Source organism: Streptopelia decaocto (assembly GCF_964273445.1).
Source record: "Streptopelia decaocto genome assembly, chromosome: 1".
Classification (NCBI taxonomy): Eukaryota; Metazoa; Chordata; class Aves; order Columbiformes; family Columbidae; genus Streptopelia; species Streptopelia decaocto.
This window is the reverse complement of record NC_138663.1, coordinates 181,192,097-181,264,185: the sequence shown is the minus strand read 5'-3', so window position 1 is coordinate 181,264,185 and position 72,089 is coordinate 181,192,097. Positions and strand designations below refer to the sequence as shown.

The 72,089-nt window shown below is 38.2% G+C and overlaps 2 protein-coding genes across 2 annotated transcripts; both read left to right on the top strand.

The window, feature by feature from the left end:
- Positions 1-163: 163 nt before the first annotated feature.
- CPB2 (carboxypeptidase B2) lies at positions 164-16,371 on the top strand (the record flags this gene model as incomplete). The annotated part of the gene is made up of 11 exons (XM_082056884.1): positions 164-234; positions 4,015-4,090; positions 6,733-6,857; positions 6,949-7,057; positions 7,594-7,695; positions 8,248-8,352; positions 10,776-10,892; positions 12,006-12,096; positions 13,912-14,114; positions 15,975-16,059; positions 16,187-16,371. 11 exons carry the CDS (start codon positions 164-166, stop codon positions 16,369-16,371), a joined length of 1,269 nt encoding a protein of 422 aa, XP_081913010.1.
- Positions 16,372-18,623: 2,252 nt separating this feature from the next.
- Positions 18,624-68,138, top strand: ZC3H13 (zinc finger CCCH-type containing 13; the record flags this gene model as incomplete). Its single annotated transcript, XM_082043240.1, has 20 exons — positions 18,624-18,941; positions 25,058-25,180; positions 25,617-25,726; positions 31,083-31,194; positions 37,851-37,959; positions 39,692-39,831; positions 40,565-40,725; positions 42,005-42,202; positions 43,585-43,758; positions 47,421-47,731; positions 48,769-49,233; positions 50,192-50,374; positions 54,599-55,136; positions 56,235-56,338; positions 56,768-57,784; positions 58,847-59,356; positions 62,729-62,878; positions 63,804-64,004; positions 65,644-65,807; positions 66,452-68,138. The coding sequence occupies 20 exons, from the start codon at positions 18,624-18,626 to the stop codon at positions 66,620-66,622; spliced, it is 5,259 nt and encodes a 1,752-aa protein (XP_081899366.1). The 3' UTR covers positions 66,623-68,138.
- Positions 68,139-72,089: the final 3,951 nt, after the last annotated feature.

The following is a 72,089-nucleotide window of genomic DNA, read 5'->3' as shown; positions in this document are numbered from 1 at the left end:
GGGAGCTCTGTCATATTGACTTAGCCACCAGGAGCTTGGGGTTGAGGGGAGCAACTGTATTAAATTTTAACCACTCTTTAAATAACATTTTTGAAATCAATAATGTGGGTCCTGAACCCTTGGCTTTCCAATTGCATTTAATTTCATTGTGGGTGCCATTAAGATGAAGTTTTACCTGCTCTTTTTTATTCTGCTTATCTGGATTCAGGAGAAGCATGTCTTCACTCTTCCAAGGTAAATACCTGCTGGTGCTACTTGGCTTTTAGCATGTGTTGAGTGGGACAGGGAAAGTACTGAAGCAAAATAACTCCAAGTTGCATAAGAAAACATTTGGCAAAGGCTGACATTTATTTATTGCTCTTGTAATTGGATATGTGGTTCAATTTAACATATAGATGGTGGAGGCAATGAAATTATTCGAAGTCTTCTTTGCATCCATAAATCCTATGTTTTTAATCATATTAAAACAATTCTTTTCAGTCTAAGTGCAAATCAATTCTGTTCACTCAGTGTTTTTGAATGCCAATAAAGGGCATTCTGAAATGTAATGGGGAAAAAAAATTACTTCATTTGCCTTAAAACAAGACCTTAAATGAATTACTTCTTGAGGTAGAGAGAGAAACCATTTCAGAAAGTACTAACAATCTGTTTTCTTTCTAAAGCAGATTTTATGATTGTTTTTCCAGCCATAAATCATTTTTGAATACCCATTTGGTATTTGTACGATGTTTCAGAAGCAGCTTTATTGTTACCTATCAATAAACTTCAGAAATGCCCTGAAACCAAATGCTTTCTTAAAACATGAGAACATATGTCAGAGATGAAGACAGGCGAAGTGCTTTTATTTTCTACATGTACAGCTGTTTAGAAACCTGAAATGTTTTAATAGGTAGAACTAGAAGGATAAGCCTCTCATGTGGTCATATTAAGCAGGGTGAACAACCTACAAGAATCACAATTAAACACAACCTGCGCCCAGGACTGAAATACCTACATAAATAATAGTGAATTATGTCTCTCAGCCCTTCTGCAGCTCCCTACCACATGCCAGCGGCAGACCTGTGACAGATGAACATCAGTGAGTTCATGGCTTAAAAACAGGATCTTTCATCTCTGTGCTACAATCATATTTTGTTGTGGGTTGCTATGGAAGTGTGAGGGTTACAGTATGGGGACAGTTAAGCAAGTTTTTAGTGAATTCAGTGGAGCAATATTGCTCTATGCTACTTGAAGGTTCATTCACTTCATGTTTAAATAAAACACTGAACATCTGACCCTTACAGAACAATATAGCATTTCCCATTGGAAAGCATAAGTCTATGTCTCCCAACCCTTGTTATGAAAATGGCTAAAATAATGAGATTTTAAAGGTGATATATTACATCTGACTTTTCACTTTTATTTGAGTGCTAGTGTTGCAGGATTTAATGGTCATGTATTAAAGCTTCCCTTTGCAAGGTGATATATAGCATGATTACTGCATCTGGACTTCTAAAAATAAAAATACTGAACATTGTGAGTCTTGTGAAAAAGAACTGATGGCACTTGAAAGACGCCAAGCTCACTTTTAAGGAAGGGGCAAATCTGGGGGCTGTTGGAGAGCCAGCACGGTGGGAGAAAAGAGAGCACACAGGCAGACATCTGTGCTCCAGGCAAACAAACGGTTTACACAGTCCAGAGGGCAGGAGAAGATGCTGGCAGCACTCTTCTAGTGACACTGCCTGCTGAGAGCCAGGGAAAGATGGTCAGCTGGAGACAAGTAGGGAGGCCTCTATTCTGGAGATGTCTGTCTCCAGAAAGAAGTTGGAAGGTTTAAACAAAGCCAGGCTAGGAGGACAGGGAGACACATCTCTGCTGATGCCTTGTTTTTGTGGGCCTGTGTGCTATGTGATGCTGATGACCTTCCTAGTGACTGAGAAATGCAATGGAGAGGTGAAGAGACTGAAACACCTGCAGAGAACTGGCACTGATTTGTGTCTATCTGTGAGATGGTGGCCAGGCCCCTGGAAGGGGTTCATCTGACTATACAGGCTTCCTGCACAGGAGCAAGTCCTCTTCATCTTCCTGTACAGCTAGTGGAGAAAAATACATGTATTTACATTACAATTCATTCAAGTTTATCACACGCATCTAAACTAGCTCAGGTTAACCGGACCCTGAAAGTGTCTGTTTCTTTATGAAGAGATTGACTAGCTCAGATGAAGGTATCAAAACCATGAAAAATGAACTGTAATGCATCCCACTCTGTCATAGTTACAGGATAAGACCTGAGCGTGGTAGTGTGGGGGTGACAGCTGGATATCTATTTACCCAGAAATAAAAGGAAGAGGGAAAAAAAGATGTGGAACAGTGATAGAGTCCAGTGACAACCTGGCAGAAAATTGGAGGAGGGGAATGAGAAGGATCTTGTTAAGGGCAAACTCAAAGAATAACTGGGGAAGCAGGGCATGAGGACAGAAATTGAAAGAAAAGGTGTGTTCAAGATGAATGTGTCCAGCCATACCAGGGCAGTAGACAGGGCAAGGAAGCTGGAGGTAGAGGGTTGGACCTGAGATCATACAGGAGGCAAAAATTAGCACTTTTGAATGGGTGTTTCATAACAAGAGTGCAGCAGAAGACAGATGAAAGAGTGTGTAATGTCAAATTGAATTAGAGGAACTGAGAAGCCCAACAATTACAATTTCAGTTGTTAAGACTCCCCATGTTAAGCATGACTACAAGAGCAAGGTCAGAACTTGGATCAGCCTGTTCAGTGTATTCAGGTCCTATCAACAAGAGCTACAGAACAATTGCTGCTACTACATGCCCAGCACTTACCACACTCCACTGAAATACCTGTGCAACAAACAGTGGGGTACAAGTACCTAACAGCTTCCTCATTATGGTACTCTCAGGCAGTGGGACCCATAGGATGAAAACAGATGCAGCAGCCCTTTTCTGATCTCCCCTGTGAAAAGTCTCCCCCAGGTATGAGAAGACACCTTCACTTTTAAAGTAGCCCCAAACACAAGCTTTTGAGTACGCTTACCTAAAGAAACAGGCAAACTGCCAAACCTGCCCATCCCTGATTGCTTTTTGATGCTCTGTCAAATGATGGTGGAGGCAAAAATGGGGCTGGCATATTGTTGGTTCTGCATGAGAAACAACAGTGATTGCTTGGAGCCTGGCTAAAAGTAGAAAAGATGAATCACCTCATTGCCAGATGCTGTCAGGTCTCTGCTTGAAATCAGTCACAACAACGAGTTGTGACAATCATGTTATGCAGCTTGAAAACACTAGTTTTGAGAGCCTTGCCTGTTTTCTTTTCAGAACATCCTCTGCAGGCAGGGCTGGCAGGGCCTTCCACGGTGCCTGGTTTATGCTCTGCTACCACCTCCACATGATGAGAAGGCTGAGAGCCACTCCAGCCCAGAAAATAGAAATAGGGTTCTGACATTCCCCTGAATGTCCTCCTTCTACAAACAAAAGTTATTTTCATTATCTATCCAATGCAATTTTGAACTACATGGCTTGCAGGGCACTGAAGATCAGGACTGGATTTACAATGGCAAAGTGGTATTTTTCCTTTCCAGAAAGTGAATTTAACTTCTGTCACCAATGGTGGGGTCAGGCATGGATTAGTTGGCAAGGGCCATCTCATGTACAGTGTGACTGGACCACGAGTTTCCAGTAGAAGTGGAATTTAAGTTACTGGGCAAAGAAAGGGAGGACAGTGCTGGATTAGCTGGGCCTGGCAGCTGTTGTGCCAGTGCCAGCTCCCAGGAGTAATCTCAGAGCCCAGCAGTAGATATTGGCCACCAAAGCCATACACCAGCTTTTTCATGGATTTTACTGACTGGCAGAAGCAGAGGCTGGAATGGGGCTCAGCGTCTTTGTTATTGAATCTGCTTCAAGTTCATGGCAGCCGAAACAGGGAATACAAAAAATGCCAAGCCTGCTCCTGTACTTTTGTGTGACCTAGAGTAGTTCCAAGGACCTGTTCTTTACCTAAATACCACCTTTTTTTTTTTTCAGGGACGAAGTTTTGTGGGCTCTCCCACAAACAGATCAACAGGTTGAAGCCTTTCAAGATTTACTGAACACCACTGAGGTAAACACTCCCACTTGCCTCTCTGGTCTCTAGGCCAAATTCTTTCTGCTAAGTGCACTAATACTGCTCTCCCCCTAGAGAAAGATTAGCCTACTTTTATTCATTTGTCCTAGTACAGCAACCCAGCAAATGCTTGATTTTCATTGTTCCACTACCTTCTGATTTACCCGAGGAGTTCCCTCCTTCACAGTGTTATAGTAGGGTGTTGTATCAGAGCTCAGATTTCTGCAATTGATTTTGTGTAAGAAAACACTGCAAAACTGGCGAACCACAAACACACAGTAAGTAAAAACTCTTTTGCTATGGAACCTCAGCACTTTAGACCAATGCAACCTTGACCTATATGACCTGCACAGCTTTGAAGACCAGGTCTGAACTTCTGTGGTATTTTTCTTAAAGCAGCATTTAGAAGATAAAAATCTCTTAAGCAATACTCTTTTTTTTTTAATAACTTTTAGCTGTCGTTAGAGAACATTTGATTAAAATGAGGCATGTCTTCCTCTTCAAAAGCATTTTCCCAGTCACATGCAGTCTGAAGCCAACACTCAGCAACAAAGGTGTAACCATTCCCTCAACCAACATAATTTACAGGATGATTGAGGATGTGTCTCAGATTATGAAAAGCTTTTAACAGCGCCCATGCCCAGTCTTTGTCTTTCTTGGCTCCTATTCATTTTATACCCACCTCAAGACCCTACTAGTCTTCTCCTGTTCTTCCTAGCATCTCTGATCTTTCCCTTAAGTTCACACAAATCTCGATAACCTTCCTTACTGTTTTCCACCTCCATATGTCAACTCACATATCCATCTCCTTTGCTGTACCAAAATAAATCTCCCATCCTCCACCTTTTCCTCGCTACTGTCAGTCTTTACTTTCTTGTGGACAGGAGCCCCAAGAAGCCATGAAGAACAGCTGCAGCACGTTCAGTGTAGACAGAGCATGTGGTGGTTTCCATTAAGTCACTCATGTGAATATGTAAGCCGAACATTTTTCAAGGGTTATAAACTGGCCATTTTTTTCCATGGCTATGAATTGAGCAAATTACAAAAAGAAAAGAGAAAGGAAATGAGAGAAGGAAAGCAAAAGGAAAGGGAATGGGAAAGGGAAGACACAACAAAATGTAATGGTTACAATCTAGCAAAAAAGAAGCAATTGAAAATTAGCATCTTACAAGAAGAATTATCAGGCTAATTATAGGTGCTATTCCTGCAAAAGTTGGAAAGCAAAAACCTAAAACAAAGGAAATGCTTTGTTCTTATAGCACACATATCACATGTAACATCCATCAGAAAACCCAGACACAGGAACACTGACAACAGGGTCTTTTATAGCTGCTCCTGGGGCAGTACTGACCATTGCTGCTGACTAGTAAATAGACCAATAATCATGTGTATTATTTAAGTTTCCCATTTACCCTCATTCCTTGCTCTTTTGCCACCTCAGCTGCACCAATGCAGAGTTCCTCAGTTTTTCTTATTCTCTATTAAAATGATGCCTATGCCAACTAAATCTGCACTGGTGCACATCAGTGCAGACAGCAGGCTAGCCAGGGCAACAGGGAAATCCATGCTGGGGAGCTAAGCATCCAGGTTGCTTCTCTGGGTTTCCCAAAAAATGCTGAGCCAGCAATGCTGTCCCTACCCTGCCAATGATGCCTGAGATGGCCACACTGAGGCTAGCTCAGCCATTTTTATAGCACACTGCAGTAACACAGCCAGGGTCCAAAAGTTCTACAATTTATTATCCCAAAGTCTTGATTAAAAGCATGGAGGAGTTTTCTGTATGAATTTGAGGCATGTTCTCTGAGAAATGGGTGAGGTAAATGGCTGACAGCTGACACATGCCTGCAAACATGGTGCCCTAAGTTGAATACAATATTCCTAGTGCAACTGCACCAGAAAGGAAAAAAAAACCACCAACCTATTGTCCAGCAACTCCATGATTAATTGCTTAAAAACTGCATCCAAGAATTACGCCGGCCTTTTCCACATTGTAAATTCATGCTTAATTTTCTGCTTGCTGTCACCCCTAGATCTTCTGGTATTATTGTTTCTAAAGTTTCAGTCTTTTATTGAATATGTTGGCTTCTGATTTTATTATTGTAAAAGATTTAATTTTACCAAGAAGAATCTAATTTTCTCATTTTCCTCCCATTTCTAATCTCTGCATTGCTGCTCCAACTTGACTTATATCCAAACCCCTCCTGGCATTTATTTCCTCCCTGATCAAAGTAATCAGCGAATACAATAACTACAAAGACTGGTCTGATCTTCATTAATTCTCCAAATACCCTCAGGGAAAATAACTCTCAGCAGCCTTTAAAACACGTAACATTAACTGGCTAAACACATCTATTATACTAGAAATACTATCTCAGAAAAGGCTATTTTCCTGTCTTTGTTCTTGATTTATGAATTTATGTGCAGAAGTCATTATAAACATTTCTTAAATACAAACACTTCATTTATAGCAGAAGCAGAATGCTATAGCACAACACAGGGAACATTAAACTGCTTGTTACAAGTGGTATCTTAAATTGAAAACATAAGCCTTGATTATTTTCAAAATACTTATGTTAAATGTTAAGATCTTTTCTTTCCCTGGTAAAAAAAAAATATAATTATTTTTTGAAACCTTGCAGGTCATTCTCTGGCAACCTGTTGTGGTTGAAAACATCAAGAAGGACAGAGAAGTCCATTTCTATGTCAGGCCATCCAGTGTAAATAGCATAAAAGCTCAGTTAAGGCAACTGGCCATCCAACACAAGTATGTATTTTTTATTTCTTGTCATGAATGTTTCTGTAAAGTTGTTTGTCATTTATTTAACAGGAGGTCGTGCTCTTTCTTTGTTATTCAGAGTCTTGATGGGAGATGTTCAAGGACTTATTGAAAAGCAGACTATCAATGACACAGTCAACCCACGCAGATCTTCATCGTATTATGAAAACTACCATTCCATGAAAGAAGTAAGATATTTTTGTTGTAATCCTCTGTAGATTCAAGGGGTGAAATTTGTCTCATGGTTCAGAATGGAGATAGGGAAAAAAATCATGAACAGGTAAATAATTACCATTGTATTGCTCAACTGCTGAGAGCTGTGTTTACTGTAATGACTTCACAGAGAAAGAATGAAGCACCAGACAAAATCTCTCATACATGTATCGCCTCAAACTACCATTCAAGTGCAGCCAACACAGAAGCAAAATGAAGTCGCAAAATAACATATAAATACTTAAAACATTAAATTGAAAATAATTTAACCAAATATTAATAGAACTAAGGAGGGATTTTGGGGCTATACTGGGACTGTGTTGTGACTGTATCTTACTGTTTATTTTAAGACAAATCAGACTCAGGTAAGTGGTCTGAATCACTAGTGTTTATTTCTCAACAGCTACAGAGGCAGGATTTGGGGAGGAAGAATGAGTGTAAGTCTAGACTACTTTCAGGGATGAAGGAAAACAACAGAGAGAAGATCTATTGACTAACTTCAACCTTGCAGATATATCATTGGATGGAAGAAATAGTGAAAGCCCATTCTGACCTCCTCCAGAAAATATATATTGGATCATCATATGAAAAACGACCGCTTTATGTTCTGAAGGTATAGATGTGACTTACTGCAAAATCTTTCCAAGTATTAATGTAAGCAAGCAGTAGGTTTGGCCAGAACACTTTCTTAAATCTATACTTAGTATGCATATTTTTGTGGTCTTTAGAAGTTTCTTGAGTTCTTCTGGTAAGGTGCATTACCTTTGCAAAGGCATTTGGCCACAATAGGTTCCTTGTTGGGTCACAAAGAAGTTATCACATGTAGGCCATCATCCAAAGGCATGAAATACTGGCATGGTAGATACCTTACTCTGTTGACAATGAAGCCAATCCAGTTTGTTGCTCTGCATAGTTGGTGATCTACTGTCTTGACCTCAGGTGTTGCTGCAGTCCTGGTGTCTAGGTTAGGAGCTTGCTGCGGGCAGCCTGAGAATGGCTGACTGTACACAAATGTGCCTGAAAGCAGCATCCTGGCCCAGGATCAGCCTAAGCTCTCTCTGCAAGACAGATGCTTCATCTTCCATCTTGGTTACCCTTTTCACTTCCACTTTTATGTGTTATACTTTACAATGGTGACATTTCAATCCGATTTCTCTTTTGTCAGCTTTCTAAAAGCCCGGAAAAATCCAAAAGTGCCATATGGATTGACTGTGGTATCCATGCAAGAGAATGGATTTCTCCTGCTTTTTGCCTCTGGTTCATAGGCCATGTGAGTAGATAATCACATCTGATTACCGTTTTCAAAGCAAAGCAAAAAATCTTGATGTCATTTACCTTTTCTGTCCAATTGTGCTCTAAGCTCCATAAAATCATAATCCATTTACTTCCACAACGCTAACACATGAGATTTATGTCTAAGCTGCATATGTAGCAGTGAGCATGTTTGCATGTACGTGTGTGTCAGCAGACGGAGGTGTGTGAGAGACAGAAAGTCATATGGATTGAATGGAAAAGAGCTCAGATGTATTCTCAAGTACTAAAGAAACTTCAAAGTATGTGCAGCAAATTCAATTGAAATGTTCATAGTTATGAATGGTCAGGGTTGGAGATGGCATGCCAGGAAAAGCAAGTATTTGATCACCTACTAGGGGCATGTCTATATTGGCACATGGATTCAGAGAATGATCTAGGCTCTGAGTCATGCAGCACGTGGTGTCTCATGCCCATATTACTGCAGATAGCACTGCCTAGAGTAGATCAGAGGACACCCAGAGTGAAGCTCAAACTGTACTACGAGCCTTGGTTCTTCTCTATGTGTCTTCCTAGAGCTATAGGTACTCCACCCTTGCCTGCTCCAGACCTGGCATAGCTCCACACCAGATTGCACACCAGCAATTTCTACTTAGCATTTGCTGTAATGTGTTACCTTCTGCTGTACCTGCTGCTACTCCTCCTCCTCTTCCTTCCTCCCCATTTTCTATTTGTACTCCTGCTTTTTACTGGGTCTGCCTCATTCAGAGAATGAAGTCACACAAGCCACCTTCTTCTGAAGGTACCACCCCTGCTAGAGACACCCTCATTTCAGACCTCCAGAACAACTGCCAGCCATACTCACAGTACCAGCTCATGGAAGCTAGTAAATCACTGATGGGATGAGACCATAATATGGGCTTAGCTGGACCCACCTTAATGTGCAGCTGCAGAATGATGGTCCCATCCGATCTGTAATATCTTTAATATCTATGCTGCTCAGGGCAGTGAACAATGGTATGCCAAAATGGTTTTCACTCAGATCTTAACATAAGTTGCCTTTTGAATTTCAGGAATCTCTGTTCAGCTCATCATGCTGAGCTGCTGGCCCACTTCCTAGTATGGACCAGGAAAAGGCTCCTAAAGCCCTCCTGGCCCAGATAAGGTTGCCCAGAGAAACAACATAACTGAGTCCTTGGAACACAAATTATGGTTTAGCCATGATGGAACTAAGTAATGATGATGATGATGATAATAACAACAATCATAATAATAAATGTGTTTATTTCTGTCCTCAGACACAATTATAAAACCTCAACTACTATAACATTTGAAAGGCGATTGCAGGAGTTAGGGACAGATACAGCTGAATGTACCTTGTGACCCACTGATAATCCCAGCCTTCAAGGTACTATTTGAGAGAAATGCATTTGCCCTTTCCATGCTGCTCCAAATAATTACCAGCTGTGCTATCACTTTGTCAGTGACATGTCCCTGCAGCATTTTTCAGAAGTAACAAGCTGAACATTTAGGTTCTCCATCCTCTTGATCTAATTTACATCTTTTAAATTCAAGTTTTATTTCTATATCACTTCATGAAGTAACATTTTAAAATCTGACATTAATACACATCTGCACACACACACTAAAATCACTCTCTCTAGCAAATCCTAGGCATTCTTTATAAGGGGTCCATACTTTATCATTTAATTTTCTTGTTAAGATTGTAGAAAGATTGACATTTTTCATTTAGTCAGAGAAAGTCCATTGCCTGAGGAAAACTAGGAAGGATTTAAAATGAAAGAAGGTGGTTTAAATAAGGCATAAAGAAAAAACGGATATGATTAAGGACTTAGTCTATTCTAATAGTAACAAAACCACTTATCTGGGTTAAAATTTATCCCTGTGTCATGGACCAACAACCAAGTTTGGTATCTCTAAAGCCTTCAAATGGGCTGTGAAACAAAATTAGCAATGTAGATCTTACTGGCTCTTGGCACACAAATGCTCTGAACTCATAATGCAACCCGAAGAAATAACATTATATTCAGCAGCCATTTGAAATGTTACTTGTTATTTTGGGGCTTGCTTTATTTTATGCTACTTTTGTTATATTTTAATTCCCATCATTTATACAAGTAGCAAAAGCTCAAACCTTCCTATTAATAGGCTTTGACTCTTTCATGGCCTCTTGTTAACATTAAAAGACTGTAGTGTGTCTGACTGACTGTATCAGTTTGATTCCTACCCTCTACCTGGCACTTCTAACCAAAGAGCTTCTCTGCTATTTAGCAATTTTTGTGATGTGATGCGCCTCTATCAAGAGGTAGACTGGTCTAATAATTGCACAATAATTTTATATACAAAATTACGTGCCTTTCTAGGAAGGAAAGAAAACCACAATTATGAATGCTTTTAATAAGTTTCCCCTGTCTTTTATAGGCAATCCATGTGCGTGAAAGAGATCAGACCATGACAACACTTCTGGAACACTTTGATTTCTACGTCATGCCTGTGATTAATGTGGATGGCTATGAGTACACATGGAGCCATCCCTCTGTACGTAGAGCTTTCCCAACAGGCTGTGCAATGTACTGATGTGCTGTTTATGGGAACTATCAGTGTGCATGCTTAGGGCATCATTTCCATCCTGGAGCTGCACGCCCCAAACTCTTAATTTGTGCTTGGAATTTCTGCATCTCTGCACTTCTTAAACCACAAAAAACACTACACCTAATTGGCATTTGATCCACAGTACCTTTGTGACTTCCAAGCTGCTGGAAATGCATTTTGAAATGACAGAATCTCATCCTGGGATTCTAATGCTTCCAGATGTCAGGTAAAACCTGTGTCAGCCTTCAGCAGCAAGGTTACAAATACTGGCACAATCCAGCACAAGCTGAATAGCATGCTACAGCAGATAGAGCACAGCAAATAATTCGCTCCTTCCTCCTGCAAGGTAGTCCCATTCTCCAAGTACTTTTTGTCTGAGATAAATTGAGGTACAACAGGTATCTTTTTTTTTTTTTTCCCCAGGATTTTATTTATTGGCTGAAAATTCCAAGTTGTTGAGATGGTTCTTTGTTTTTTAGATCCTTCACTCAAGTTTAAAAAAATAAATAAACAAACAAACCAACCAAACAAACAAACAAAAACAAAAACCAGCCAAATGAAACACAACAACAACAACAGCAACAAACCAAACCAACCAACCAAACAAATAAAAATAAAAACAACCCCAAAAAAACATCCTCCACTTTTTTTACTCATTCAGTCTTTAAGCCAGCTTGGCTCACATTTGGATAACTATACATATATACCTCAACAACTGCACACCAAATTTCCAGCTTTCCACATGATGTCAGTTGGACCTGAACTCCTAAACTCCCCTAACTGGTCAAACATTATGTCTTCTCCCCTCCTCCCACAGTCCAAATCCATTGGAATCAGGGCAGATTTGACCCCTTTGTATCCTACCCAACATTTCTTTTTATCATACAGCCTTGCTGGCAATCAGATTGTGGTTTTTAATCTCCCTTGGTCTTTCGTCTTTTCATTGGCACGTGACCTGTAAAGGTACAAATGGGAAGTCACATTTAACTAACCAGTGACATGGTGCAACACTTGTCCCACCTTTTTCCCTGAACATGGCTTGTGTGTCTCTTTCCACAGAATCGGCTGTGGAGGAAGAGCCGCTCATCGCACGGTAACAGCAAGTGCATCGGTACTGATATGAACAGGAATTTTGATGCGCGCTGGTGTGGTATGACTGTTTCCTTCTTATTGTACCCCTGCCCCACTTTTAGGATTTAAAATCCTTTATTTGGAAAAAATTTTCATTTACCATTTCACAATGTTGATAGAAAGACAGACACAGCTGAATACCTGCTATGAACCAGAGAACACTTCCCCAGTCTGAGATGGTTTTTGTTGGGACCCAGGATTTTCCCTCCCCAGATGTCAGACTGGGGACTAACCTCTTCCCAGCATGATAACAAGAGACAGAGGAACTGAGACCCTGGATCCTGTTCCTTTCATCACACCATGACACACTGGAAGAGGTGGCCCTTGCCATGTCACCCAATGTCTGTTGCACCACCCAGTTGAGCAGATCCACTGTGTTGTACGAACTAAGCACCTCAGTCATCCTTCTGTAACACCTAGCTGACCAAGATTTCTCAGCTCTCTGTGTTTGTTGTCAAGGCTATATCATGTTTACTTACCCACAGGCACTTTAGTACTTGGACAGGCTTTTAATAGTCTGCTACCCTGTAGATCAGATCTGGCTTCACTCTGTACTGACACTAATATCGTGCATGACTTTCAGTCATTTAAATCCATTGTTAAACAGGGAAAAAAGGTGTTTATTTACTATCCATGGCTATTATGTGGAGAAAACCACACTTCTTCTTCAGGCAAAAAATTATGAAGATGGGGACCAAACATTTAGATTTAAAAGCAATATTCAGTATAAATATGTCATATAACCGGAACTCAGAGAAGTCTGAAGAAATAACAGCAAAAAAACCTCTTTGATACAGATACTAATTTCAGGGAAAGATTATAAAATATACTGTGTTTAACTTGTCAAGCACTTTTGGTGAAGAACAACTGAGACAGAGAAATGCTTTACAAAGAGCAGGAGAATACAGGTAGATTAGAAAATGTTTCTTCTATAAAGCAGTCTTTGGACAAAATGTACACTGGGCAAAAGCAGAACACCTTACTTTAGTAAACAGAAGACTGTTTATACTGTTTTCAGCCATCCTATGCTTCTCTCTTAGACATGGTTGAAAACATAGAAGAGAGAAGCCTCAGCACCTTGTAGGGTCATTGGAGAGAATAAACCTTTTTGTACAGGTAAATCTAAGCACCAAAATCAGGTGCTTAGAATAACTTAAGCAGATCACTGTAAGGATCTCCTGAGGTTTCTCTTCCTTTTAGCTATGCAGTCACTTAAATGTTCTAAAACAAAATCCTGTCTTTCTAATTAGCATCTTACAATTATTTACAAAATAATTTCCAAAAAGTTATAAAATTTATTAAAACATGAAGAACCAACATTTAACACTAAGGATCCCAGTTGCTTCAAGAGAGTTATTTGGTCTTATTCTGAGGACAGAAAAAAATGGTGAATCTTAGTTGTCTTCCTGGTAACTTGTTCCAGTGTCTGGTTTTCCTCATTCTTAAAAACCTGGTACATTATTTTCAATTTGATTTGTGTTTCTTCAGCTTCCAATGGGCAGCTGGCTTTTCCCTGAGATAATTACTTAGAGCTGCCTTTTTTCCTGTAGCACTCCTAGATTTTAAGAACAGATCTCACAACCTTGTTCTTGATGAATTTAAGACTTTTTATAGAGTCTATGAATCATATTTTTCTTCTTCTCCATTTTTGAATAGTAGGTGAGAAATTCTAGTAGACTTGCACTGATTTCTGCAAGAATGAGAGCTCTTCCCACAGCATGGCAGAGTCCACAGTTTCTTGTGTGTCAACATCATACTCTACTCTTTCATTAGACAAACAGAAATGCAGAAGGGAAGAAGTTAAGGAGTAACAGTATGCACCCTTTTGTTACAGGGGAAGGAGCATCTCCACACGAATGTCATGAGATCTACTGTGGACCCTACCCAGAGTCTGAGCCCGAAGTGAAAGCAGTGGCTCGCTTTATCAGAGACCACAAAGATGCCATTAAAGCATACATAACCATGCACTCTTACTCCCAGATGGTATTGTTTCCATATTCTTACACTATGGAAAAAAGCAAAGACCATGATGAGCTGGTAAGTCTTCCATCTCTCGAAGTTTCACATTTATTTCAGAACTTCTTACCCTGCTTGGCTAGGCTTGTAATGCGGGAGTTCCAGTGCTCTGAGGATCAATAATTAGGAAATAAGATTTCTCTTGATGTTCTTAAGAACTTAAAGAAGCCTGGGCTGGTCCAGCAGTGTGTAAATCAGCAAGCTTATTCTGAAGACTATGGAAAAATGAAAATATCTGTTTCAGATTGATAACACATCAACAATGCCCAATATGCTGAAGCTGCTGCTGAAAGGGCAGCTCTTTTTTTTTTTTTTTTTTGACACCTTGAAAGGATACTTGTACAAATTCCTGATTGTGTTGTATAATTTACACAAACTCTGAAATTACCTGCGTGTGTAACTGAAAAGCAATGAGGTATGCTGGTGGACACTTGCTATTTTTATTAAAGAGTTTTCCTAGGGATAATTATTTAAGATGGTCCTAATGGTAGGATGGAAAACTTATACTGCTTCTGAAGAATCTTATGTTCTTGAGCCACCAAATTGCATGGTAAAAATCCTCCTAGAAGACAGAGTTCAAAATTTAAAAATTAGCTGCTGCTTTTTCCCACTGAACATAAAACTCTGGTTTTGTCCAGATCTGGTAAGGACATACAGGCTAAAATGGGATTTGCTAACACAGAGTAATCAAGCCATAAGAGTAGGTGAACAGCTTAGTAATATTTTTCTTATGTAAAGACATTAAGTTCCCCAGAGCAAAGAATTCCTTTTCCTGCACTTCCTAGCCCACTTTTGGTGTATCCTAAACTCCAGTTGCTGAGGTAAAAAAATCTTCTATTTGCAGCAAAGTCTCCTTCCCAGAAGTAAGAAAGGAGCAGAAATTATATAAAGGGGACCAGAAAACAACTTTGCAGGCTTTGGGATTTGCCATATGGCAAGACAGTGTATGTCTGAGGTGTACAGGTCACTTCCTACGTGACATGACATAAGCACAGACAGTAAGAAAGTTTCTAAGATATAGGACTGACATTTGCACACACTGGCAACAATTCATTTAGTGCTGGCATTGTTACTGCTTTTCAAATTCATGCATCTCCCTTAACATATTTTATTTTTAAAAAACCCCCATATTTTAAAAAATATTTTATTTGAAAAATAGAAGTTGTATAGAGAAGGGGAATGCAAAAAGCACACAATTAATGCATTGGAAGCATCTTAGTTCATTACACAAACCTCCAGGCAGTCCAATATAGCATTTCCATTGGTAACTAGTGCCAGTGTGTTCAGAAGAAATGAAAAAAATCTAGTTGTGTAAATATGGAACAAACTAACCCCAAACAACATATATGCTTCTGTTGTCTTAGTTCCTGTATAATTTCCTAAAAAAAAAATAATGTATATACTGCATTAAAAAGATACAGTTGTGAACAGTAATAGTGCATTTGTGGCTCCTTCCCCATAAAGCAGAAAGAGACACAATAATTCTAGGCTTTTAAGTCTTCTTCATGGCTTAAAAGCAGAATTCCCCCAAATAAAATATTTTTCTGCTGTTTTTGTCAATACAACATAAATCAACAGTGACTTAAATACTGTGGTGGAAAAGGAAAAACAAGAGACAAGTGGGAACAAATAGTTTGATGATAGTTTGTTACCTGAAGTGAGTGGTAAGGTCCCATCTACATTTTTGTCTAGCTACAGCAGAAATGCAATCTGTAGCATGAGCATATTCTGAAAATTTTAACCACATTCTGTGGGTTTTCTAGAACCTTTTATATGTGTATTTAACTAGGCAAGATCCAGAGCACAGTGTAAATAAATCCTAACCGAACACATACTATTAGGACAAGGCTATAAAGCTGATAATGTTTTACTTAATTTCAGGAAAGTCTGGCAAAGAAAGCAGCTAAAGCTATAAAGAGGACAACAAAGAAAACTTATAGACCTGGTGCTGGTGCACAAACAATTTGTAAGTACGATTTTTACTACAACAAGCATGATAGCATATCCCTGCTAGCATCAGAAGATGGCTTTTGAACAGAAAACTGAAGTTCTGGTTTCAGGTAACTGATATCTATTTTCCCTTCTTCACTTAGATTTAGCTCCTGGAGGATCAGACGACTGGGCTTATGATCTTGGCATTAAATATTCTTTTACCATTGAGCTTCGGGACACAGGAACTTATGGATTTTTGCTTCCTCCTCAAGAAATTAAACCAACTTGCTTAGAAGCACTTTCTGCTGTCAAAGAGATAGCTAAACATGTTCTTCAAAATTTGTGATGTGGAATGTAATTTATTTCGGCATGACTGCATTTAGTTAGCTCAAATAACAATAAAAAGCTTGCTACTTTATTAAAATTATTTTTTATAGACAAAAAAAAAAGAGGATGACTGCATCCTCTACACTTCATTTTACAGTACATCAGATTTTTTCAACTATATTAATATACCTACACCTAAAATGACAGCTCAGTGTAGCTTCCTATGAGGACAGCAACACAGATGGTAACAGTGCTGCAGATACAATTTCCCAGCACTTAATACTCAAATACACATTAAAAAACTGCATGGAAAAAGTTATCTTGCACCAGGAGGTGTTGGTCCATTACAGTCCCTCTAAGAAAGACTCTTAGACTCTGTAAGGTATCATGTAAAACGTTATTTATTAGACATAATGCTATACGGGGGAAATGGCATAGATAATCTTATGTCCATCTAGGTGGTGGCAACCCCAGGTGGTGTAGCATCAAATGGGCTTCTGATTGACATGTGGCATGCTGGGCAGACTCCATCCATAGAAGAAATCCCTCCATTTCAGTCAAGCTATTATAGGACTACCTTATAAGAAAACAACCCTGTTCATCCTTTCCACTGTCAAACAGAAAGGATGTTCACATGAGAACTTCTTGCTGCACGTTTAGGTAGAGGCAAGGACGCAGAAGTGTCCAAATCACTGATATCAAGTAGGAGCTGCCCAAAGGCTCCTCTGCTACAATTACCTGGCTAAGTTTATTCATCCTGTGGTCAGGGGTTTGTGCAGCAGAACATAGGCCAGGCAGATTATGTTAGCAAAGCACAGGACCAGCCTAGTTCAACTCAGGTTCGCCTGGGTGAGCAACTCTACAGTCATCTCCTGGTCAGGACCAATACAAGTCTAAAGACAAGCTGTCATCACACTGGCATGCTCATTAAATGTGAGAATGGAGCTGAGGATGAGACCCAAACAGAGATCCTTGCTAGAGGGAAGGGATGCCATCCAGAGGGACCTGGACAGATCTTGAGAAGTGGGCCTACCTGAACCTCATGATGTTCAACAAGGCCAAGTGCAAGGTCCTGCAGCTGGGTCAGGGCAAAGCCCAGTCAATACGGGCTGAGAGATGAAGGGGTTGCAAGCAGTCCTGTGAGAAGTGCTCGGGGGTACCAGTAGAAGAAAACTGGACATGAGCCAGCAATGTGTCTTTGCAGCCCAGAATGCCATTTGTGTCCTAGGCTGCATGGACAGCAGTGTGGCATCAGGTTGAGGGAGGTGAGATTCCACTTGGAGTCCTGCATCCAGCTCTGGGGTCCTCAGCACAGGAAAGACAAGGACCTGTTGGAGAGGGTCAAGAGGATGCCACAAAGACAGTCAGAGGGCTGGAGCAGCTCTGCTGTGAGGACAGGCTGAGAGAGTTGGATTGTTGAACCTGGAGAAGGCTCCGGGGAGACCTTATTGCAGCATTTCAGGACTTAAAATGGGGATTATAAGAAAGAGAGACTTTTCCCCTGAGTCTGTAGTGGCAAGACAAGAGGCAATGGTTTTACACTGAAAAAGAGTAGGTCTAGAATGGATATAATAGTTTTTTTACAGTGGATGGTGAAACACTGCCACAGATTGCCCAGAGAGGTGGTAGATGCCCCATCCCTGGAGACATTCAAGGCCAGGCTGGATGGGGCTCTGAACAACCTGACCTAGTTGAAGATGTTCCTGCCTGTGACAGGAGGCTTGGACTAAATGACCTATAAAGTTCCCTTTGGACTCCAACCATTCTGTGATTCTCTTCTCTGTATCAGCCACACCATTCACCATCCCCACAATCCTGACCGGCTCAGGTGGACTGGCAAACCCACAGAGTCCGGGCAAACGCCTTGGACACGGTCGAAGCTCGGGCAACCAATGACAGGACAAGAGGCAGCGGGTGCAAACTGGAACACAGGAGGTTCCACTTAAATATGAGAAGAAACTTCTTCACGGTGAGGGTGCCAGAGCACTGGAACAGGCTGCCCAGGGAGGTTGTGGAGTCTCCTACTCTGGAGACATTCAAAACCCCCTTGGACACCTTCCTGTGTAACCTCATCTGGCTGTTCCTGCTCCGGCAGGGGGATTGGACTAGATGATCTTTCGAGGTTCCTTCCAATCCCTGACATTCTGTGACTCTGCACCAACCATCGCGCAGCCGCTCGGGCCGAAGTCCCGTGCGGAGGCGCGGGCGGTGTTTTGGGCGGTGTTGGGGCGGTGTTGTGCCGCGGGTGTTCCCGCCTCCCCGCCCACCCACATGTTGGCACCGCCACTGCGGCCCTGCCCTCCCCTTGCGACGTCATCACGAGCGGCGGCGCGGCGGGCGGCGCGGGGGCTGCCGGGAAGGGTGCGCGCGGCGCTGGCGGCGGCGGTTACCCAGCGGCCCCGGCGCGCGGGGGCAGGGCGGCGGGCGCCGTTGGGCTGCGGGAGCGTGTGTCGCTCCTCGTCTTCCTCTCCGTGTCGCTCCGCGCTCAGGCCCGGGAGGACGGACTCCCCCCTCGCCCCCTCCCACCCTCTCCGCCCCGGGCGGCGGCGGAGGAGGCGGCGGGGAGCGGCGCGGCAGCGGAAGGAGCAGGTGAGTGCGGCGGAGCGGCCGGGGGCACAGAGGGTGGGGGAGGGGAGGGCCGTGAGGGGAGGAGAGGCGGGAGTGGGCGTGGCGGGTCCCAGCGCCCCTTTACCCCGCCCTGGCCTGGGGGACCGGGGCCGACTGGGCTCGGGGGTGTTCGGCCTTCGGAGCGGAGCTGCGGGGAAGGGCGGCGCTGCAGCTCAGCACGTTGCGCGGCTGGGAGGCTCTGAGGAGAGAGGCCGGCCGGGAGAGCTGGGGGAGGCCCGCCGGCGGACGTTTGCTGGGGTGCAGTTCTGTCAGTCAGCGGCCGTGCTGGAGCCTGCCGCCCGTGTACTTGGATCTTCCCTGTTAGTCTTGTGGTTTTTGTTGTTTTTGTTGTTTTTTTTTTTTCACTTCGGTGGGGCTCTTCTCCCACTTTCTGGCAGTAAAAAAGTTTCTGCTTTATGTGCTTAGGGGAACTACTAATTTCGCTTATATACATTCACTTGTCACCATTTCTTTAGATAGCAGCTACAAGCTAACTTCCATCCCTTCCAGAACTTGTAGATTGGGCATCTTGGGTTAGTGTTATGGATGGTCTGCTTAGGCCCTCACCCTTGTCTTCTCTGCTGGATTTTCACTCCACCATTGATTTCTTGTCAGCCTTTTGTAACGCTGCTTGAAGAACAAGTTTTGACAGATAGTGGGTTAGCAACCAGGACCTTATGGCATCTTGCTCTGGTGGTGAAACACGGTACAGACAGGAGTGGACAGAATCAGCCCATTAACTGAGTGTATCTGAAAACTATAGAAGTGTGGCTATACATGGCTGTGCCCAAGATAATATGCCCAGCTTCTCAGCCTGCTTGAGTGTGATAACATGCTAATGCGGTGATCCAGTTTACAGATTGGAGATGACATGTACCCAACAAACTCGATATGAAGGTTGATTGAACTTGAATCTGTCTGCACCAGTCTACTTAGTCTGGTAAAACATCTTCTTTGAGCATGGGGACTTTGTTAGACAAGTTATAGAATACTGTATACTTTCTTTTGTCATAATAGGGCCTGATTTTTTATTTTATTTATTTACACATAGGAAGCCAACCATGATTTTATATTTGTGAAAACATAATTAGCAGTTGCTTATTACTGCAAATGGAGAAATACCAAATGTTAAATTAGAGGGATAGGTTCAAGTTAATATGGTGATGGGTTAGCAGCATGGAGTTGTTAAAGAAAACTTGAAATAATTTCTAGTTTTTTGTCAAACAGGTTTCTCTGTGAGAGTTGAAGAGTACTAGACTGACATTGCATAAATGTGCAACCAGTACTTGACTGTTTTTTAAAGTTGGTTTTGCCTTTTTTTAACATTACTTTTAGGTAGAAAACCTGTGGAGGTCCTTCAGATATCCCTATTTTATTAGTATTGTGCCATGGAAACATTAACACTGTAACCAGAAACAAAACATTTTCAGGTAGAAACTTTATTTGGAAAAGTGAGGGGCAGCACTGATATTTTCCTCTTTCCAAGGTGTTATTTAGTTGTCAACAGGTATTTATCCTAGTGTGTTATAATCGGCTTATATGTGAACTTCTGTAGGATTTTAAAATTAACATTTTGCTTATTGTTTTAAAAGATATATTATTTATCCACAGTTAGGATTTTCTTAAGTGACGTAATGCTCAGCCTGTGTGTGGCATGCAGATATGCATGCACAGACATTGACATGCTTACTAGTGATGTCTTGGACTTCTTAAAGAGATTTTATTTCCTTACAGTTTTTTGTGAACTTTGCTTTTGTTGTGTTACCTTGCAGTTTCTAGTTTTCCTGTGGAAGGAAGATTAATTTTTGTAGAGGACTGGGTTAGGTTTTTCTATTAGAAAAGCACGTGTTTCAGATGTGTTTCTTTTGATTGTGGCTTATGTAATATTATACTTCTACTGAAGAAAAATGTTAAGCATGCTTGACACCAAAATGTAGGAGTACTGATATTAAAAAAGTAGAGTTTCACTGAATATTGTGTAAATCATATCATGCTCCATTGATTTCAGTTACATGGTTAGTGCCCACTAGGTATACTCACTTTACTCAAGTCTGTCTGCATTTAAGATTTATTCACGAAGTAACATTCTGAGATATACAGGGTGTTTCAAAAAGGTGGACCCAATTTCAAAGACATAGTGGTTTCAGATTTAGTCTGTCTTTTTGAAACTCCCTGCATTTTCCTTCAAATGGTAGTATAATTGATGCCATTAACATATTCTCTCTCACCCTAGAAAAGTTACTCCATTTGAAGACTAACATAGGTGCATCTGTGTGTATGTTATGGTAGTATTAAAATATTTCTAATTTATTATTAAAGATTCGTTTAGATCTTATTTATGTATGGAAAAATTAAACTTTACAGTTGAAATCTTAGCTATAGAATTTATTTTAGGAGTGTGAAATTAATTTTGCATGATGGTAGTAAGCTGTTTCAGAAGTTGCTGACACTTCAGTACCCCTTAATGGATTTAGCAATGTCGTGTACCTGAAATGCAGAAGTACATAATTTTCTACTTAGAAACTTTTTTTTTAAAGTCATAGTAGTAATTATTTGAAATGTTGAAATATGAGTGCTCAAGACTCTGTCCACACTGATACTCAGTACTGTTTAATCCACATCAGTGTTTGATAAGGAGATGGTAGTTCAGAAACACAGGTGTTTGATGGAAAGAAAAATTGTTGCACTGGCCATCAGTGTGGGATTGATAGGAGGACTGTGATCATCAAGGATAAAGAAACGTAAGATGAAAATGTCGGAGAATTGAACAATGGATGGGAATTTTTATGGTTTATTCCATTGAAATTGTTCTTGATTCTCCATTAATGCACAGTCTGAAAAATTTAGAAATGAAACAATTTTTTCCCTCTTACAGCAAGAAAGCTTGTCAGTAATCTAAAACCGCTGCTGTGCATCTGAGATTTCAACTGCAATATTGTTTTAATACTGTCCTTATTTTTCCAACTTGGTCTTTGAAGAATTAAAATGGGAGTGACTGCATTTTCAGGTACAGTCTCTCAAATGTAGTGTTTGGCAGAGAGACAAACTGAGGAATTTTCACTGAATAATGTGTCTGGACTCTAATCCTGCAGCCTGTATAACAGCTATATTCACTTAACAGTGAAATTTAACACAGTACTGATTGCAGGACTGACACTATCCTGGTAATACGTGCATACAGAAAGTAATATGCTGTGCAGTCACAGCTTGCCATTTTTGTTTGCTTAGAATAACTTCTCATGAAATATCTCTTCTGTTAATGAAGTATCAAGTTTTAATGGCAAACTGGTGGGTATGGGTTAGAATGTAAGGACAGAATTGACAGAATGCTTCCTGAAATAGTACGCTTTTTCTTTTCTGATACCAAGTTTTTATTTTATTTAAAATAGGGAGTTTTACAGCCTTTGGAAGATCCAGGGTTGGATGATATTCTCTTAATTTCCTTATAGGAAATTATCAGACAAAATATAGGGAAGTAGGTAGCTGGAATCAAATTATGTGTTCCATTATTGTGATATTAGCTCTTTATCCCTGTCCATGTTTAAAACTATCCTTTAAGCCTAGTCATCATCACAATTTCCTATAGGAGTTAATTCCAAGAAGGTACTATTTGCTGGGTAGAAAGTAATAACAACAACAACAACAAGGTGTTTTGTCTCTGTTTCTTTGAGAATAAAAGGAGATTAAAATTGGCAGACAAAGTGGATGTAATTTTTTTTTTTTTGTATTTGTATGCAGCTATCATGTCAGTGTGTATGTACTTATGTATTATAAGCACTCATTTTATCTGTCCTTCGTGCGTTGAACCCTCTCCCTATGCCGTTGCCAGTGCCGTTCTTCTAACCCTTTTTATTTCAGGTATGACTCTTTTTACCGTAAATACTTGAATCAAATTCCGTATTTGGTATATGATTGTCTTACTAAAATGCTTTTGTATATGTCAGTCATTTTTTATCCTCTATTAAAGGGTGTAGCTGCATGAAACCTTACAAATTCAGTGGGTTTTTTTTGCTGAAATACAGTGGGAAACAATCCTGAAATGGAAGGGTGCTCAGCTAGGTGAGATGTGGTATTGTTTTGCTTTCTAACTTTAATGATTTGTCCTGTCAGACTTTATAACTACTGCTGCACATTGAGCTGTCCACAATGACTCCTAATTATTTTTCTTGGAAGACTGGACTAATTTGAACTCATCAAGTATTTAGATAAAATCATTTCTCCTTGTGTGCATTACATTGTATTTATTTGCATTTCATCTGCTGTTGTATTACTCAATTTTCTAACTCAATTAGATCTTTCTGGAAATCTCTATTATTCACAGTTTTTACTAACCCAAATAATTTCCTACTACTGGCAAATTCTACTGTTTCACTGTTTGCTTCCACTAATTGATGTTAACCATTGTTTTTAATGTCTGGTGTGCATCACATGGTTAACTTTTACCCCCTCAAGCATCTTGGTTCATGTCTTGGTTATCTGAACCTTACTTGTGAATAAAATTCTTCAGATAATCAAAGGCTTGGAGAAGTAGTCGCTAGAACTGAGAAATCTCTCAAGTATGCAGTGTAAGCTTTCTTTGTTTCTCTTGCTTATAAAGAGCTAAAATGCTTAGCAAGAGCTTCAGCACAGGGTTTTTGTTTGTAGAAAGTGTACAAGTGTCAGTCTTTTAGGGAGGTCTTGTCGTTGAAGTAACCATAGGATTCAGATAATGGAAGTTTCATTAAAGTACATGAGAATAGCAGGTATTATCAAGTGTCAAGTGTAAAATGTAAGTTACAGTAGTATTACATTTTATGTATGTTTGCCCACATTTATACATTATACTTTTTTTCTGTAGAATGAAACCTTACAATCTGAATGCTATGGGAACATATTGCTGGTCAGATCAGTGAAAATTTGTATTGATCCAATCTGGTGAGGGTTAGTTGAAATTTGTATTATTCTGACTCTGTGGATGAGGTTTGCATGATTTGTAACTTTGTGTGTGAGAAACTGCCTGAAGTGTGTGTGCTCTAAACACAGTGACATGCGGATAGGACTAGAAGAGACAGCAGAAGGGTAGGAGATTAGTGTTTGGCTAATCGTGTTATACTGACTAAGGAGCTATAGAATGGTGACACTTTGCAGTACAACAAAGAGGTGGTTTTTGAGCTGTGTATAAATTGTCCATCATCTGACAGATTTTTCTGAATTGATTTTATTTCTGTGTAGAACAAGTAGCACTTAAAGAATGGACAGTAATTTTTGGAGCTCATTTTGCTTTTTTTCTACAACCTTTCTCAGTGTTCTATATATATATATATATTTATTTTTTTTTAAATATATATATATAGCTTTCTTTCTATATCCAATAACTCCCTCCTTTCTCAGGTAAGGTGAATTGTGACTTCTTATTTATCAAACTTATGCTATATTTGCTTCAAAATCTGTTTTTCCTAATGAAAAGGAGTTATTCTAGAGAAGCTTAAGAAGTGTATCACTATTGTGGTGTGGGTTGTTTTGTTTTGTTGTTTGTTTTTTCCTAAACTCAGATGGTTCCAAATAGTTGTAGAACACAAATCAGAAACAAACATAGACTGTGGATGATATCAAGGTGGTTTTCAATAGGTTGTGACACAAAACAAAGAGGGGGGAAAATTGACGTCTTGATTTTGGAGTTTCTGAAAATGGGAGTCATTTGTAGTGGTCAGAACCTGGGAGGCTGGTGTAGTAACATTAAAGGTTCTTTTCACTTGAGGTCACTTGAGTTGAGGCACAAAAAAAACATGAAGAAGAAATGCATTTATTCTGTGTGGTGTTTGCTACCTAAATGAATAACATGTCATAGGACCTTTCCCGAAAAGGAGCTGAAGAATCCAAACCAAGTCATAAAGTAAAACAAAAAGTTGTCATTACTGGTGTTCAGCTGACTAGTTCAAATCAGAGGCATTCTTTGCTATTAGATACATTTCACTCATTTATGACTACTTTTTATTTCTTCATCACCTCTACAGCAATTCTTACAACCTATATCATATTGTTTTGTTCATGTGAGTTCAGTGTCAATAGCCCCAGACTGAAGGATTTTACAGTTTTGCTTTTTTTTTTGGTTGAAGTAGTACAAAATGTCAAAAATTAGAAGGAAGGTCACAGTGGAAAATACCAAGACCATATCTGATAGCACATCCCGAAGACCCAGTGTGTTTGAAAGGCTTGGACCCAGCACTGGAAGTACTGCAGAGGTGAGTTGTAAAAGTGTTCTTCTTTTTCTCCCCACCCCAGTATCTTCTTTTCCAGGATTTAGGTGGTGGGAAAGAGTAGCTCACAACTACCAGATACTCAGATGTCACTAATGTTAGTGAAAGTGAAAAGAACTTAACATTTGGATGTTCAACATACTAATACTAGAATTTTCAAATAACGTGTGTTGTCCCAGCTTCTGGAGAGGAGCAGTAGTATTGTACATATTAATAGTATTTCCACCAACCTAAGTTTTTCTCTGCCAGACCTGATGCTCACTGTTGATTTTTTTTTTTTTTAATAAGTTATATTACTGATGGACAAAAAGTACAGATATATGGGAGATAATGTGGAGTCATTTGTTTGTTCTGCCACACTCACACCAATGGTATTTCCAGAAATGAGTGTGAAATTCACCCAGTAATGTCTGTCTCTTAGACACAGTGCCGTAACTGGCTGAAGACTGGCAACTGCCTCTATGGGAACACATGTAGATTCGTACATGGCCCTTCACCACGAGGTAAAGGCTATAGCAGCAGTTATAGAAGGTAAATCAAGAACTCACTTTGAATTCTTCACATGCTGTAGGAAAATAGCTTTTTCAACTGTCTTCTGTTGTGTTTTTTTAAATTTTTTTTAAAGTGAAATGCTGTGGTGTGCCTAATGGTATGCTTTATTGGTAACCAATTGCATTGTGAAGCTGTTTAAAGAATTAATCTGGCAATTTGCAGTGGGTTTTCCCAGGATTTTTGTGTGTATATAGCTTTAAAAGATGAATGCTGGATGTGGATTAACTTCTTATATTACTTGAAATGGGTTGACATACCTTAAAACTTTTTTTTTTTTTTTTTTGCATAGTGTCACTGCAGCTTCTGATATGCCTTTCTATCCTTTACTAAAATGCTGTTTTGCAACTACTTACAGCAGTACTCACATACTTGCAGTCCTTCTGCCTTTGCTATAGTTTGATGAATGTCTCTCCATTCTCTCCTGTTGTAAGAAAACACTTCTTTTCAAAACGTAGTTTTGTGACTATCTGTCAGATGTAGAACAGATATCCTGTATCATAGGAAGAGATCCAAAAAGTTTCTTCATTTTTCATAAGATATTTTTTATTGTCTTCCTGTTCTTATATTACTGTAATTTAAAATTGCAGTTTTTTGACTGTGGTTTGTGTGACATAATACCTTACTTAACTGGAACTAAATGTGGCAGTAAGTTTGTAATATTCTTCCTATAAAGGACAAAAAGATAGTAGAGTTTTAGTATAGTACCTGTTTGTATGAAGACTTCACATTTTACAAACAACTGTACTTCATAATGCTACAGTAATGACAGTGGTACTTCTAGATTATGGATGGGCACACTGAAGCATCAAAGTAAAAAGTAACAAGAGGAAGGTGGCCATGAGGTTAGGGTTCTGTTTCTGATTCTTTTTCCTGTTCCTGTGGCATAATCTCAGGATGATCTTGACTTTGCTTGTTGGATCTTCCATTGCTTCTAAGATGGTAGCAGCTGGGATACAAAATATGTCACTGAGCTTAATATTTCTTTCAGTGCATAAAGATTTTACTCTGTTTTGTACTGAATATTCCAAATGGGGAAAAAAGAGTGATTTACTGGTGGAGATTAAATTTAAAAACGTTTAGAATGTCACTTTCTCCTTGATTTCAGTGTTTGGAACACTCAGTGCACAGTTCTGTTTGGTCATTTGAAGAAAAGTCACATTTCTTTTAATGACCTAAGCTTTGTTTCTGCTTCACTGTCACCACTGACATTTAAGAATAATGTTGATTTACTACTTCTTATTGCTGTTTTTTACTAGCACTATATGAAAAAGTCAAAGGACAGATTTTGCTGTATATTTGTCTGATACATTCAGCATTTAATAAAGGTGTTCTTAAAACTGAAAAGGGGGAGGAGGCCCCTACCTACCCACCCCCCCACACACATGCCAAAACAGACAAATAAAAAAAAAAAGCATACTAGTTTTCAGAAGTTTCTAGTGATAGCTCTTGGCCAGGTACAGAAAAACCTGCTTTATATACATAACGAAATGTTGGCATTTTCATGCCATTTAACATTACAGAGATTTTTACAAATGTTATTCAAGTATTTTGAATGCAATTTTAATTGGTTTCTTGCAAGCTCAGCTAATGCTACTTCTGCATCAGTTCAGTTCAAGCAGTATTCTTGTTAAATTACCTGGGACAACATAATGGCGATTTATGTATGTGTGTTCAGTCAGGCCTGCTGGTGAAGTCTTTTGTCTGCTTTGCAAGAGGTTTGGAAGGACAAAGCATGTCTTATTGCCTTTCTCTATTGACCTTCCAATTTCATACCTCTCTTAAATAAATCTGATTTTTAATGGTTTTGTCTGACCATGATGCCTCCCATAGTTCAGAACATTGACAGACAGAAGGAAAACATGACTCTAAGGTATGAAAAAAGACTCTTAAATCTAGTTTTGTTATAACTCCATCTCAGTATTAATGCTACCTCTCCTAGCATTTCGTTCTTGTTGTTATAAAAATAAAACCTAGATTTTTTTAATATAAAAAGCTATCCTGATGAGGATATTAAGAATTCAGTAACAGACCTGGTAGTCTTCCGGGCATATAAAGTAAGGAAAAGCTAACAAGGGAAGAGCTGTGTGTAAATATTGCTGTCCCACAAGGAATTTTGCTCTCTTGATTGTTGGTTGGTTGCTTGGCATCGTCCTGCTGGTTCTCTTATACTATCGTCAGGATCTGTGCCATTGTAGTGTCCCTCTCTTAGCCTATCTGATCCTCTTTGTTCTGGATCATTACACTGGGTTTAAAAAAGTAATCAAACCAGAAGTAATATTAGGTAAGAATGTATACATTTTGCAAGGTGCAAATATTGTTGTATGGGAAAGTGAAACACTGGACAATGTTTCATGAGCATTCAGTTATAATATGTACATTGTACACTGATTGTCATCTGCCTATACATGTACATGTGCACACACATACAAACAGATATTCTCAGGTGTGTTGTAACGTGTGTCTGTTGTTAGGGAGTTGTTCCTGAAAGAGGTACAGAAGCAAATGGAGGTCCTGTTGTGAATGTTCATTTCTTATCAAAGCTACTGAATATGGAGAACTGAACTGTTGCAGGAACTGCACTGCTTAAAATTTGAAATTACAAAATTGTACATTTTAAGCCTTATTTAAAGGATGTCCCCAGCACAAAATATGAAGTCATTAAAGAGAAATCTTTTGTTGAGTAGTTTTCTTCTTTCAGTATACAGAGATAATGCTGTGGAGCCTTTTGTGTGAAAGGTTCTACCTGTTTCATAGTAGCCACATCATCTTAAATCACAGAAGTAAAATTGTAGTTATCTATTGAAATTCAGCACTGTGCATTACATGGAATAACCAAAGGTCCCTTTTGGAGGGAGGCGGCGGGAAAATTTATGTAGAAAAGAAGCCATTGTGTAAAAACTAAAATTGTGGTACACCTGAAAGAAAAATCAGCTAGGAGGCCAGCTTGTTTTAATGTTCATTAAGCTAAAGTATCTGAAAGCAGTCATCGCTTCCTGAACAATCATTTCTGAAAATTTGATAGTTTTTTAAATCTTATTGTGTTAGACTTTTTGGGGGGTTATGATCTTGTCATTTTTTGCGGGGAGCAGTAGGATGGCTACCACAATTTTGGTGTAGCTATAAAGTGTTATAAAGCTGAAAATATAACCTCAAAACCAGACATAAAACTGTCAACAAGCCCCAACTCTGAAGCTATAGCTTTTTTCATTTCTGTGATTTCTTGATAGCTTCAGTAATATTTAAGTAGATTTGAACAACATTTTAACAAAATTAGTTTTTTCTTCCCCTCCAAACTGAAAAAGGCACCAGTTGAGGGTGAAATGGTTTAAATGTTTTTTCACTCCAGCATATAACGTTAAAAAAAACTAAAGTATTGAAATATCAAGTGTCTATCTAGAATGTACATGAAAATTCTCTTGCTCTCTCCTTCAGCTACTGTTTGTTGTTTTTTTTTTTTTTCTGGAATTTCTTCTCTTGAAGACCAATGTTACCAGTACATTATCTGTGACTTCTTTGCCTTTCAAATTATTTTTCACTTTCACAAGTCCAAATCTTTTGTGGCATAGCTGAAGTATTATTAAAAATTAAGGTGTTGAATTGCCACTCCAGTGTTCAAAGATGGTTTATTTGTTGAGGTAGATGATAGCTGGAATGCTTCAGACTGTTTTGGTAATGCAAAGGAATTACCTTTCTAAGATGGGAGGAGGGGGGAAAAAACATACCTTGAATCTTAACCTTTGCTAAAGCCACAGACTTTAAAGAAGGTATAATAATGCACACACAGAAGATAACATCCAGCATACAAATAAGTTACATGATCCTTCTTAGTGCTGAAAGAAGCAGCGTGTTTCTGTTTTGTACCTTTCCTCTGATCTAGAGTGACTCGTACTTACAACTTCATGGGGAATTAAATGCATTTAAAAATGAGAGCAGTCATTGGTCTTTTTCTCCTTGGATCCTAAGACACTTTATGACACAGTTTAAATAATTAAATATAGATAACATTGCAAAAGAGGAAGTGAAAACTAATTACTGTTTTTCAAGTATGCACAGGTTCAAAATGAAATCATATTAATTAGATTTTTTTTGTGTATGCATAATTTGTGAGAGACAGTTTACCCTTCGTGTATGATGTGACAGAGAATGTAAGAAACAATACTTTCTAAATGGAAACCCTAATTCAGTCTGAAAAACAGAACAAATGTAAATTTAATTATTCAAATATTATATGTAACTCAACTAAGGCAGCATCAGTATCTCCTTGTGATTTGTTAGTGTAGGCTGATAGGAACATATACAGTAGTTTCATACAATCCTTTCACAGAAGAGTCTGTAATTATGGCTAACAGCTGTCACAGAAGTACCAAACTCCATATCAAGCCAGATTTGTATGAAGAGAAAAATCTGTCTTCTTGAACTGAAAGATCGTTTGAAGCAGCTTCTACATCCCCTTTCCTTAAGAACTTGTTTAAATCTGAGGGTTGTTATCTTTTAACCTGTAAGAGAGAAATGAACTTGTGAATCCATACTAAGAGGGGGCAAAATTATACAGATGTCTTGTAATAGTATAGGATGTTCCCCCTCCTTTCCTATATGACATTAATGCCTTTTATAGAAAATATACCTTAAAGTTGCATGACTAGTAGAGTTCATACAATATTTTGAAGTTAAATAATGAAATAACTATGTTATTGCAAGATAGAAAATGGAGGAGGCCTCCAAGAGTGAATTTCTAGTGCATGGTCTTGCAACAGTGTGTTTTTTGTGTGGCAGTCTCACCAAGGTAGGGGAGTATGACACCTAGGTCAGGTTATCTCCACTTGCAGACTTCATCTGTATTCAGAGTTGTGCTTCTTACTAGTCTACAGTAGTTTGACTCTGCATTACTTATATATTCTTTACATATGTACTAAAAAAATAAGAAATATGTATATTAAATGCAGCTTAGAATATGGAAAAGGCTCAGGATATCTTGAAAGACTTGGTAGGAGTGATTGTGAAACACATTTGTATGATGATCACAAAAAGTTGATTTGTTCTCAGTAGGGTCACCTGAAGGTGATCTATAGTTGTAACTGAGTCACACCATACATACACATCATTTTTCTTCTTAGAGTCAAGTCTTCCTTGATGTTCTGAAAGAGTTTGTTTTTAGAATGCTTAAGCTCATTAGAACTGAATATTTATTTTTATTCATTCATTTAATTTCTGGGTGGGAGGTTGAGATGTTTTTGTATATACTAAAAAACAAAACAAACCAAAACTAAAGGCAGATTTTTATTCCTTGAAAAACAGTCGTATAGAACTGCTTATATAATGTTTCTGTATCATACAGGTCACCAGAAAGACCGACTGGAGATCTTCGGGAAAGAATGAAGAATAAACGTCAAGATGTTGAGGCAGAGCCACAAAAACGAAGTACAGAGGAATCATCCTCTCCTGTTAGGGTAAGAATGGAGTTTGCAGGACTCCAGAATCCTTCAGTAGCAATTGGGCAGTGTGTCCTAGAAACCTGATCATGGTGACTTGTAATATTTAAAATGTCTTAATGACTTGATCATTTTGTATGTAGCATGTGGCAAAATTTCATTGTGAAGTGTCTTAACAATTATTATATTTTGCAGCAATTTCTGATCTTTTAGTCCACAAAGTTTTTTTTATAAATTTCACAGACTAAAATATGTTATGAGTACTGATAAACGTGTTTAATAATAGTGCAGACTCTTTGATTATTACAAAGGAAGTGTATTAACTATTGTTCCAATCATCCACTGTTTTTCCCCTGACACTTACTCATATCCATTGTTCACATGCACCCTGACTTCAATTGTTCATCCCAAATTTGATTTTTACTGTTGTGCTGGTTCATTTCACCTTCTTCCTCATACTCATCAGCCATCCCAACTGCTCACTTACAGATTATGCAAAAGATTAATTCATTATCGTTCTCATTTTCTAAGCATCTTTCTGCAACCTCGAACCCCTCAAATATCAGAAATTAACTCATTCTAAAATTGTGTTATCTGTTCCTGCACTGATGTTACAAATAGGGACAGAGTTGGTAGTGTGACCCTATACCTCTGTAACAATAGCACCGGTGTATTCCTGCATCATGTTTTTTAAGACAGTCTTCATATGAATAATGATTAAAAGTTTTTATTTGTGAAAAATCAGTTTTGCTTCTGCAGGTTATTAACAGCATTCCTTTTTTTTTTTCCCCCGTCTCGGGTTTGTTCCTACTTACTGTATAAAATGAATTTTTATGTCAGGTGTAAAGAAATCAACAGCAGCTGCTATAATTAAATTAACAGAATGGCTTATCTTCCAATCATGTTTTCAGTTGCTGTTAATTAGTATAAACTTTCACTCTTTTTACTCTTTTACTTAAATGTGTTTCTTTTATTTTCTAATAGTTTGAATAAACTGTTCAGTTATTGAGTACATGGTTGGTGGGAAAAGTGTTTTTTTCCAACCGTCATTAAAAATTTACCGTAACTTCTTGTCTCCTGGTACAATTCTAATTTTGATGTAATTCTTACTTTCAATTAGTTAACCCTGCTTTTTATAGTGTTCTATGAATGTACCAATAAAATACTTTTAAACAGCTAAAGCCCAAGTAAAGGTGAACTGGAAGCAATAATTAAAAAGGATTGGAGAATTAGTGGGTCTGTTAAAGTACCAAAGGATTATTTACAGGATAAACACACTGCAGAGGAAAAATTACTCTGCTTCAGTCTCATAAAACAGAAGGCTGAGGAAACCACTGAGCTTTTGTATTAGTTGCATGGAGGCAACTCTCAAAATGTGGTATATGGAAAGAAAATATTCTAGAACAAATAGATGAAGAGGGGGTGTCGTCAAGAATTGCATCACAAAGAAGCGGGATATCTGGAAGGACAGAAGACTGAAGTGACTGAACTGCTAACAAAAATCTTGTTCCATCATTAGAGCTGCTATTATGTTGGAGATCGAATATCTGACTTTTCCATCTCTTATTAAAGCTTTTGGCATAACAGTAGCTGGATAAGCAGCATTAATTTTGTTTTGATATAACGCAAGGTAGCTTGTGCCATAAAAAGTTTCATAACTGTGTTTTTTGTGTGTTATTTTAAAAAAAAAAAAAAAAAAAAAAAAGCAACACTATTCCTGCAGACAATATTTGTGCTTCACCAGGCTGCCAGCCTGGAAAAATGGAGAGTAGTGGCAAAGAGAACTATCTGATACAGGTGAAACTTTAAATAGCTTCTTTTGAAACAAGGCTTTTGAGGCACAGAGACAGTCAAAGAATAGCAAGTCTAATGTTCTCAGATTTAGAAGCCAGCTAAGGGGAAATTTTCAGATTGATTTCAAAAGATCAAATTACAGATGATGCTATAGTGCTTCATCAAAAGAGTTATAACTTTTTAAGAATGTGGGAAAAAATGTTGGGCATCCCAAATATCAAACTTTCCAGAAGATATGAAAACAGTAGTTGAGGTTACTGAAGTCTGAGAAGTACAACAGGGATTGGGGAAAGTTTTTGGCTGTACAATGACGGATGAAACTTGGTGTTGACAAGTGAAAGGTAATGCACAGTGAAGAAAGTATTTGAAACAAATAATGAACAATTATTGTCAAAGTAACTGAAATCATCCAGTAGAAAAATAAGTTATTGTGGACAGCTCAATGAAACCATCTGTTCAAAGTGCAGTCACAGTTGCAGAAACAAATGCTCAGATATATAAAAATGGAATAGAAAATTATTGATATCATGCTGTAGAAATCCATGGTCCAGTTTTATTTGAAATACTGTTTGGTTGTGATCACCTGTATGCAAGAAAATACAGTCAAAAGGTCTTTTTGAAGTGGGCAAGGAGGTGAGGAGGAGACTGGAGAAAAGAAAGGATATGTGGCGAATGCATGTAATGTGTGGTTGAGAGAATGCAAATTAGATGCGTCATATTCATACTTTATCCCAGTAGAGAGAGTGTCAAACTTGAAAATAACAAAGGGAAATGCTGTTTATGTTCTATATGACCATTTTACCTGATTTCCAGAAGATACAGTCAAAAACCTGAACAGGTTCCACAAAAGTCTGAGGCGGTATAACTAATGTCAAATCTTTCTGGAATAGATTGCTTGTTCTTTGGAGATGTAAGATAACTAGTACAACCTGGATATATTTAGGAAGAAACTTCCTATATGGACAGCTTATACACTATATCCCTTATTCTTCCTTCATGTCTTGTACTGTTATTTTCAGAGACAATATGCTGCGTTTCATGAACAACTACATTGAACTCGGTTGTTTCTGTGTTTCTCAGATTTGTGTTCAGAATTATTTCAGCACTGGATGTTAGTGTATCAGTTATTATACAAATAATTAGATAAGGTTCCTTCCATTATTGTGTTTAGTTAGAAATTTTTATCTTGATTTTTTTTTTTTTCTCCCATATTATGAGGAGACAGTTACTTTGTAGTATTTGTAGTATTACCTAGAGTACTATCTGGGAGGTGTGTGTGATTTGGGAGAAGTAGTGGGAATAAATGTATGTTTAGGAAAGGTTTTTGTACGGAATGTGTATCAATTGTTTCATAATTGTGCTTTTTGTCACTGATTTGGAGTATCTCCATTGGAAATGGAAGTCAGCATTATCTTCCATCTCTGAAATGGAAACAATGCCTGTTTATTTCAGGAAAACTTCAGATTCATTTTATTGTATGTTTGGGTAGTGTGGTAGTAGTTTACACTATAAAGCTATTATACGTAGAGCAAAATCATACTGTGCTTGCCCAAAAGATTCTAGCTGCAATATGTTAGCTTATTCCAGATATAAAGAAATCTGCATTTTTTTTATTAGTTTGTATTGCTGATAAGGCTGAAACTGAAGCCTCTGCATTGTGAGAACTGTAGATTTTAGGAGTCTTATAAATATTCTCTCCATCATTGTTGGCAAAATAACACTTCTTGGTTAGAAGCATGTTTTGCAGACTGGATGAGTCCTTTTCTTTCTGGCCAAATTCTTCTGGCTATAGTTTATTCAAGTAGACATCAAGTCTTGTGCTGTAGAGTACTGATTATATCTTATGAGCTGTGGAACTTCAACTTAAATACACATTAAAATTCAATAAAATCTTACAGAATTCATCCGTAATGTTGTATTTTTCTTCCTTTCTTAAGTAGCATTTCTCCTGAATGTCAACGTTAGTCTGTAATCGTCTATCCAACACATGTAAATAGTTTAACTGTGAGCACATACCTGAAAACAGCATAGACATAGTCTGCTAAGTTGTTGTTTACTCTTAGGACTATCTATATATATATATATTTTTTTTTTTTTTAAATAATATTATGAAAGCTTACTGTTTCTTATGTAGTAAATGCTTTTTTTTAAGAGTCTGCAGAGAAATAGTTTACAAGTTTGGTTGAAGCAGAGACAGCATCTGCAAGTACAAGAAAGACATGCTGTTGGCCTTTAGAAGCTTGAGTTATTTTATTCTTGGCTTATTAAGGGAGAGAAAAAAAAAACAACCTGTGTTAAGTACAAGAAAGTTTATAAGGATATGAAGGAAATATATTTTCCAGATAGTACAAGGGAATTAAGTGCATTGCAAGTGCAACAAGTGCGATGTAAGTAATATGTTGAAGACTTTTCTGATGAGAAAATTAAAATATATGTTTTAAACCATCATAACTTAAATTCTTGATTTGTGTGCCCCAGGTAAATATACTGAATTTCTAAGGTGAGATTTGTTTTTCAAGATGCAGCATTACCAGAATCTTTTTTCTTGACAACTAAACTGAAGTCGTTTAGTGTATGAATAGGCTTGGTTCAAGTTGTCCTGAATTGTAAAATAGTATGCTTGAATAAAAATTGTCTATTCCCTTCCTCTATATGGAATAATTTAATAAAATTCCTGTCATAGATGTTTTTTTCCTCAGTTCTTTTGTAGAAGTATGGTTGTGCCGTTACTGAATCTCTTCATTGAAAGGAGAAAATACAGGCTGTTACAAGATGCTTGTGTTGGTTGTAAGTTTGGAGATGCTAAGTAGTATTAAATTGGTAATGCCTTATGGTTATTAAATTGGTCTATCTGCACGTTCTCTGCTGACAAGTTATTTGGGGAATTGTCTTTGAGAAGTTTTTTGAGGTCAGTAGATAGAGGGTGTCCTAACATGCGTGCTTCAGTTTGCTAGAAACAAATAGTGTTGAACTCATAGAAACTAGTATTTGTATTTAAGAAAAATATGTTTATTGCTTGCTTATATTGTAGGAATTAGTTGGAGTGTATGGCAGAAGTACACAATTTAATAGAACAGATGCAACCTTCAAGCAGGGCAGTCTAGAAAAATGGAGATGCTCTAAGAAAAAAGAAAATGATTGCAGGAGAGGCTTGTTGATAAAGTTACAGGAAGTTACAGGTTTTAAAATCTCATCAGGGTAGTTTTCTTTTAAAGTAACTTGCTTTGGAGCTTAGTACAATTCTTGCTCTTAGACTGGAATGTCTTTAGCACATATTGTGATAGTGGCTTAGTTGATTTAGCCTTGTCTGCAGTTGATGTCAGCAACCAGCATGACTTAATAGGTTAGGATCTTGTGCATCATTTTAGAGATCCTGTCATGAAATGGAGAAAAAAAGCACTTTTCCTTATTTTACAAGCTGCTTTAAATTAAACATGACACAAATTAGTTCTTTAATGTGAAGTTTCTTTGTGTTATGTGGTGGCTGGTCAGTTTTTTCCAAACCTCCTAAGACTTTGAATATGATATATTGAATACAACAAGATGAGAGGCTTGAAGATAACTGTGTGTTGAAGCATCTGGTTTAGGCCATTAAGTAAAATAAATGCACTACTTGTTCTGTCATCTTTTACATCATTAAACTAGAGACAAGATTTTGACATTGCTAGTGGGGGGGAAAAAAAAAGTTGAATTTTACTTGGGAGTGACTATCCACAGTGTTCTGTTATTTCCTTACTGTGTTTCTAAGGTGATGTTAAAGATTTAAATTAAGTCAGGATCTAAGTCCCAATAAGGAATAGCTAGTGAAATTCTCAGGCATCTCCTTTTCTTGGCATAAACCCAAAGGTTCCTGTGTATCAACACTGAGGAATCTCCAAAAGAAGGCACTGTAGGAGGTGAGAACAAAAAGGATATGGGACAGACTTGATTTGCTTTTTCTGGTTTCCTACTTAAAAAATTAACCTGAGATACTTCTAAACTTGAATGTTCTTTTTTTTTTTTTTTTTTTTTTTTTTTTTGCAAATAGTGAAAAATCTTGGTCCTGTACTCCACTTGAGCCCCAGGGAAACTATTTAGAGAATTTCACTTCAGCAGAGGTTATGATGCATCTCTGCAGCTTTAGTACTGGAATTTAGCAGGGAGAAAAGAGCAGTACAGATTCAGTTGCCTTTTGAAATTACCTTCTTTCTTTTAAGAATAGTCTCTTTGTGTATCCACAAAACGATCTGCCACATGCAAAATGGGTCCTACTGCAATAGTTAGTCTTGCCTAATAACTTGGGGGCAGTGAAAGTTCAAATATAAAACTATCAAAAAAACTTGTTTCCAGTGTGTTTTAGACTTTTTTTCCCCTTCCTTCTGACAGCCAAGGGTCTCTGGTTTTGTTTTATTTTATTATCCCCCTACATTCTTTATCCTCTGGAGAGTTCATGGTTCATCTTCTGAGGCTCATCTGCCTTGCATATAAATATTCTTATTTACAGCTGAGAACGCTTAATCAAGCTGTTAAAATTATACTCTTTAAATGTCCATTAAACTCCTGGTTTTAAGAACCTGGTCTGTTCTTTAAGTTCCTTTGTTAAACTTTATTCTCTGATGCGTGCTTGATTCTTGCCCTGCCTTTAAACCTTCTTGTTTTATGAATCTTCTCTTTTCCCTATCTGCTATTTGCATGCTGATTATATGAAATTGCAGTAGAACATGTTGCCTGTGGAGTCTCTGCTTATTTAAGAAGATATTTGCTCAACAGGCTAGAGGGGAAAATGCTTTTTGTGCTATAAAAAAAGCAACAGCCAAAATACCATGTAGAATATATGTGCTTCTTCAGGCTTCTTTTAAAATAAAGTTGTATACTCTAATGCAGCATTTTTCCTTTTATAGAAAGAGTCTTCACGAGGAAGACGTAGAGAAAAGGAGGATATCAAAATCACAAAGGAGAGAACGCCAGAAAGTGAAGAGGAAAATGGGGATTGGGAAACAAATAGAGAGGGTAAGTATAATTAAACTAATGGTTCCCTTGCAGCTAAAAGAATTGCAAGATTACTGGGCTATATATAAAGCAAAATATTTAAAGATTTGGTATCTAAGCAGAATACTTTTATGTGGTAGCCATTTATGTTTGTTTCTAGAGGGGAGCAGAGAAGCAATCTGAGTTGGACTGCCATGAGGGTAAAAACACCTGCTTTTTTTTTTTTTTTTTTTTTTTTTTTTTTTTTTTTTTTCCTTTTTTACTGGGACAGCAAGGAACTGGACCATAAGCTACTGTGTCACATTTGTATCACTGGTCAGATCCAAGTTACATCCAAAGTAATTTTGAAACTGATCAGTCTGAGGAGAAAGCATAGCTACTTTGAATTCAAAAGTCAGCAGGTTTTTGTTACATAGTTGTAGTGGTGTGAACTGTGTCATTAACGAGGGCTCCATTAGAATGAACATTACATCAGTTGAAAGTAGCAATTGGTGCACTGTTTATCATCTGAAAACACTGAAAGAGTGGTAAGAGTCTTGTGTTACCTTCTGTAGTCTTTTTTTTTTTTTTTTTTGTGGTTAAAAGGTGACTTCATTGTCCTCGTTGATAATACATGTCCGTTTAATATGCTGTCTGTTGAGGGAAAGACTTTGTTTTCGCTCTCTTGAGTCTTTCTACTTCACACTTGCTAAAGACCAAGTTCACCTGGCAGTGAAATTATGGCAGCTTCTAATGAACTGTGATGTTTACATAGTTCTGTAACTTATAGTGTTTCAGAAGTAGTTATGATATTGCAAGAGAGGAAGACGGACTGGGAGAGAACTTGTGCTGTTAGGAACTGCACCTCTCTATAAGCTGTTCCCATGCATTCATGACACGTGAAGAGAATTTGTAGACTAAGTTTAGTTATTGCAAAACCTTTTATATAGTTCTTGTGTGTAGGAAGGGGGGGTGAAAGCTAATGATTTTTTAATGAAGTCATCTTTTCTTTGACAGTTATTTTCCCAAAGTGCTTTTTGAGCATTAGACTTAAATAGCTGTAAACAAAATAAGAAATGTAAACAGAGTGAATAAAACTAATTTGCAGTAAGATTTCAGTTGCAAGGCTTGAAGCATATGATATCAACTAGTCATGATGTAATGAAAAAGTGAGAGAACTAGCACCTTTTCTGATGTGAAAACAAAACAGTAATAATATTTTAAAACCAGAAATTGTGTGCATTTATCCAATGAAAGAAGTCATATAGACCTCTTATTTTCAAGTCAATTTGTAGATGTAATTAAATAAGTGTATCAATTGATTTGTGGGACACTATTAAACAAAAACCTCTAGTATCATGCATCACTATTTAAATCTGTTTCATGTGAGATTTCTCAAGTGGTGCTTTACATATTTTTGGTGTGAAAGCATACTTTTTTGTTGTTATTTAAATAAATAAAGTTTACTGTCCTTCCCTTGCTGCCACAGCTTAGTAATTGGTGCAAGTCTCTGAAAGAAGTTTAAGGTTTGGTTTTTTCTTTTTAATGAAGTTTAAGAATTTAACTGCGGGTTGTATGAAACTAACTGAAGTTATTTCAGGTTTCCACACATAATTGGAGAAGACATTTTGCTTAGCTTCATTGATCCATTAACACAGTGCTTAAAAGTCAAGGAAATACTTATGCTTGACATCCAGTATGCTAAGTATTAGTATTTATTTCATATGTGATTGTTTATTAAGCTATTTACGTCTTTTTTTTTTTTTCAATAAAGACTCTGATAATGGAGATGTTAATTATGATTATGATCATGAGCTGTCTTTGGAAATGAAGCGCCAAAAGATTCAGAGAGAACTTATGAAGTTGGAACAGGAAAACATGGAGAAACGAGAGGAGATAGTCATTAAAAAAGAGGTTTGTGTTACATAAATGTGAAATGAAAAAAGATAAGTAATCAGCCACTTCATAGGCTTCTGAGTGTTTCCTGCAGACTTGAGTTTCTTGGGCACTATTGTGTTACATAGTAATAAATAACTGGCACGTGTATAACCTAGTATGTAACTTGGATATTGGTAGTGAGTAGCTGGTCAATATCCAGCACCATAACCAAGTTTTTTGCTTTATGAAGTTGGCTACTAAATGAGTAGGATTTAATGCATTTTAGTTACATAAAACTAATAAGAACTTTAACAGAGAAGACATGTAGAAGAAAACACAAGGCATGTTTGCCAAGCTCCTTGTCCAACATGTCTTGTAGTAACAAAGTACAGCGAAGCTGTGTTAGAAACCCTAAAATCTTGGGGAAACTTTAAAAAAAAAAAAAAAAAAAAAAAACCTGAAAGGAGGTCTTTCTTTTTCAGACAAACTGGAGTGCTAACTGGGAACCTACTGATTTTAAACTTTTAGTAACAGTTTTTTTAATGTATTACAGAGTGCATCATTTTCTCTTCCCCTGTCCTTTTCCCATCATCTTCCCTTTATGGTGTTCTTTGAAAATTATGTGGTTAGTGTATTTGAGGTAGATGTGCACACAGCTAAGATCTCACATGTACACTGTTAGTGAATTTACATATTTGACACATATATTAGCATACAGGTAAGCTTTTGAGCATGAACGTTTTACCAATTAGTATATTTTTTCCTCAAGATTTCTCCAGAGGTGGTTAGATCTAAATTATCACCATCGCCATCACCGAGAAAGTCTAGCAAATCTCCAAAACGAAGATCCAGTCCCAAATCATCTTCTTCAGCTAGTAAGAAAGAGAAGAAAGCATCTACTGTACCTTCCCCACTTTTGGATCAGCAGAGGTCAGTATGTTGATGTGTCTTCTCCGAAAGTGAGAACAGAGAACCACGCTGATTTTTATTACTGGGGTTTTCATAATTAATATTTTTTTTCCCCCCTTGCTTTCGGGACTTCTGATTATATAACTTTAGGGGGAGGTCTCTAAATTATGCACTGTTGAATCATCTTCTGCAGAAAACTGTTATGTGCATGTAGTTGTCAATTGATTGATTTAATGGTTTACAAGCAGTTCTTTTCTCTTTGAATGTCCAGAGTTGCTGGGAGGTGATGAGGAAATATGAACCATTAAGAAATGAGAAGTTTTATTTGAGCCTGGCTTCTCTAGACGGAAGCGAAATGCTTAAAATTTGACCAACTGCATATTCCATTGTTATTTCATATTCAGGGAATAATGTTTGACTTTCAAGGCAGGGAATTTCTCACAATTTAGGAGGGGGAAAGTAGGCTGTGTGTGGGGGTGTGGAAGTAAGGATAAGGTATGTGAAAATCACAGGAAGTTCAAACTGGGTGCCTTACCACAAAAAGTCAGTCTCTCAAACCTGTTTTTAAGTTCTTGCTGGCTGCAGGACCTTTTGAATCACTGGTTACAGCTTTTAGATAGGAAAGAAATTACAGCAGCAGTGTAAGCAGACACATCTCTATTTGCTAAGCAATAATCACCTTTGAAATAGGGACAAAAGAGTGTTGTTTTGCTATGAGAAGGTAAAGTGTGGGCTAGTATGCTACTGACACTCTGTGCACTGATATCTAATTTATAGGAATTATGTCAGTGATAATTTAAATGGAAAAATATATACTATTTCATATTGTGAGGTGCATATTCAAAAATACTTCGGTGTTTTATGCATCAGGTAGTTAATATTAAATTGAATACATGAGTTGTTCAAATCATTTTGTGTATGTGATTGGAGTATTGCATTGCAGAAGTGGGAGTCTAAACAGACAAGATACTATATCTGGTTCTCTGATGTGTGCAGTTTGTTCAAGGGCATTTTAACTTGGAAAACTGGTTCTGCATGAACAGGAACAATTCCTATTCTTGTTCATTTGCTTCAGAAGTAAAGGTTATAAATGGAAGAGCTCAATGTCAGTTTTTACCATCTGCATTCACCCCTCAGCTGAGTACAGTTATTGACTGCTGCTTGCTAATGGAGTGATGAATCCTGTCCTAAAAGCCTCAAGGCCCTTTAGGTTATAGCTTTCCTGCCAACATCTTAGAAATCGTTGTTTGAAATAGTTGGCAGTCCTTCATTTTTTCCCCTCCTGTTAATTTATCTCCAGAAGTTCTAAAAGTAACCAGAATAAAAAGAAAGGTCCTCGTACGCCTAGTCCTCCTCCTCCAGTACATGAGGAAACTCCCCTGGGGAAAAAACACAAAGAAAAACATAAAGCAAAAGAACGTTCAGAAGAAAAGGCAAAGGAGGTGAAAGAGAGAGGACGTGACTTTGAAAGGCATAAGGAGAAAAAAGAGAAGCAGAGGTAAGTTATGTTGCATTATTAGTTTTTAACATTAATGTAACCTTGCTTTTAAAGTTATCTTTTATAGCGCACTGCATAATAAGGGATTTATACCTGCTTTGCCAACAATCTTTTCAGTACTCATTAAATATTTTAAGTGTGTTATATAGATTAATTGATAGACTATAACAGATTGGTAGGTTTTAATTATATAACTTAACAAATTTGTAAAATGCTGTTTTGAAAGATTTATTACTTTTCAAGAAGTTGGACCTTCACCAGTGGAGCAATTCATTTGCCAAAATCTTTGTCAAAGTCATTTCCTTGTCCCCTTGCTTCCTCTTCTGAAATCTTAGAGGACTAATATCTTTCTAAATTGGCAGTGACATGTTTAAACTCTCTCTGATCTCCAGTAGGTTAAAAGTATTTCTGAAGTAGTCAAGGACTACTGCGGTTTTAGAATTACTTCACTTTTGCATGTATATATCTCAAAAGGTGGACTAATATGACTATTCCCATTATTTTCTGAAGCATAGATTTCCATTTAAGTTGAAAAATGCATCTGCATTTTTAAGTCCTGTGTTCCCTTGATGGAAATAGGATAGTGTTTCTAAGTGTTTACTTTGTAACTGGCATAACAAAGACTAAGGAGTGGAGGACCAGTGAATTGTGTATTTTTAAATGATTAAATAAATGACACCATTCTTACTTTAAAATATATTATTTCCCTCATGCTTTCAGACTCCATTACTGGAAGAAGGTCGTAAGCAGTAGAACAGAACATTCTAGATTGTGCTGAAAGGATCAAGAGAGTACTTGGCTTGTTGTACTATAATCAGTATTGCTGTGGTGACTACAGCCCTTTGTTTCAGTGTTGGATTTTTGTCTTTTTTTTTTTTTCCTAAATAATAAAAACTAAGAAATAATGTCAATTCTTCATGATATACAGTAAGTTAAATAGTTGAATGTTCTGACAGATGTCTCATTCATTTGCAACTGTGATGAGTGTTTGAAAACATCTGTGAGCTTGAGGCTTCTTGAATAAAGTTCTGACATTACAGAAATTTTTAAGTAGAGTAGCAAAATAATTCTCCACTGTTAGGAATTGCAGCACCACATGAAATATTAGGTAAAATTAGAAGAATATATTTTTGGTCTTACCATATTCTAGTTTTATATTTTACAGTCCAGTGATTAACAAGAAATTTCGTGTTTAACTTGCATTCTCGAGTTTTGCTAGCTTAAGGTAATTTCATGTATGCAATTATAGATGGAACTACGGATTCCATAAGGTAATTCTTGGTCTTGTAAACACAGATTCTGTCTTGGAGTTGTTTGTCATTTCTTAGAAATGTACTAATGCTGTATTACACCTATTAAACAAGGTGCTATTTGTTTCCCAGGGATCCCTCTGAAAGCTCCCATAGACAGAAGCGTTCTCCTAGTCCTGCAGATCATTCTGGCAGTAATTCTTCCCCTTCCAGGGAGTATTCACCACCTGCTGCAAGACGGAGACAAACCTCCCGAGCTCCAGCCAAGTCAACCACTCACAAACGTAACTTCTCACCCTCTCGCAGGTGGGTGGTCAATTGCATGGATTTTATTTTCATGAGCTCTTCTAGTTTAGTAATGTCCTCTGTTGGTTTGGCTGCTTGTTCATATGTGTCTGTTCTGGGAATGTGTGTGCCTCAAACACTTGACCTCTGAGGTTTGTTTTTTTTTTTTGCCAAGTTACTACGCTGAGGGTACTTGTCATGTCCAGAACACAAGTCATAGTGTAGCCTGCTATTTATCAGTTCCTCTCAAATGTTTTGGCTTCAGGTGGAACTTCAGAAGTCTGATCTGAGACATAGGCTGTGATCCTTTGGGAACTTCTTTTTTTTCTTCCCAACTTCCTCCTTCTTAAAAAGTAGAAAATGTGAGAAGTCTTCTATCTTGGAGATGGGGAGGGAGCAGAATTACTCTATTCTAAAGTGGATAAGGTGATACACAGATCCTGGCTCTACACATCTTTCCTGAAAAGCGAGCACAACTGGATAAACAGTACAATACGAGGCCAGTTCAAGAGACTCTTCTTGAAGGAAGCTTCAGGGAAGATTTTATCCTGGTAGTTCTAGGGGCTTAGAAAAAATATTTATCACCCATTAAAAAGAAAGGAGACTTTTTAAATTTTGGTCTGAAGGAGCCTGTAAGTTTAGGTGCTGATACTACTGCAGTCCTAAGCTTGTTTAATGGAGAGGGTGGCATACTTGTTTTCTACACTTATGTTGAAGGGTGAGGGGAAGACACCAGATGTCACATATATCTGCATACTGATAAAACAAGCAAAATAAAACCCATCCATTCTGCAATCTTCAGAGTCATAAGCAGGCTCTTTTGCTGCTGTGGTGACTCAGTTCAGCTGGAACAACGTTGTATTGTATTAAGCTTGATGTCACTAATGAACATTTTCACTAAATTGGATTGTTTTTAGGCAACGGAGTAGTGCAGCCCATTCCCCCTGCAGCTGGCAGTAGTAAGGAAACTGAAAAACACCTTTGCAGAAGCCTTTTCCCCATTTTTTTTTTTTTTCTTACCTTCTCTAGTATTTTGCATGGCACTACCTGCTTGGGGGTTCTATGCAGACATATCAAGCGTTGTGCAAGGGAATGTTAAGCAGAGAAGATAAATGGGCCTTCTGTTAGAAGCACGGAAGGATATTTGAAATGTTTTGTTTGTCACCAAATCATTGATAGACTTTCATGCAAGCCAATTTTGGTAACCCCATGTTTCATAATAATGATTTAATGGTGAAAAGTAAATGTAGTCATAGTTTAAAGATGGAAAGTAATGAAATTATATTAGATTCTGGCAGTCATTTCTGACCCTGACTGGATTTTACTTTTGAGTGCTTTGGAAATTTTTACTACTAATTCTGGGCAGTCTGTTTCATTTGTATGTGACAGTGTGTACAAATTGTCATCTTGGAGCCATGCAGGCTGCTTGCTTCCTCTGGAACAGTGACTGGTCAGACCTTCCCTCTTGTGATGGAAAGCTGCAGACAGCATTAGTATGTGTCCATGGAGACAGAGAAACTGAGTTTTCTCTTTCCTGCTGTCTGTGAGGAATGTTCACTGGTAGCATGCACAAAAGGACCTTGAGGGTTTTCAATTTTCCAGGCAAAAGAAGCTATGCATAAGCATCCTGGAGGTCAGACTGTGTAGGAATTACTGGCATCCCTAAGCTCCATCAGCTGGATCCTATGCATTTTTAGTTCTTTAGACAAGGAGGTACAGAATCTTAATCTATTGTTAGAGGTGTCCAAATATTCTCTAGCGTTGACCATCATAAACACATCTCAGTGAGATAATCTCCAGGCCTGGCAATATCTGAGTGTGCAAGCATACAGACACACTGAATTAAATCAAAGAAACAAATGAAGCCTGTTCTTCAGATTGTCCTAGTTAAGGACAGTTCCAATGGCTGGTTTTATTTATTTTTCTGCCTCAGCCCTTTCTTTCTGCCACTTTTCTGGGTATACTGTCAAGTAGAGATGGCTTGGCTCAAGTTTTGTGTATTGTTTCAATCTGTCCTACAAAAATGTTGTTTGACTTCTCTTGATTGACAAGTCTGAAGTGCCTCAACAATCAAGTCAATATGCTTCCTTTAGTGAATGTATCTGGTTCTATAATGGAATCTGGCTGTAAAACCACCATCTTAATGAGATGGGTCCTATGGTTATCAGTATATTACTCCATGGAGTTCTGAAGGCAGTTTTCTTGAGTCACTGACATTCATTGGAAGGAAGAATATTAGTAGATTTCCACTGTGTTGTCTTTTACCCAAAAATGACTTCCTTACAGATTTGCATTCCTGCCTCAGGTTGCCTGTGATTTCACTTCTCATTCTGTTCCCAAAGCTTTGCTACTTGGAACCTCGTTGCTCTATGTTCTTAACAGGAGAATCATTTTAACCTGCAGAGTCTGGGTCTTTAAGAAGGTTTAGCCAGGAGATCCACTGCTGAGTAGCACTGGCTGGAAAACTGTCCATTTGGTGCTTGGATTATGTCATGATAGGCTGTAAGCCTGCAAACCTGAATTATTTGAGCTCTGCAAGATATTTAGCAAAAGCTGTGTTACATATCTATCTTTACCAACTGCTGGGCTATTGCAGAAGATTGCAGGGAGGTACTACTGCCTTTCATAAAGTAGTCCCTCATTTGTGAGTCATCTAAAACAGAGAGCTTCATCTGTATGATCTGAAAGTTTATTTGAAGTCACCAGCACTGTATATGGATATTTGAAAGTGGAAACTAAAATTAAGTGGGATTTTTGAAGATGTATTGTCCATGTGTGTTTTTTCTGACTCCTCTTTGGTGTCTCAGGAACTTTGTGAAGTGGGGGTTAAGAGTTAAGGGCAATGCATTTTTCATGAGAAAAGATGCTTGCAAGTTGCTTTGATGCTGATAAGGGGAAAAAACCCTATGCTGCTGAGCTCAGGGGCTTGAAGTGTGTGTTTGTCCACATTGGGTCGTTATATGGGATGACATATAAAGAGGAAACTTGTTTACTGTTGTATAAATGATCTTTAGTTAAGTGATAGGATTTCAAAGATGAGAGATGCTTTGTATACTTTTTCTTTATTCTGTTAGACACGAGTTTTCCCTGTTTGTGTAAGCATTCATGTTTGCTAAAAAAAGATATGCATATGGGTTTTCAGGATCCAAGCCTAAATTGTTTAAAGATTAATGCCTGTAATAAAAGAAGGAAGCTAAAAAGTGCCCAAGGAGGAGACACTGCTTTCTAAAAAACAATGCTATTGGAAACAAAAGAAGAAAAATTAATTCCTCTTGGGAAACACTGTGTAAAAGTTATTTGCCTAACTCCATGAACTCCAAAAAGCATTTTATATTGAAGAGAACAGTTGTTCTTGGTTTGGGGATGCGGGAGAAGATCATGTTTTTTTTCTGACTCCTAGGTGAACAGAGGTTCCTCTAGGAGAGCATTCTTGTAGCTGTGTAATATAATTTTGATTGGACAACTTGTTCTTGGATTTTAAATAAACTGTAACCGTTTAAAGATAAGCATGCTTTGAAAGGATATCCTTGGTACCCTTGAGGGAAGACTAGTTTGATGTTATTTTCAGCAGACAGAGGGCAGAGAATGCACAAATTATTTTAATCACTCTTTTCTGTGTGGTGTGGTAGAAACCTTTCAAATCAAGTTATTACATGTGTGCCTTTTCTAACTCTTCCTTGCAGGTCTGCTTCCCCATCAGGTCAGCATCATTCTCCCATATCATCCAGACATCACTCCTCATCATCACAGTCAGGCTCCTCTGTTCAAAGACATTCTCCTTCCCCACACCGTAAAAGAACTCCTTCTCCGTCTTATCAAAGGACAGCTTCCCCACCTGCAAGGCGATCCTCTTCTCCCTATCCTCCACACTCTTCCTCTTCTCCTCAGAGGAAGCGAAGCCCTTCGAGACACCGATCTCCTGGGAGAGAAAAGGGAAGACACGATCGTGATAGGACTTCACAGTCTCATGATAGACGCCATGAAAGGCGGGATGGTATGAATAAGAATTAGCACTTCAGAATAATGTTTATTTGTTTGTAATTTGCATTCTGAAACTTGATTTTCAAATTGTGGCATTGTCTGCACCTATCCCAGTGGCTAGAGGGTAAAGAAAATACTGGCTGTGTTGTCATGCCTGTGCTGTTTTCAGGGACTACACCATGCAGTATTCCTGATAGGACTGCTTATGTAGACTCAGCTGACTGTAAAGATCCTGTAGACATCTGTCAAGGTGTTGTGTAATGCAATGATGGGTTGGTGGGTAAGTGATCATCTCTTGATACCAGGCATATACTAGTGGATCAGCTGAGTGAAGGCAGGGTACTTATGACTATTACTCTTGTGTGTGAGGTGCCCAAATGCTAATCTGGTCCTCAGTGATTGCTGTGTGTTGTCTTTTTAACTGACATTAAGTGAGGTGCGTACAAAGAAAGTCATTCCCTCTGGAAATCTGTAAAGCCGGTTGAGCAGTTTGTGATGGGCTAACACGCTGTTTCTCTCAGGAGACAGATTTACAAAGAGTACATATATCACCTTCTTTTAGACTGCCTGTAAACTTACCTTCTGTCGCAGTAGCATAATTAAAACCAAACAAATGAAACCCACCAAAACAAGCCTTTAGCAGGCATTGAGGTCTTAGAAGTGAGAGGTCTAAATATAACACAAACTTCCTGAAAATATCTGTATGTGGAGGAAAAAAGGAATCTATGATTGGAGGAGAAATGATCCTACCTTAGAATTATTGAAATGTGGTTGCTCTGTAATGTTTGAGATTTAATTTTGTTATACTTATTGTCTTTTGAACAGGTGAATATTTGTAAAGTACAGATTCAAATTCACAAAAAGATCTTTAAAGCTTACTGAATGTGTAGGTAGATACCCAACATGATCATCTCCTACTTATGTATTAGTTTTTATTTTCTCTATGTATGTCAGAAGTATATTTTAACTGTATTAATGTAGTGTTCTTTGTGAGCTAAATTTTTGCTCTAGTTAAGCTAGACATATAACATTCTTCTAAATGTTTTACAGAAACTAGAGGGAAAAGGGAAAAAGAAAGAGAAACAAGAGATGATCGTGATTATGACCAGGAACAAAGCACCTCCAGGGACCACAGAGATGACAGAGAGACTCGTGACGGAAGAGACCGGAGGGAGACAAGGGACAACAGAGATCGGAGGGAGCCAAGGGAATCCAGAGACACTCGCGACTCTAGAGATACAAGGGATTATAGCAGAGATACCAAAGATAGTCGGGATCAGAGAGACTCACGCTCCACACGAGATTCCCATGACTACAGAGACAGAGAAAGTCGCGATACCCATAAAAAGGATGACCAGTATCAGGAGGACTCACGCAGCTATGGAAGATCCCATGGCAGAGAGGAGAGCTCTCGTGCTGAAACAAGGAATGACTCCAGAAGTGACTCCAGAAATGAGAGCAGAAGTGATAGAACTGGCAGAAGTCGAGGCAGAGGTCCAGAATTATCTGACAAAGGTATTACGTTATTTAAAAAATTAATAATGTCCTTATTATTGGAGATTGAATATTGACATTCATATTATCTTGTTTGATATTTGATATGGAAGTGCTGCCAGATAGTTAATGCTTTTAAAGCTATGTTCAATTCTACTGTTGTCAAATTAGAACAGTTGCTTAAATTTATTGCCTTCCATATAGTGTTCTTTATTCATTAAAGTGGCATAACATTGGTATTCTGCCATCCTATTTTAAAAAAGTCCTAACCTTTACAGCACTCTGTCTGATGTTGCTGCAACCCTAGGTTTTCCCATGGGCTATAAACACAAGAAAGAGGCTGATTTGTAGGGTGTGGTGTGTACTGGGAAGCAGGTTGTGTTCCCTCAAAAGCCAACTGCATGTCTTACATACTTGAAAACCATCTCTCACACATACTCACCTCTCCCCACCCCCGCAGCCCTTATTGGGTGACCAAAAAAAAACCTGGGATTTTAACCTTTGGCAGTATTTTTGAAAGTGTGATGTACTTTGTAGAACTGCTTGGCTTATCACCTTTTAATCATCTGTAGTAAACACATTTTGGCTTTCTCTGGCTTTTTGTGACATTTTCATTAGGGAAATGCCATACAGGAAAAATTATCTCTACTTTGCTTGTTCCTGCTGCACTGTCTATGAGCTTATATTCTGCTCAGAGCAAATGTGAACTGGCTTTTTGGCTGTTGTCTTTCTGCAGATCTCATGCAGTGACCAGGGGATGGTGATTTAGAAAGTCTTGAGTTAGCAGTTGAAAAATAACAACTTTACAATTAAACGTGAAATTTGAGTTGTTAGTTAAGTAGAGTTTGTTTCTACAATTTCTATTTCCATGAACAGTTAATTCAAGTTTATTAAAAGTTACTACTTCAGTTGTAAGGAGATCCACTCATATTTTATTCTGTGTGAAAACTCATCTTTTATATTGATACATCTCTGTTAGGAAGTCGGGGGACTAGAGGATCCCAGGTTGATGGTCACAGCAGTAGTGGAAACTACCATGACAGCTGGGAATCAAGAAGTAGCTACCCTGATCGGGATCGTTATGATAGTCGAGAACAAGCAAGGGATTCCTCCTTTGAAAGAAGACATAGTGAACGGGACAGGCGTGACAACAGAGAAAGAGGTATTTTAATTTATATTTTTACACATGCATATGTAGTCAAATGTGTATGTATCAATGTGTACGTTTCTCTGTCCCTCCGTATTTTTCCATGTTCTGTCCCCACGCCACTAATTCATAAATAACTCATTTAATAGCACACACTGGCACTAGTTCTGTCCTTGATGTAAGTTACCTTCTGTAGTAAGATCTCTCATTAGCAGTGTATGCATGAATGCTATGGCCTTTTTTAATGGATTTTGGTACCTTCTGTTTTTATTCATCCAAGTAATCTTTTTTTAAATAAACTGTCATGGTTTAACCCAAGCTAGCGATAGAACCATGATAGTTGCTCGTTCACCCGCTCCCCCATTCCCCGCCCCCCCCAACAGAGGAGAGAAATCAAAAGGGAAAGGAGAAACTTGAATTGAGATAAACACAGTTTAATAAAATAACAAAATACTAATACACTACGAGTAAATATATATGTAAAATAGAAATAAAAGATACTCAAGGCAATTCCTCACTAACACACTGAACAGCCAGTCCTAGGAGACAGCCCGGTCCCAGCAGCTGATCCCAAAGAGAGAAAAGAGAGGAAAAAGGCAGAAAAGCCCAGAAGCCTCTGCAGAATGGCAAAAGGCTGGGCTAAATGTCCCAACTGAACTTCCCAGCTACCCCCAGAGAGAGAGAGAGAGAAGAACCAGAGAGATCAAAAGAACCACAACTGGAAGGTCCAAACTCCCCTTGAGTACAAAGCATGATGCTAATGAGATGGAATAATCTTATTGATCAGTCTGGATGTCAGTCAAGCTCTGCCCCATCTCTGCCCTGCTTCATGGATGCCTCACACCTGTAAGCAAGGTGCTCAGGATGTCCTTGGCTCTCAGACCAGAGCAAATAAAAACATTAGCTCTGTGCTGGGGTGTTATCTGCTTGTTCTCAAACTAAGTACAAATAATGAGCATGCTAACTATGAAAAATAAAGGTTTCTAACTGCACAAAGAAAGTTAAGCTATTTTTAGTCAAACTTCTTCAAGAGATTTCATTGTACAACTTTCATGTGAAATGTGTTTTTCTTCTCTTTGCCTTCTCTTCCATTTCATGTAGATAAACATGTAAGCTTAGGTCATGATTGCATTTCATTACTGCCTCTGTTTATCTGCATAGAAACATTGTACTTTTGCACTGTAAATTACTCGAGTGTGTTTCGGGCAAGGCCTGACTACTAGACTGACTTAATTATGGACTACTTACGACTAAAGTAGGTGGCAGTTTAAATTTATGATTAATTAAAAATTTATTGCTTGGGGAACTGAATATTCACGAACACTTTGCTGTGGTCAATAGTAATTGGCTAGAAAGTGTTGGTACAGGTGCCTGTGATCATGGAAAGAGTACGCAAGGCTGTTATTTTAGACACAGAATCCAAGATGTCACAATTCTGCACCTGAAAGACTACAGTGTTGTCTCTAAGGAACTCAGTAGCAACTTTCACTCTGGAAAATATTTGTCTTGCTCACCAATTAAGAGAACAGGAGTCAGGCAAATGCAAATAGCATGGAAATGAAAGGATGAGCTGTGAAGAATAAATATAAAATTAGAGTGGTTTGTTTTTTTTTTTCTATCTTGAGTTTTGATTTGGAAGTGACAGATGTGTTCCTGCTGTTGCTTAACTTCAGCTTTTCGAAGGGATGTTTTGTATGTGACTTTAAAAGATGCTTTTTCATCCACTGGAATCTGTCTGTTATTGCTTGTTCTTGTGAAATGTTCAACTTTAGATTCTGCCTTGTCTTCAAGGCAGGATTTCAACAAATGTAATCTCCAGGCTTCCTTTTTCTTGTCAGTTGAAAAATCCTAAAGTCTGAATGTGTCCTGCAGGTTGGCTTTGACAGACTAGCTTTCATCCCTTCCAGCTCTCCATCCCCAATAAGTTCCAGATATATTATAATGTAATTTGTGCTCTTCATAACACACTGAGTTATTAATTTATTTAGAATAAATAAATTGCTTTGAATGTGTTGTGTTTTGCTTTGAGGGTAAAAAATATAAAGATCTTGAATGGAGATAAGACTTGTTGTTTTCTTCCTTAAAAATTTAGATCACTTTTTGCAATTGTAAACCTTCCCCAGAGTTACAATTCAGGACATAGTTTCCATGATTAGACCACAGTCTTTACGTTTGTCATTCAGAGAAAAATAGAGATTTTGGTTGGTACTTAGTCCTGTGATATGTAAGGAATCTTTTTAGTATTATTTAAAAATGCAAGCTTGCAAATTTGGGTATCTTTTTTTTCAATTAGGGCAAATATGTAAGTGTTCCAAACCACCACTGGAACAGCACTCCAAAAAATGAAGTTACCTGAGAAGTGCTGACTATGCACGCTTAATTGTCTGATATACTTTAGTGTCTTGATTCATGCAAGACTTTCATGTGGATGTTTTGTCACTAAAAATGGCATAACAAACAGGAGTTACAGAACTTCTGTATAGAATATAATACTTGGTACGCACAGTAAATAATATTATAATCTTATAGGCACCATTAAAAGAATGTGAAAACTCTTCACAGAACCAATTGCATGGATTGATGATTTACCTTTTTAAAAAAATAAGTGTTACATCCATGGCAGAAATGTCACTCAAGTTTGCTTTTAATTTTATCTGGTAACAGGGGAGTATTAAGTCATGATTAATTCACTCAGAGATGAAAATTGATTAAACTGGTGGAAATGCATGTTTTATTGATTTTGTCCTGTTCAAACTGTGTCTGCTTGCTCCTGGTGGACATTGTCTCAATTTACAGCGAAGTGCACTTGCAGTCTCCGAGTAATGGACTGAAAAATACCAACCTCTGTTCATGCCATTTTTTGCTCTTTTGTGTAGAGCTTTTAACATATATTGAAGACGTATAGTTTTTTGTTTTTTGTTTTTTGTTTTTTTTTTTTTTTTTTTTGTGGTGGTGGTTCAAATACTGCTAACATTAGCATAGAAGTTGTTATGAAGTGGTCAAAATTTATAGAAATATTAAAAAAAATCCAAAAATGTAATTAATAAAATGCAGCTGGGCCTGTGGAGAGTAAATACTAATAGATAAATGAGAGTTCACTGTCCTTCTGGATCAATCATTTTCTACATAATTTTAGTTTTTTCCCTGACTGTAATCCACTGTCTGAACAATGAAAAACTCAGGTTCTGAAACTGTAAGATACTGCAATGAACACATATGAAACAGTTCTGCTTTCCATATCTCATCTTCACCTCTCTTTTTCTCATGGGTTTAGTTGTCTATTTCTGTGCAGGGATCTATTCTTCTGTGATGAGACTGGCCAATATTTCTTATTTTGCAGTAACGTCTACTAATTTAGTGGGTTGTTGTAAAGCCCATGGCTCTTATTTTAACATTTCATTTTGTATTTGAGGTACTGAAGAGAGTTCAGAGGAGGGTGATGAGGCTGGTGAGGGGTCTGAAGCACAAGTCTGATGAGGAGCAGCTGAGGGAACTGGAGCTGTTCAGCCTGGAGAAAAGGTGGCTAAGGAGAGACTTGGTTGATGTCTACAACTACTTGAAAGGAGATTGTAGCATGGAGGGTGTTGGTCTCTTCTGCCAAGTAACAAGCAATAGTGCAAGAGGAAATGGCCTTAAGTTGCACTAGAGAAGGTTTGGATTGGATATTAGGAAAAATTTTTCACAGAAAGGGTTGTCAAGCACTGGAACAGGCTGCCCAGGGAAGTGTTTGCATCACCATTCCTGGGGGTGTTTAAAAGACATGTAGATGATGTTCTTAAGGACATGGTTTAGTTCTAGAGTTAGGTTATGGTTGGACTTGATGATCTTCAGGGTTTCTTCCAACCAAAATGATTCTATATGTATGTCATTCAGAGAGATCTTACACCGGATTTTGAATCATTGAGTAATACAATAGTAATAGCTAGGCTATGAGGCGTATAATTATCTTTTGAAGCAATTCAGAAAAATCTGTTAGAAAATAAAATTTTCATACTAACTTTTGGCTAAAATAAGAGAAACCCACTCCCTAAATACTGAAGAAATATTTCAAAATCAGTATTGCTTTTTGTCTTTTTCACTCCCCAAAGAGAATTTCCAAGTTTCTGCAAGGAGTTGCTTTTCATTTAATGCAACCAATATCTAGATTGTCAAAACAAAAGCTCTTGGATTTTTATTAGTGTCATGGAAGTAGTGTATGTCACTTTAGCACTTAGTAATCAAACCTACCTCTCTTCACAGATCAGAGAGCAAGCTCACCAGTACGACATCAAGGACGAAGTGATGACCTTGAGCGGGATGAAAGAAGAGAAGAGCGAAGGGTAGATCGGTCTGATGATAGGAGAGATGAAAGGGCCCGGGAGAGAGAGCGGGAAAGGGAGAGAGACCGAGAGAGGGAAAGAGAGAGAGACCGGGAAAGAGAAAGGGAGAAGGAAAGAGAGTTAGAGCGAGATCGTGCTCGGGAACGGGAGAGGGAGAGAGAGCGGGACAAAGACAGGGACCGCGAGCGTGACCGAGACAGGGATCATGACAGGGAAAGGGAACGAGAAAGGGAAAGGGAGAAGGAACGAGAGCGAGAGCGGGAAGAACGAGAAAGGGAGCGAGAGCGCGAAAGAGATCGAGAGCGAGAACGAGAAAGGGAGAGAGGTCGAGACAGGGATAAAGAAAGAGACCGCCAGAGAGACTGGGATGACAAAGGAAGGGAAGATCGCAGAGACAAGAGGGAAGATATCAGAGAAGAAAGAAGTTCAAGAGATGTCCATGAGGAAAGAAAATCCAAGTGAGTGGACCTGTATGTTACTTCAGTCAAAGAACCAAACCAACCAAACACAGAAAAAAAAAAAAAAAGGGGGCATTCTTTTACTGTTAATTTCATTAAGTTAGTAGTCAGGGCAGTATCATAAGGAAGAAGATACCCTGCTTATCCACAGGCCTGGTCTGAAGCCATGTTTCCCCTGCATCTGAGTGGTACATACTGGTGGCTCTAAAATCAGGACTGTTCTGGTGAAGTTAATCTGATGGTTTCTTAGTGTGGAATTGTGGAACTATTGAGGAGCTAACAATTGAGTCAGACTATATTTTCCCTTCTATATATATTTGCTTGGCCGTGTCTTTAATAATGCAGGCATCCTTGGAAACAAACACAGACTGTGGTACCTTCTGAAGCCTGGAAAGTCAGACAGCAGCTAACTAGGTCAGGGTTTGTGACTTTATTCCTTAAATTTCTGTGGAATGTACATTACCCTTTGAACTACTAAATTTTCAATACCAGAAGGCTACCGATGAAGGTGTGAACAATATCCCGAGTAAATTTTTTTTTTCCAAGTGTGTAGCACTGATTTGCCTTTTTCTTTTTATGTTGTTTCATTTAGTACAATAAAATGTTCATTGTTCCATCAATAATAAGCAAAACAGTGTTGCCCTGCATGGCTGCTTTGCTTTGCTTAGTAGCTTTTGTGTGAGGGAATTGTGGATTCCTATAAATCATCTAGTACAGACTCTTCCCACATTCTAGTACAGACTCTTCCCCCATCCCACAGGAGAAGAGAGCAAGCTGGGTGGGGGCTTACCTGCCAGCTGGGGTCAACGTACTGCAAGGATCATTGACACAGGGAAAAATTGATCTTAATAGTCTTTCATAACATTTTGCTAAAAAGGTAGTTGTCTTAAGTGTTTGAGTTTTAGTTTAAGGTGTCCTACGGTATGGTCAGAAAACTGATCATACTTGAGGATTTGGAATAAAAACTCGGAAAACTACAAAACTTCCTGCATCCTTAGATGTGTTGTCTTCTGTGTGAGGTGGTTAGACTGGTAAACTGAATTGATGTTTTCTTTAAAGAATCCTGAAGAAATTTGACTGTACATGTTTGTTCTACAGGAAGCGTCACAGAAATGAAAGCAGTCCAAGTCCTCGTCAGTCACCCAAACGTCGCCGTGAACACTCTCCTGATAGCGATGCTTACAACAGTGGAGATGATAAAAGTAAGTAGGAGTGGGCTATCTTTGCAGCTGGATCCAGTTTACCGTCTTCCTGTGGAAAATAACTTACAATCTTAAATAGAAAAAACATGGGGGAAGCTTTTGCAAGTGTCCTTCTCTCCTATTTTTTTTTTTTTTTTTTTTAATGAGCAACATCATTCTTCTTAATCTGTATGTTTGTCTTTTATTTTCATTTTGTCACTGTATTATGTCTGCCAGGTGATAGTGGCTTCTGCATCCATTTTTTAAGATGCATGTTTACCAAAATGGAAGTAGTCTGTTGCTGCTGCAGCAGTAGAAAAACTTAAGAAATCTAACTGAAATAATGGATTATATGTTTTAATTGTCACTTTTTGTCACGCATAAGATACCAAATGTTCACCTGTTCTCCTTTCTTAATAATATAAGTACATCCATTTTCCTATTTTGTAGACGACAAGCATAGACTTCTGAGTCAGGTTGTGCGGCCGCAGGAATCCCGGTCACTGAGCCCTTCTCACATTACAGAGGAGCGACAGAGTCGCTGGAAAGAAGAAGAGCGAAAATCAGACAGAAAGGAAAGTTCCCGGCGTTATGAAGAACCAGAGTTTAAAGAGAGGGTTTCTTCAGCAGATAAGCAAAGAGAGCAACCAGATGCTTCAGAGAGCTCACGGTCCAGGGTTCAAGAAAATCTTGGTCACCGCCCTTCTGAAGAAAGAGATGCTTCTGATAGAATGCATGATGACAGCAAGAAGAAGTCTAAAATACAGAAAAAGGCCACAAAGAAGAAGAAAGATGATGACAGTGGGGTGGAAAGGTACACTAATGAATCAACAACTGAGGAAAGCCAGGTCTTTTCACCCAAGAAGGGTCAAAAAAAGAAAAACGTAGAGAAAAAGCGGAAGAGGTCCAAAGGTGATTCTGAAGTTTCTGATGAAGAAATTGTTCCACATCATAAAAAGAAAAAAGGCCCAAGAACCCCCCCTGTAACAAAAGAAGAATTGGCTGAAGCACCACCTGAGAAAGCTGTAGCAGAAGTCCCCCAAAAAAGAGAAGATACAACATTTAGTGACTGGTCAGATGAAGATGTTCCTGAACGTGGTGACATTGTTGTTCCAGAAAGAAGCACTGAGGACTCCCATAGGAGAAGTCACAGGACAAGGGGAGAAAAGGTGGAAGCCCCTCATGTTACTATAGATGATGGACCACACCGTAAACCGGTGGATCAGAAGCGCAGCAGCAGCCTCGGTAGCAATCGGAGCCATGCCTCAAGCAGACTGAGATCCCCTTCCAATGAGTCAGCTCATCGCAGCGGAGATGACCAGACTGGACGGAAGAGGATCCTGCACAGTAGCTCTAGAGACAGGGATAGGGATAGGGAGAGAGAGAAGAAATTAGAAATCACTGGGGAACGGAAGTCCAGAATTGATCAGTTGAAACGAGGGGAACCGAGTCGCAGCACATCTTCAGGTAATAAGATACATTTTAGTGAGACTGATCTATAATTCTCTATAAAAGTGTGAAGGTACAAATCCCAAATCGTTCTTGCCTGGCTGTGTATTCCTTTCATTTGTAATTGGTGTGAAGGGAGAGGGAGGTGTTCTGTGCCGTTCACTGTAAAACTAGAATGAATTAAGATTCCTACAAGTGTTACTATATTTGAAAAGCTGATCCTCGGCGGACAGGATTACTGCTTTGTTTACACCAGAACATTCAGTCAGATTCAGTTCATGCTGCCTGGGGAATAAAGTAATTTGTAGGACAAGAAAAACTCATAGGAAGATAAAATGCTTGTGCTAACAGCACACTGAGATAGTTTTATCATCTAAATAATGTTCTTAAATTTATTATTAACATTCATTTTGATATGGAAATTCTGACATCTGTGCGAAAAGAACATGTCTCTTTTCTCTGGGAGAGACATCCATTATCATCTCAGGAGCTAATTTCACTGAGGGAAATCTGTCATGATTCCTGTTAGACATACTTTTAATGCATACAGAAATCATCTTTGTTGCAAATCAAAATAATCACAATCGACTTGTTTTGTGTCGTTCCTGCAAAAAAAAAAAAAAATGGGTGCAGCGTTTCAAAAAGTAAGCAGCATCAGTATGAAATTATCTTTGTCCTAAAGCACTTTGGCTCTCTGTTTTCCTTATGGTTACATGCCTGAAATTATTTTTATGAATTTATCATTTGCTGGCCAAGGCATTCCTAGCTTTTAGAAGACATTATTTGAAAATTTTGAATTTTGAGATTTTTTTTTTTTTTTTTTTTTTCTCCTCCCATCTTGCCTAAATTTCTGAGTTAAAATTATGTATCTTCAGTTTGGCTTCTGTCATAGTAGAAAGTAGCCACTAACAGTCTTTTTTAAGAGTGGGAGAAATACCTTATATTTTTAAGTAAGGTTAGATCTATAGGCAATTTGAATGCATTGTTAATTTAAAGATTATGCTTTTGAGACGTACATTTTCACACCTGAATCTTTAAAATGCCTTGTCGTCATGCATGTGTTTAAAATATTTTATTCAGATCGTCAAGATTCAAGAAGCCACAGTTCAAGAAGAAGTTCTCCTGAATCAGATCGTCAGGTCCATTCCAGATCTGGGTCCTTTGATAGCAGGGAGAGGCTGCAGGAGCGAGATCGACATGAACATGATCGAGAAAGAGAGAGGGACAGAAGAGAGGGAAGGCAGAGAGACTGGGACCGAGATGTTGACAAAGACTGGCCAAGGAGCAGGGATCGAGAGAGACTCCGGGAACGAGAGAGGGAGCGAGAGAAAAGACGGGAGCTGGACAGAGAGAGAGACAGACAACCACCTGATACCACTGAAAGAGAGAGAGACAGAACTCTTGACATCTCCTCTCAAAAAGAATCAACAAAACACAGTGAAACAAAACTGGACAGAGATCACGAAAAGGAATTTGATGGTGTTTGTCGGGACTCGGCGGCTTCAGAGAAGGAAAGAACAGACAAAGATTTAGGACCTTTACAAGGTTTTGAAGATGGAAATGAGGCTGAAAAAGTAGAGAGTTTAGAAGGTGAGATATTCTGGAAAAGAACCTGGACTGAAAAATATTGTATTATTTCCCTTTTGGCATAGTGCTGAACTGAGCTGTATTAGAGTAATTTTCTAAAGGCTTCTTGGCTCCAGCTTCTCTATTGTGGAAGCAGACACAGTAAGCAATGAGCATCTTCCTTAGTGTTAATTGTGTTAGTGTTATTTGTTAATTTCTAAAGAAGACTTGAGGCAAGGAAAACAAATTATCTGAGGTATATTTTCACTGAGGTGTAACATTTATGAACAGTCAGTTTGCTAAGGAATAACACCAACATGTGATTGCTCTGTTATATCATTATAAGATCTATTTCTTAGTTTGGAAGTGACAGGTAATGAGTGAAAAAAAATTAGTGTTGACTTGGAACTGTTCTTTGGGTTTTTTTTCTACAGAGCCCAATTATCATAGAAATGATTGTCTGATTAGTAGGTGAAACATATGTATGTCTTGGTACAACGGTCCAAAAATGGCTTTCCTGAGGTAATCTTATTAAATGCAGCTTCAATTTATTGGCCCTAATCATACTGGGGAAAATGTGCTTAGGAATAATAAATAAAGTAAGTAAGGGGCAAATACCGACAAATTCTCTGAAGAGAGTTGGATTAGACAGCTTGAGCTTTGCATGGATAGGGAGTTTGGGAAGTACTTATAACCTATAGCGACAGCGTAAAAGAAGCAAGAGTCTAAGTCCAGGGTAACTGGTGTACATTACGGTTATGTTTACTAAGTTGGCTTTTTTGGTGATTGCAGGAGTTCTCTAAAATCTGCTGAGAGGAAAAAAGGCATTGTAGGATTTGGAATTTTTGGATGTTTGGGATGGTATGGCCTGAGGCCCATAGCCTTCCGAAAGATAAACAAATGAAATAAGCATTTGTAGTTCTACAAAAGGTAGCAGAACATTGTCTCATCATATTTTCATGCTTAATAAGAATTATCAGTAGATGTTCAGTGTTAATTTGGGCAGTTAAATCGAATGTTGTCTAGAGAGGACAATGATGAATATTTATTGCTTATTATACCTCCTGCCCGATTGTTCACAAAGTGGTCATTAAGGTCGACGGGTACAATTGAGAAAATTCCATTTAAGGAGATTACCTGCAGAGTGGAACCACTTGTTAAAGACAGCGTTTGGAGTGAGCATGGGGAAGCCTGCTCTGTCTTGCTGTAATGGACAAAATTCAGCAATTTTTAAGCTAGAGGAAGGAATGGTACAGATTTATATCTGAGAGTACAATGTGGTAACTTCAGAAAAGAGTTAGTGAAAGGTTATTCCTAGGTATGTTATCTGTTTCCAGGAGGGCACCTCTAGCTGAACAGGCTGTGGATGTTGAATGCATTCTTAGGTATAGCCTTTCAGCAGCCTTCTTTTAAGTATTTTAATGTGTATTCTTTTGTGTATTTTTCAAAGGTGGTGTTCTAACCTGTTTCCCTAAAAACAAGACAGGGTCTTATATTAATTTTTACTCCAAAAGATGCTTACTTTTTTACATGTATAGCTGCCTGGACACTACTTAAGTCAACTTTTTAAATGAACTGTAACTAGGGCTGGTTTTTGGAGTAGGGCTTATATTTCGAGCATCCTCAAAAGCCCTGAAAAATCATGCTAGGGCTTATTTTTGGAGTAGGTCTTATTTTTGGGGAAACAGGGTAAATTCTCTGAAAATTGTCATCTCTAGGAAGCTGTGGTATATTTAGGACTATTTTTTAGAAAAAGAAATGTCTTTTAAAAAATATTAGATGGCATCCCATTTTATTAAAGCATACTATATATAGCATATTTATGATTTTCTAAGGTTTAGTGTACTTTCATTAGTTTATTATTCTTGTTTACATCGCTCCTTTTACCTGACTAGTGAATTGTGTTTTTAATGCAAAGTTAATATAAAAGTACATATCTGCAAAAATGCCATGAAGATAGTGATAGGATTATAATCTAGAAATTATCAAACATTGATTTGAAATTCAAAATTGAGAAAGTAATCTTTTAAAATCAGGTATTGAGAACTGTCAAATATTATTTTAATTGTTTCATGCAGTATCTTCTAAATGCTTCATCTGTGCTGTCCAAACATGTAATTATGGTGAGTTAGTGAAGCTGGTAGGTCAGTGTGGAGGCAGAAGACAGATCAGAGAGGCAGTGAATATTTAAAATCATAAGACAAAATGAAATCTAGTACAGATTATTTTCCTTTTAAAAAGGAAAAACTTTTTAGAAAACTAAATACAATTTCCAAATTGATGGTGTTAAGGAGGTATCTGGTATTTACTTGTACAAATTACTGTTGTATACCTTCTAACTAAATGTATGAGAGTATAATTACTAAATTATTGTAGTTTCTTGAACCTTAATGTGTTTGCTCTAAATGATAAATGTTTCCCCCAAAGCACTGACAGGTGGTCTGAGTAGCTAATATACACTCTGCTAGCATGTCTTTTACTTGCTTTTTTCCATGCTGATTTTTAGGTTAGTTGAGGCAACTTAAAATGAGAGGCAGTGTCCCATCTGGCTGAAGGAGTGGGAAGGTATCAGAATGGTTATCCACAGGGGATGACCCCTGTAAATTTTCTGTCTAGGTTATATGGTACAACTTATTGCAAGTACTGTGGCAAAGAACCCTAAGAAAGCTGGATTTTTGAGCAATAGCGTTTCTGAATGCTTGAATCAGATATTTCAGTCTTGGAGGTGAGAGAATACCTGCAGATGTTCCTTTCATGAGCTGCAAAATGTGATGTTTGAGTGTCCTGTGTTTACAGCTTTTAAGGAACATCTTTACATGTACAGCACGTGTATTTGTATGTGCATCTCCTACCTGGACGGATAGAAGTGTAACAACAAATAAGGAAGTGTGACATGGCTTTCTGAAAGCTCTTCTCATGACTTCCACAGAGAGTCTAAAACCGTGAATAGTTGAATTACTCAGGATATCTTGCACCTTTTGGTATTTTGGGGTTTTGTTACTTGTTTCACTTGTAGAACCTTTGGACTGAATCCTGAGTTTGGATTCATGTGCAAAAGCATCTGAAAGACTTTGTGGTGCCAACTTAGATTTGTATTATTAACTACATATCAGATAATCAAGATGTGTTTCTTTTGAATATGGCCTTTTATGTGCAGTTTAACTAATACTGCACCAGAAAAAATGACAGATATGTAGAATTCGAACTGCCACGTTGTGTATGGGAGAAATAACTTCTCTGTTTCCATAAATTAATACCTGTTTTCATGTTGAATATACTTGTCCCTCAAAATTGACAGTTTAATTTGATGAACCTCTTCGTTTTCAAGCTGCTTAAAGCATGTTTAGAAAACAAAAATGATCGCTTTAAAGCTACAGTGTGTATCTGTCTCTGTAGGAGGAGAAGATGAAGCAAAGATTGATGATGTACAGTCACTGGGGTCTGGTGCTGGAGAATATGAGCCAATCAGTGATGATGAACTGGATGAAATTCTGGCAGGTGATGCTGAAAAGCGGGAGGATCAGCAGGAGGATGAGAAGATGCCTGGTAAAAGTATAGCAAAACCCCTTTATGATTATTTGAATGTAAAGATTATATCAGTTTGCATGTAATGCTATTGTGATGCTGACAGTCTTTCTGAATTAGGAATGCAGTTTGTATGCTTGTTCTTCAGTATTTCTCATTTGTTCTGTAATAGTCAGGTAAGCCTGAGAAGTATAGTGGTAAGTGAAGAGTATTGGGAGCTGTATTTTGAAGTAATATTTCTCTTAGTTTACATAGCTAGAAGGGTAAGCTTTTTGTTTTTGTAAACGTGTTTTCATTTATCCCATTTGGTTTTGATAATTATTTGGAACTGATATTTTTATGAACAGATTTTATTCATGCTTGAATGCTTCCCAAGTGCACTGGGAAGGACAGAATATTCTACTTGTGTTAAGTTCATTTGGATCATTTGTGCTATATGATGTGTTTGTATTTTCTGTGCTAAACATAGTAAACAAACACAGTTGTATGGTTATCCAATTAATAGTATACCTGTCCTTTGAAACAAAACATCCACATCCAGAGTTGAAATGCTAGCTTTTTAAGCATTTAATTTGGATCTATCATGGCACGTTTAGTTATACTGTGACTTTTGTGAATGCGCAAATGATGTGTCCAAGTCTGCTGACTAAGCAGGGTCTGAGCAGCTTTCCACAAAGGGATTGCAATAAAAATGAAGCAGAATATTAGGGCTTGTGTTTTTAATCCAAGGAGCTTTATATTTGTATGCTCCTTTTTTCTACCAATCTAAGTGACTTTTGACATTCTTACCTGAAGTATCCAAGGATCTGGCTTTGAGAACTACAGAACAATGTCTATCTAATATATGTTGCTTTTAGGAGACAGGGATGTACACAGCACGTGAAATTAACTAACTGTGGTAAGGAATGTTGATGTGATAACTTATCCTCTGTCAATGTTTTTGCAGATCCTGTGGATGTCATAGATGTAGATTGGTCCAGTCTTATGCCAAAGCAGCCAAAAGAACCACGGGAGCCTGGGGCCGCACTCTTAAAATTCACACCAGGTGCTGTTATGTTGAGAGTTGGCATTTCCAAGCGATTGGCAGGACCAGAACTCTTCACCAAAATTAAAGAGACTTGCCAGAGAGTGTTAGAAAAACCTAAAGGTAATTGTTTCTGCAGGGATTCAGCTGTCTTTTGTTCTTGGTGGAAGTCCTTATGAAATGTGCATTAGTTCATTATTTTAGGTTTCAAGACCAGAGAAAGTGTATAATGAGTATTATGTGAAAATTACAAATGTAATACAGCTGCAAGTCAATCAAATCAGTGTTTTAATTCCAGCAGTGGTGAGGTCTTGAATAATAGCCTATACAAAATTTTTCATGCTAGCAAAATTTTCTTTTTGTGAAAGCGTTCATGCTTTCCTGGCCTAATGTATGTCAGCATTTTTTTGGAGAGCTAAATATCTTCTGGAGTGAATTAACAGTAGCACTGTGGGGAAGAAAGAAGTGGGTTTTTTTGTTTTCTCTGGAGGTCCTCTACATGCCTTCTTATTTTCCTTCTGAAGATCCGCTCCAGAATACATGGATAGGATTTTGGGTCAGAATGAAAGGAGCTCAGTGAAATTTGTATATTATGTCTCTGCTAGAAGTAGGAAATTAAATAACACACTGGTCTGGCGTTTTGACAAAGTGTATCGTAAGATCTGCATGATAGATAGGATGTGCATGAACTGTACCATGTTTACTGTAGTGTAAGCATGAGAGATAATGCTGCTTGCAACAACTTGCATAGTAGAATTGTTTTTTTAGGACTATGAAACATTTGCTTTCTGTAAGATATCTATGCAAATTATTCCAGGATCTAAATGTGACAAAATTATGGCTTATAAATAATAGTATTTGCAGAGCCTCTGTGTTTAGAGAATAGCAGATTCTTCTGTTTGTGGTTTGTTTTTTTTTTTTAAACTCAGTAAATTCTAATTCTTCATTTGAAACAATACTTTTCAGTTCTTTGCAACAGTATTCTTCATGCTGTTGTCTTGTTAACATCGCAGTCTCAGATAACTGTTAACCTCCATGAATGTCACTGCTTGCTTGAGCCATTGAAATTGTATTACTGTTAATCATGGGCTGTTGCTACTGATTCAACTTTAAGTCAAATTAAATGCAAACATTTTACTGCATGATAAATAGTATAATTTAGGTGTGTACTTGGTAATAGTACGTACTGTAAGTGTCCCACTGCAATATTTGCAGCTCTTTCTACACAGTACTAGCTTTCTTCTAGTTTAAAAAAAGACCTCAGCTCTTATGATTAAGAATTCACAGAACCTATGTAATTGATACAATATTGAATCTTCCTCAGTTTGCATATTTCACTTCTGCATAGCCAAACAAACCCTGTTGTGACACTGGTACAGTTATCCTGTGCCTTGCAGGGAAGTGAAATTCAGACAACTCCTGATGAATCCTAGTAGTAAACAACTTTTGTCACACATGTCTGATCATAAATGATATCTCCTCTTCCATCCCAGAGCTGTCACTTGATTTTTAGGCCTCTTGGTGATTGCTGTCTCAATATTGCTTTTCATTACTGAAGCTACATACAAGTGTAGCCATCCTTCCCTTTAAATGGTGAAGGATTTATTTGTGTTTTTCTATAAGCTGCAATATCCTTTTTTTTACCAAACTTTGGTATTGTTTAGAAGGCAGAAATACAAATAGTAAAACTTCAAGGGATTTCATATTGCTGCTCCAAAATACCATGTATATGTTGATCTCTGCAAATATCAATTGTTTGTAGATGCAGAAAACCTTTTTGAACATGACCTGGGGGCTTTGAATATGGCTGCACTTCTACGAAAAGAAGAGAGAGCAGGTCTTCTCAGTAACCTGGGTCCTTGCTGTAAAGCGCTGTGCTTTCGAAGGGATTCTGCAATTCGTAAGCAGCTAATGAAGAATGAAAAGGCAAGTGGTTTGTTTACAATGCTTGGTCAAAATGTGGAAACACTGATTCCACTATGCAAAACATTCCCCTAGGGAGATAATTTTTGTACTTATTTGTTTTTCTGGAGCAAACCTAGTCCTTTAAATAACGAAGAACAAACTAATACTGAAAGAGGTTTTAGGGTGTTTATTTTTTATTTAGGTTTAATTTAAGATCAGATTAATTTAAGGTTGAGTCTAGAGGTAAGTGCTGTTTCTTATTTTGGAGTTTAAATTCTGGAGATACACTTTTTATATTTTGGGAATACATAATAAAAATAATTGGTTAAAATACATTTTCAAAGACAATTCTTGAATAATTCTCCTGCTTAGGATTTCATGTTCTTTTACAAGAATTATAAGACTCTGTTCTACCACATGAAGAGTACCTAGCTAATTTTCTTTTCAAAGTTGAAACAAAAACCCACTTTTACCATTTCTGTGCTACAGTAGGTTTTGTGATCTTGCGTGCTAATAGAAAAATAATGAATTCTCAGTCTTTTCTAGTAAATGTGTATGATAAAACCTCTAATTATTGAGAGTACTTCAGGTTAATTTCTCTGCTTGCATGTTAAAGGCCTCTGTTTTCACTTCTTTCTGGTTTTGTTTTTTTTTAATTTCATCAGGGTGCAACAAAACAAACCTATACAAATTCTGCAGCAATGGACAGCGACTTGTTACGGTTGAGTCTACGGTTATTCAAACGAAAGACTGTGTGCCAAGTTCCTGGTCAGGAAAAGACAGAGGATAATAAAATTCCACAACCGACTATCCAGCAAGAAGTGTGTGTCTCTTGAGCGAATGACCATGATGGCACTTTCTAGTTGATTTCTCACTACCAATGTTGGTGTTGATGTTTAGAACTGGTTCATTGGAAAGCAGGTGTAGAGGATGGAAGAAAATACTCCGTTTGTACAGAGATAAGAATTATTGGATCTGAATGTGAATAAAAGGGGTAAAAAATTACTTCTATGTGAAGTTCTCTGCAAGTATTGTAATATTGGATCTTACACTGTAACATAAACCTGTTTTATGGTGCATCAGGTGTAATAATGTGAAGATGTCTGGTTTTAGCAGTTTGAGACCACCTGATATTAAACTGAAGAAAACTGTCTGCGTATCTTTTTTCTCATTATAAGTGGGTTTTTCTACCACCACCCTGATCCCTCAATACACATGTGGAATAGCTTGCTTCCTGGGAGTCTGTCTACCTACACTTTCAAATCCCTTTCTTATCACAGCAGACTCTGCTGTGGATGTGGACAAAACTTGAGCTCCTTTCCATCTTTGGCATAGGTTTTCTCTGATAATGTCTGGACACAAAAATCTAGTCTAGTCACTTAAGGCTCCCCTTGTTGATTAAAAGAAGTAAAAAAAAAAAACCTTCCAGGAAGTGTTCTTTGACTAGTTTTAGATGCCTATATTTTTGAGACTAACAGTATTTTGGAAATGCCAGCTGCTTTACAAAGGAGGACTGGCGCATATATTATATTTTCCATTCTGTTAAGTACGAGGGCAGATCAATCCCTTGCAGGAACCTGAGGGTATCTCACACTTGGTGAGTTTCAGTTGTTTTCTGGGTGTTACAGATTTTAGGGGCATGAGTAGAGACTTGTCAAGCCTGGGCTCGATTTTGTAAGAATTGTTTTCCATTTGAGAAGTGGGATCTTTGGATTACACCAGTCAGGTATGTTTAAATAGTCTGTGGAGGCCTCCATGTGAAACTGAGACTTCTGAAACTTAAGCCTAAGTCTCTGTATATACCTCTCTGCTCTTCCTGGGTTTAAACCTGAACTGTTGTTTTGAATTCGTCTCATAGAGGGTGGGGAAGAAACCCCTAGTTTAATCTTGACGCTGGTTTGCTGCAAAGCAACTTGTTTTCTTTGTTCTTGTTCAAGTTGAAAATGAGTTACGAACCACTAAATTTTTTTTTCACAGTTGGTTTGTATTAGTTTCTGATCCTTTTCCTCCACTTGGAACCAGCACTCTTGAGGCAGGATGTTGACTGTGCAGTTTAACAGCGGGCCTATCTTGCATCTCGTGGTTACTGACAGTTGCATTGACTTCAAGCAAAGGCCTGATTATGAGTCAGAATTCAGTTCAAATTCACTTTTTAAAACACTAACATAAAGTTTTCTTACTATAATGCTTTACTACAATGCCTAGAACATAAGCATTCAGTAAAATGTTCTCATACTATGTTTAGAGAATTGTTGAAGAAAATGTGAGGTGGTTTTATTTATATTTTTGTAAGTGCCCACTTACTAGTGTATATGTACTTGTATCAAATATAAATGACATGAGAAATTTCTACCATTTGTTTGATTCTTATTAAACTGTGTGATCTGGGCAAATTTTTTTCTCAAGTTTTTCACTTGTTGAACATTTTTAAGAGACTTGGTCGCTATTGTTTTTTAAAGTCATTGGTGATTTTATATATGCTTCTAAAAAATAGTGAGTCTTCTAAGCACACTAGTACCTTAACCTGAGCAAGTTAACAAACCTGTTCTATTCAGCATTTAAATGCATTCTCACCTATTTTATAGCTACAATAATGCTGCCTTTAAGGTGAAACTATTAGATCGTTGCTTCCAATTATGTTAAAGCCTATTTTAATCTCCATCTCTAAAAGACATAAAAATGTTTGATAGCTAGAAACAGCCTGGTGTAAGAGTGCAGTACACAAAATAGATTCACTACATGGCGTTTAATTATGCTGTGCTTGCTTTAAGCACTCTGTAAAGCAGTCAAGGTGTATATATGCACTTACTTTGCAGAAGAGTATTTCACATTACCCTATAAAATGCAAAATAAAATAGGTTTGATGGGCTATCATGAGTATCTCCTGAAGTGCTAGTGTCCCACTGAAGGTCAAATCCAGTGCTGACCTGTACCATCTTGTGCTGGAATTGTACAAAAATGGTGTTGCAATTGTCTTTTATATACCTTTGGTTTTATTTGATTCACGGTGCTTGTGAGTGCAGAAGTACATTATGGTGCTGGCAGAAAACATGGCTGTTCCTGGGGGAAGCACTAAGATTTGTAAGCAATTCCTCTCTCACCTGGCAGGAATTACTACATGGGTAGAGCACAGCAAGTGTGAAGTTCCTCTGTATTTTTATTCTTGGTCTCCATCATTTTCACAGAGTTTAGCTTGCAGGTATTCTGTCTGACAGGGAATGTAAGTTACAAAGCTGTCTTGAGGTGATTTTACAATAAGCTTAGGAATGGGGGATTTGCCAATGTACATACCAACTTCAGCAAAAGGTCTGAAATCATTGGAGAACTTGCTGTAGGACCTTCCATCCCCTTCCCCAGGTTGGTCATCATTTTTCTGACTTGGTCTGCTAGCCATTTAACCATCTCTCTTCCTTTCTCCCCGTTTCTCTCCTAGCTTCGTTTTGTGTGTAGATGGAAGAATTTTAGTCCAGTTCTCATGTTGCAAGGCTCCAGCAGTGGCGCACATCCCATGTCAGGCAGCAGTGTGAGGACAGGGCTGGATGTGTGCCGCCTTGGACGCCTTTGTGTGCTCCAGCTCCAAGTATGAAAACGTGGAGAAGTCTCTGTTACTATTTGGTTCGTCCTTCTAAGCAGTGGCAGCAGCTTTAAAGCCGTCCCTCCACCAAAGAAGAGATGTCAGCCCTTCCTGCTGCTAAGCCCGCGCTGTGCTTAGTTGGATGATAAATTGGTTTGAAGCATCCCCAAGGTGCAGACTGGAATGTGGAGCCACAGAAGAAGACACTGTGTGCTGGTAGGATGAGGCAGGCTCACACCAGCTGAAACACTGCCCAGCTCTTGCAGCCATAACAAATTCACAGGCTGAGCAGATTTTTGGAGCCTGGAGACACAAATGGGACTATGACCTGTATCTCTGAATATTGGCATGTTCCTTATCTCAACTAGTACTCTCAGGCTATTGGAGTGAGACGGGGATTTTGACAGTGGGCCATCTGCATAGTGTACTCAAAAGACGGTGTTAAGAGTTTAGGCAATTTTACTAAATTAAAGCTTTGTTTAGGTTGCGTTGACATGGTTGTGTTCTCCCTTTTCTGCTGTAGGGAGGCCCTTCAGCAGAGAGCAGGCTGGCTGGAGCCACTCTGCCTGTACGAGGCAGGACGCGGGATGTGTGTTCAGTTTGAACAGTTGCCATCATCTCAAAGGGTTTGGGAACCTCCTTCATTTTGCAGTCACAGTCAAAGTCTGATTTTCAAAGCGTCTTTGTACAAAACAGTTGTTTCTACTGTACAGGTCTCTGCCTTAGTGCTAAAGGGAAGCCCAAGGAGATGGTACCAAATGCATGATCTTAGTACACACTTCGTATCGTGGGTAGGGTTCTGTCGGCAGTGTGGTCATCCGCGGTTTCTAGATGCTATTTCAGGACACAGCTTGAGAACAGCAAATGTACTGTAAAAATAATTTTTATAAGCTATTAGACAAAGTCTAAACTCAGAAGTAAAGCAATGTGACCAGACATCAAGATTCAAGGGGTTTCTTAAACCAAACTGGAAATTTGTCCCATCAAAATCAATAAAGGAGTCCAAATGTGCAGGGAGAGAAGTGTTAAAATAGCATTCAAAAACCAAATACCTTAAATTTTTTGGAAGAAGACAGTCTTTTTGTAATGAACAGCCAGTTTCATTGCCTCTGCTCTATCAGTAGGGATCAACAGATGAAAAAGGGAAGAAAAGTCCATGCTGGGGAAGTTTAATTTCTTGCTATCAGCTTTCACTGCTGGGGAGGCACCTACCAGAGGCTTGCTTTTTCCTAAGTAACGAAGTTGAGGTAATATCTTTAAAGACTGAAGTGTCACAAGATGTGCTAGAACAAACTGCTGTGTCACAAAGCACTGGGCTGCCAGATTTTAATTGTATGTTCATGTGCAAAAGGGTTGTGTTGGTTGCAAACATCCAGCTCCTAAACAAGAGGGATGATCAAAGTAACAGGTGGTGAATGGGGATTTTAGGAAAGCTTGCAGCTTTGGGGGCAATGAAAAATGTTCTTTACTTCATGATTAAATTTGCTGGTTTAACATATCATACATATGAGGGGTACTTGGGGTGCCATGTGGAAAGTGCTTGAGGAAGAGAGTAGTAGAAATGGGATAGAGTTGAGTAATCTTAAATTGTAACTGTCAGCTTGTGAGTGCTAAAAGCCTGGAGCTCACGTGTCAGAATGACGGAGACAGAAAGCTCTAGGTGTGCTGACCGGCTCTGCAAAGAGGCAGAGTAGCCTCAATGTGGCTCCAGATGGGTGTTTCCAGCAGGGAGAGGAGTAGTTTTACTACTCTCTGTAGTACCTGGGAATTCTCACCTGATATGTCCTGGGCTGTTCCGCTATGTGTGCAGAGGCTGGATTCAGCCTACAGACACAGGGGGCCCTGAAAGTGAGGAGAAGCATGGATTATGATTGCTGTATCCTACAGAAACTGGGGAACTGAGAAAAGAACAGAAAGAGATGAAGAAGGTCAGCAAGAGAGTGGGTGAGCCTAAACTGCCCATACGGAACTTTAAGATGGATACTGGAAACCCCCAAAGGACCTGAATAAGTGCATGCAAGTTTTACCTTCTCTCCAAGTTGCCAAAGAGCTTTGTGTCAGCAGGAAACCTGCAGTTGCCTCTATCTTAGACATCATGCCTGTGTCTGTCTTGCATGCTCACAGAAAATGTGTTAGCAAGAGGTTTCACAGGGCTTTTGAAATGTCTCACACAAGGTTACTGGAAAAAATTAAGCTGTAGCAAGTGAAGGATAAAGAAATGACATGAATTAAAAATTAACTGAGAAACAGAAGGTAGAACAGAGGATTAGATGATCACATCTCATCACAGTGGGTGACCTCCCTGTACATTTGTGATTTGTGAAGGAGCTGACTGAGAATGAAGACATGAAAATTTGCAAATCACACTGAAAACTGGAGAAAAACCCAAGGAGATGTATTTGGTGCCATGTGGCCCATTCATTTACCTCATTTCAAGACCTTCTGCCAGTCAGCATTGAGATGTGCAAATTGACACATCACTGAAGGGGAGAATTTAATCAACTTCTGTACCTTACAGTGCCACAAATTAGTGGTATCGGTGCCAGAAGTTCACTGAAAACTTCAATGTGATGTAAAGAGACGTGTGTAAAGCCAAAAATAGAAGAATACAAAGAAAAGATGATGTATGCAAAGGTAGAAACTACACCATGAGTAGGCTCCTAATGCAAGAAAGCTTATTGCAAAACAGGTGAGAACTCGAAGGCATAAAAGATCTTACATCAAAGTTG